This window comes from Ursus americanus, chromosome 33 (genome assembly GCF_024610735.1).
Source record: "Ursus americanus isolate L20-20 chromosome 33, mUrsAme1.1.p, whole genome shotgun sequence".
Taxonomy (NCBI): Eukaryota; Metazoa; Chordata; class Mammalia; order Carnivora; family Ursidae; genus Ursus; species Ursus americanus.
The window spans coordinates 7,180,666-7,250,948 of NC_142159.1; the positions used below are offsets into that span (position 1 = coordinate 7,180,666).

Genomic DNA, 70,283 nt, shown 5'->3' on the forward strand with positions numbered 1-70,283 from the left:
TGGGGGTGTGAAAGCGCTGTGCAGCCCCGGCCTTGTTCTCAGAAGTACCAGGTGCTCCTCGAGTGCTGGGCCTGGCCCGGTTCCTGCTCACGGACGGTTCCTGCTCAGGGACAGGGACTCTGCGAGCACTGAGCACTGGGTTCCTTCGCGTTGCTTCCCTGCTTAGGATCATTCAAGCAGCTGTGGGGCCTCCTGAGGGGCTGGAATGCGGCTCAGCTGCCTGACTCAGGCGTGGTGGGGCTGGGCCTGCTCTCTGCCCCATCCTGGTGGCCAGAATGGGCCCCTCCATCCTCTCTCCATCCGTCCTCCCCAGTCCTGTCTCTCCCACCTCAGCGCCACTTGCCTCCATGTCTGCCTCCATCTTGGCTCTGATTCACCTGGAACTCTCCTTTGCTCTTTGCGCCCTTCCTCCTCCTCCAGCCTAGATTCCCCCTCTAGAGCCAGTTTTAAAAAACGACTCTTACAAAAAGGTTTTAATTACAAACGCGCTATAAAGAGACATTAAAAGTTGGATAGAGGGGAAAGAGGAATAATCCCGTCACTCTAACTCAGCAGCTGTGGTCAATTTTGGTTATTTCCTTTCAGTCTTTTTAAAATGAGTTTCTAAACATATCATCCTATATTTTGATCTTATATTCTGCTTTTTAATTTTAATAAGAAATCCTTCCACTGGTTTCCAATCTCAGAGCAAATATTAAAGTACCTTTACGGTGGCCTACAAGGCCCTACATGACCTGCCTACCTACCCCGCCTCCCACAGATGCCCGGTGTGCTCTCCTTCCAGACACATCTCCCCTCTGCTCATCACTGTTCTCCAGCCACAATGGCAACTTCCTTTCCCTGAAGATGCTGCGGCCTCGGGGCCTTCACACTGGCTGTTCCCCTGCCTGGAATGTCTTCTCCCAAGTCTGCATGGATCACTTCTCACCTCCCACATCTGAAGGATCACTCTGTCCGCCAAGGCAATCATGTCCACCCTCCCTAAATGGCAGCCCCCCCCCCCCCCGCCAACTGCACTCCCAATCTGTTACTCAAGTTTTCACTCTAACAACATTGTTGGGAAACAACTCTCCTGCATTCGTGTTGGGCAGACACCTTGACCCATGATTTTCTCAACCATTGCCTGGAGGGACATTTGGGTTGAAGTGGAATTGCTGGGTTTAAACGTGTGCACATTTAGAATTTCTATGGCATTGGCAACTTGCCCTTTACTAAGGCTTCGCCGGTAAATACTTCCACCAGTGCACATGACTGCCTTCTCCCCCATCTGCCTTTCTAATTTTTGCCCATTTGATAAGCAAAATGCATCCCGTTGTTTTAATTTGCCTTTTGCTAATTAGAGCTCACACGGAGCATCTCCTCACACACTTATTAGAGGCCTGTATTTCTTCTGTGAATTTTATTTTTCATATCCTTTGCCCATTTTTCAATTGGATTATTCATCTGTTTTTTATTGATTTATAAGAGCTCTTTATATATGGTGGATCTATTTAGCCAGTGTAGATTTTACCATTCATGAGCTTGTTCTAGCCAAGTACAAGTTGCCAGGGGTCCTCACTTTCATAGTGCCACGTCACTATGGGTGTCAAAGATCCCACCCTTTGGTTTAGGAGGCTGATAAAAGTCCTAAGTCATTTAAAAAGGTTGATAAAAAAGTTGATAGGGATAAATGTGGATGGAGCTCCTCAGCAAAATCTTAGGACAGGGGTGAGCGTCACTCCTTTTGAGCACTCCAGACCGCTGTCAACGAAGGCCCCAGCCGGAGAGTGAAGAGCTGAATGCCCAGAGTGGCCTGGTGCGCCCACGTGAGCGGCCACAGAGAATCTGCCGGTGAAGGCCCAGCCCCCAGGATGCTCCCTGGTATGATGAGGGGGTGCTTAGCAGTCTCTGGGCACTTTCCCTCTTGTGGCCCCGGAGGTCTGGTTTCCTCACCCCAGGTTCCCTTGACCTCTTCCAAGGTCCTGTCTGATCCCACTCCCTTCTTCCCTCCCAGCCCAATGTCCCCATAGCTTTCTCTAGGTGGCACGTGGTCTCGGTCTTCTCTGTCCTCATTTCAGTCTCCAGTTAACACAGAAACTCTAGCTTCCTTCAGGATCTGCCCTTTTGAGTTTCAAGAGCATTTTCCTTCAGCAAAAGCAGCCTCTTGCAGATCAAAGGCTCTGCCTTTCGAAAGTGTGGTTTCTGATGTGGGCTTCAGCAGATGATCTGGGAAGTTAAGAAACAATGACATCCGAACGTTGGCTGTTTCTCTCTCTTTATATTCTTGATATAAAAGCACTAATTCTCCTGGAGGTAAAGTGGAGCCTCTGATTGACATGAGGAAGTGGAGAAACTCAAAGCAAAACTGTTATTTTGGGGTACGCGCTTGCTCCTGCCTGCCTGCGGCAGGTTAGTTTTCCCCAGCCTGTTACTCGTCTTTTAACTCGGCTCGTGTCGTCCCTGTCATTCTGAAGTTAAATGTAGTCAAATCTAGCCACCTTTCCGACTTTTCTTCTAAAGCTTTTATGGGGTTTTGTTTTTTACTTTCGGTTCTTTAAATCCAAGGTGCTTTATATGTGTGTCTGGTGTAAGGCAGAGTTTTCCTCATGGATTTGAAATGCTCCACTTAAGATAGATAAACAGGCGAACAGTCTCTCCTCTGCTCTCCTGCCTGCCGCTCCCTGGCGGTGTATTCAATAAACTCCCATCTCCTTAAAAAAACAAAAGATAGATAGATAGATAGATAGACAGACAGACTGTGGATGGAAGGAAAGAAGGAAAGGAAGAAAGAAAAAGAGAAAGAGAAAAATTCTCTTGTTTTATAAGTATTTTTATTTCTGGCTTGAGAGTTCCCCCTCATTTTTATTCATTAAAATTATTTTTTCTTGTGGAGAAAGAGGGAAATGGGAATTATTGCTTAATGGGGACAGAAGTTCAGTTTGGGAAGATGAAGGCCTTCTGGAGACGGATGGTGGTGATGGTCGTACAACAGCGTGAGTGTACTTAGTGCCACTGAACCGTATACTTAAAAATGGCTAAAACGGTACATTTTATGTGATGTATATTTTACTGCAATAAAAATTTTTTTGGCTATTCTATTCTTGTGTATTTTTTCTTCCTGTTAGACTTGAGAATCAGATTGTCAAATTCCATAAAAAGTACCTTGGATATTTTGATTGAAATTGCATTAAATTTATAGATTACTTTGGGGAGAACTGACATCTTTATAATACTGAGCTTTTCCATCCAGGAACACGGTGTGTCTCTCCATTTATTCAGATCCTTTTTTATATCCTTCAGTAAAGTTTTATAATTTTATTCCTATCAGCTTATTCCTAGATATATGATGGCTTTAGCTGCCACTGTGAACAGAACCATGGGTATAGCACAGGCACTGTCACTCAGGTCTGCCCTCAGTCCAGCCCCTGGGATGCATGACGGGGTCCAAAAGACACACGAGTTGGGAAGTGAAAGATGTCATTTCATTAAAAGCCTCCGCTAAAGGCAGCTGAGCCGCAGACGCTAGCGAAGTCAAGAGGAGGGACCTTCAGGATCAGAGAAAGCCAAGTTTATCACCTGTGTGGTCAGGAAGAAGATGAAACCGAGGTGACGAAGGTTGGGACTGATGATCACCTTGAACACTGATGCACCCCCAAACCCTCTTTCATTTTGCAGAGCAGATTGTGGCTTTGGAGCCAGGAGACCTGAGTTTGAACCCTGGCTCTGTAATTCACTAGCTGAGCCGCCTTGGGCCACTGACTTTGCTTCTCAGAAACCAAGTGTCCTCAGCAACAAAGTAAGAGCGATTCTTACAGCTAAATTACATAGTTAGTTGTTTAATCATTTGTCTGTCCCCCATTGGCCTGTGACTCCACGTGGGCACGTAGCACATGGGTTTAACTCATTACTGTGCAGGGCTCCTTCTAGCCCATACAGTGCTTATGGAGGAATTAAAGAAAGGTACCCTTCTGAGCAGACACGGCTTTGGGAGCCCAGTCTGGGGATTGGTCCGTGGGCTGGATCTTGGCTCCCACTTGTCTCTCAAGCAGGTGCCCTTGGGGAGTGCTGCTGTTATACCCAGTGCTTGGCACAGTTCGGCACGTGAGAGGTGCTCAAGAAATTGATTGAATAGATAGATCATTAGATGTGGGGGCTTAGAAGGTGATGAGGGAACCCCTGAGGGGTTCTCCCTTGAGCTCAAAAAGAAGTCCTCTGCTTCCAGGGGCAAAATTACATGGATTATTCCAAGTATTTTATTTCCCTTAATTCTACAGGTGCTGGGCATGGCATCCGCTAGAACCTAGGCTGTGAGCTCTGCAGGAATGGGTCAATCTGATGATCTGGCGGGATGGACACCCCAGGCCTTTGGGAGCCTCCAAGAAGCATCTTCACTCAGGGCGGAAGGAGGCTGATTTGGTAACTAAACCGTGAGCAATCCAGGGAAGTGAGATGAAGAGTAGATGGCGAGTAACTGGTGTGTGTGGGGGGTGCTTTCTGAGGAGGGGAAAGAATGTGGTCCAGGCACAAGAAGTGTGTCTCGAATGTGGTTGGATGTCCTGATTCTGGGGACGGGTTGCTTGGTCCCTTTGGGGAGTCGAATATTGGCCAAATTGGCTAGCCCTCTGTGCATCATTTCATAGACTGTTCATGAATTAGATGCCCTTTGGGATTTTCTGCACTGTCCTCCTCTTTCTTTTTTTCTTTTTTTTTTTTTAAAGATTTTATTTATTTATTTGACAGAGAGAGACAGACAGCCAGTGAGAGAGGGAACATAAGCAGGGCAGTGGGAGAGGAAGAAGCAGACTCCCAGCGGAGGAGCCTGATGCGGGGCTCGATTCCAAAACCCCCGGGATCACGCCCTGAGCCGAAGGCAGACGCTTAACGACCGAGCCACCCAGGCGCCCCTGTCCTCCTTTTTCTGAACTTGATGAAGTTCAAGTAACAGCGACACACCCTCAGTGCACAGCACCGTCTCCCCGACATGCACTTTGTCTCTTCATATAGGGCCAGCCTCGGGTTGACAGGGTCATCCCACCAAGACCAATAAGCGTCCCAGCTCAACCGTGTATTAGCTGTGGTCTTCGTCAACCCCTCACAGCCTTCTTCTCCATCCATAAAGTGGGGATGAGAAAATTGACCTTACCAAATTGTTGGGAAGATTCTGCCCTCAATAAAAAAGGCAAATAGTCCAAGAACAAAGAAGAGACAATTAAAAACTCCAGGAAAATTGTGCGTGGGTGGCTGGGTTGGTTAAGTGTCTGACTTTTGATTTCAACTCAGGTCTTGATCTCAGGGATGTGAGTTCAGGCCCCAGGTTGGGCTCCACACTGGGTATGAAGCCTACTTAATAAAAAAAAAAAAAATCAAAAACAAAAACAAAACCACCTCCAGGAAAAGCACAAAGACGCAGAAGGAAGGAAATTTACAAGCACACTTCTTAACTCAGCAACGAACACTATTTAGACGGTGACAGTAATCCTTAAGCTTTTAATTTCTTTTTCGTGTCCTTCTGTGCTGGCCGGAACTACCAGTGCAACACTGAACAAAAGCAGTGTTCGTGGGCAACCTTGCTTTGTTCCTGACTTTAAAGGGAACGGTTCGAATGCGCGTCAAGTATGAATGCTAGCTTAAGCAGCTGTGGGAATAGTGAAATCCGAATCCTCACAGAACCTCTGATCTTTTTCTTCTTGCAACCAAACCGTGGTTTTCATGCTTCAACCATTCCAAGATTCCACAGTCTCTGTGCAAAGAAGTTTGAGCCTTTGAGAAGCCGAGCATTCAAGGCCTCTTCCTCTTTCCCAGTCCTGTCTTTAGGATTTACTCACTCATCCCATTCCAGATGTCTGGACATTCCAGAACACACCCTTGATGAGATCTTAAATTCGATCCCAGAATATCTGTCCTATGCGCCGTGCCTGCCTGCTCGTCTCCTTGTCTGGAATACTCTTCCCTTCATGTACTTACTCCCACTTATCTTTGAAAAGCCAACTCACCTCTTCAAGGAAACTTTCCTTCCACCCTCTCCAGGACTTGGTAGAAGCTTCGTTTCTAGTCTGGGGGCACAGGTGCCAACACATACTGGGGTCTTAAGGTGTGTGTCTGTTGAATAAACGCATACATGAACCCCTGACTAAGCCTTTCGGTCACGAAGAGGAAAAAAGTCCTGTTCTTCCCACGAATCCAGACTGTGCTTTCGCTTCAGCCTCCAAACTCCCACACATGTTCAAAAATGTTGTCTTCTGCCTTTATATTTGACCAGCAGTTTGGCTCAAAATAAAATACTTGAGTCACACTTTCTTTCCTTGCTGGCTTTGTAGGTGGTGCTCTGTGGAGTTCTAATGCTGGATGCTGCCATGAGGAAGTCAGAGGCCAGCCTGGTGTCCCCCCCCTTGTAAGTGACTAGTTCCCTTTTGTCGAGTCGCCCAAAGGATTATTACTTTTTTTTATGACTTTGAGATCTAATACCTTCCTTAGGACAGATTTGATATGGATCATTATGAATCAGCTGTCCTGGGTCTCATTGCTTTTTCAATGTCTCCTTTTTTTCTAAAACATTTTCTGGAATTATATCTTAGAATATTTGTTTGATGCCATTTTTTGGTTTACTTTTTCTGTTACGTGTGTATGGTCTCTGTTGTTTTCTCTCATTTAAACTTAAAAAAGCCTCTTCATGCTATTTTTCTCACATTCCTCGTTGCTCTCATCTCCGTCCCTTGCGGTGTTTCAGCGGAGTCTGTGCTCTTTGGTGCTACTTTCACTCTGACTTTTAGTCCTGTGCTGTCATTTTCCTGAATCCTGACATCTTGTTGTATTTCCTTCGGTGGTTTTGCTTTTATTTCTGTGAGCTCTTATATCTCTTCTCTGTACTCTTGTTTAGTAGAAATAAGCCCTTGGCATAGTGTCTGGTGTATGGTGGGCATTCTGTGAAGTTCCTCTTCATTATCAAGGCGATGGCTTTCATTTTCTTGTATTTTCTGCCAGGCTTTCATCAAGTCAAGATGAATATTTTGCACAGTTGTGATCATGCTTTGAATCCAATTTTGCAGTCTGCTTGTAAACCTACTATATTATAAGCATTTGTTTCCACATTTTTGTAATAATTTGATGGTGGAACACCATGCCGTTGAATCAAGGTGTCCTTATTTAGGGAACCATCCTTCTGCTACTGGACATTCTGTAGTGCTAGAAACAATTTCCTATTGAGTTATATATTCTATGCTATTGTTGCTTTCATTGGTATCTCATTTTCATTTCCTACTGAAGGTTGAATATTCTTCCACGTTTGCCTACTACTTCTATTTCCTCACTTCAATTGCTTGCTTGTAACCTTTACCCAGGTATCTTTTAGCAACGTATTTTTCCTTGGTGTGTATGAAATCCTTACATAATATCGACATTAACCACTTGTCATTTTCCCCACTCCCGGGTGACATTTACATTTTAGTTGCTTTTCTAATATGCAAACTTTTGGTGTCTTTTTTTAAAGATTTTATTTATTTATTTGACATAGAGAGAGACAGCCAGTGAGAGAGAGAACACAAGCAGGGGGAGTGGGAGAGGAAGAAGCAGGCTCCCAGCGGAGGAGCCTGATGCGGGGCTCGATCCCAGAACGCTGGGATCACGCCCTGAACCGAAGGCAGGTGCTTAACGACTGAGCCACCCAGGCGCCCCAGACTTTTGGTGTTTTATCTATCAGCCTTTACATTTGTGATTTCTTTGACTTAGCGAATTGGTTATCCAACAAACGCTGTGTGAGCATCTGATCCATGTGACAGGTGCATGCAGAGGTATGGAGGGGGGAGTAAAGGGCGCTCCGGTTCCTGATTTTCAGTGAAGTTGGGAATGCAGCCATGAAAACAATCAGTGTTGTCCCAGCACGTGCTAGACCTGTGAGGATTGCAAAGGCAGCCAGCTCTCTGCACCCAGCCCCTTCTGAAGAACTTGCATACAGCATCTCATTAAAACTTCACAACAGCTCTGTGACTTAGATGAGAATAATGATCTTCAAACTCATTACGATGGGGAGAATGATCCTCAGAATGTGACCACGACTTATCCACGCTCCAACAGTTAGTGAGAGCTGAAGCCAGTATTTGAAATCAGCCAGTTAGACTGTAGAGCTTTTTAAAAAAGATTTTATTTATTTATTATTTGAGAGAGAGAGGGAGAGAGATTGAGAGAATGTGTGGGAAGAGGGGCAGAGGGAGAAGCAGACTCCCTGCGGAGCAGGGAGCCCAATGCAGGACTCGATCCCAGGACCCTGGGATCATGACCTGAGCTAAAGGCAGATGCTTAACTGACTGAGCCACCCAGGCACCCCTAGAGCTTGCCTTCTTAACCACCATACCAAACCAGCTCCCTGGGGCAAGGTGGTGAGGGTGGTGATGATGGCAGTGGTAGCGATGGAGTTACGAATCAAGGAAAGGCTCCAGGAGGAGGTGAGTCAGAGCTGAGAAATAAAGGATAAAGACAATTTCACTGTCAAGTGAGGGGCTGTGGAGGCATGGGCATCCCACCGTGGTCAGCTGAATCAGATGTATTGTTGGATTTAAGAAGGAGCAGATTTCCCCTTGAGCATGGAGCTCCAGCCCCCTGAGAGACTACAAGTTGGTCAATTGCCTCAAAGTCCAGGTGGTTCTTTCATGACCCACATTTTTTGTCTGTTTTTTTTTAAAGATTTTTAATTTATTTGACAGAGAGAGAGACAGCCAGCGAGAGAGAGAACACAAGCAGGGGGAGTGGGAGAGGAAGAAACAGGCTTCCAGCAGAGGAGCCTGATGTAGGGCTCGATCCCAGAATGCTGGGATCACGCCCTGAGCCGAAAGCAGAAGCTTAACGACTGAGCCACCCAGGTGCCCCTTTTTGTCTGTTTATTCCCCACAGGCTTCATGTTAGGTGCTGGGGACACAGAGGTAAACAAGACACTCAAGACGCCTGCCCCATGGAGTTTATATTCAAGGTGACGGAAATAGATAAGAGAGAAAATGTCCTGAATGTTTGCTCTTGCCCAATGAGCTTAAAAATGCCTTTCTACATTTTGATTATTCCTTATATCTTGAGTTCCTTCTTCCCAAAGCAGAAGCCTCCCTCCCTTGAGACTACGGTGCAGGCACGTGACCTCCTTTCCTCCAATTGCACTCACGCATCTGCGATCCGAACCAGGAGGTGAGCTCTGTGTGGGAACCGATGCATGCGGGGCACACCTTTGGCTGGCCTGGGCGGTGGCAGGCAGTGACAGCAGCAACCCTCCCAACCCCATCAATCATATTTTATAGTGTGCTTCTTGGAGATACTCCTGAAAGCTGCATCCAGAGCAGGTTTCTCCATCATCCGATAAGGCTAACATCCCTAAGTAAATTCCCTTTCTACTTCAACTGGACAGAATGGATTCTGCTGTCTGCGAGCAAGAGTACTGTGACTATGGAAACCAGTAAATACACACATTGAGGAAACTAAGTAGTCAAGAGGCTAAGAGACTGGCTCTGGGTTCTCCAGGGGTAGGGCTGGGAGCCAAACCCAGGAGAGAGAAAGAATCCAGACCCTGACGTCCCATCCTAGATGCTGCTGGAGTGCTCCCCCACCTGGTGGGATCAGTCCTATAGGGCTTGCTGGCACCTTCACAGGATCCAGTCTTCCTTCTTCCATGCTGGGCCTGGGCAGAACAGGACCGCCTCCCCCCTTGTCAGATAGAGAGATTGCAAGTGGCTGGGACGAGAGCCTTTGCACCTGGTGCCCTGGCCAAAGGCTCTTGATCTCTTGCAGGGAAGACTGTTCTGTCCTCCTCCTTGAGAACTGCAGGTGATGTGTATTGGGATGGGATTGTGTTTTTTTTTTTTTTTAATTTATTTTTTCGGTTTTTTAAAAGATTTTATTTCTAAGTAATCTCTACACCCAACGTGGGGCTTGAACTCACAACCCTGAGATCAAGAGTTGCATGCTCTACCAACTGAGCCAGCCGGGCACCCCAGACAGTATATTTTTATTAATGGTATTATCATACAATTATGTATCCACCTTATGGTCAGAAAGAAGCAAGGGGCTAGAACCTAACTGGACCTGTCCCAGGAAGCAAAGAAGGAGAGAAACAATCCAGGGTGTGTGGCCTTGGGGCTGGGGGCCACCCAGGCCCTGCGTATCTATGGGAAGGAGTCTGGCTCAATGCCCTTGGAAGCCAGATTGATGCCCTTTGATGTCACTGTTAAGACGAGCTTCAGAAGGGAAAATGGGGGCTCCTGCTCCCAATTCAGGCTCTGCTTTAATTAAATCAGATCTTGTCCAGGGAGACAAACAACCCGCCAAGAGCACTGAACTGACGGCAGGGGAGTCATTTGTCCAGAAGTGGTTTCTCCACTGGCAGGGCCAGCCTGCTAGCAGCGCAGGGCCCAAGACGTGTTTTCCTGTTGGAAGCATTTCTTTGCATTTTCCAAGGCTGACGGATCAATAGCTGCGAGCCGCTAAGCTGTATTTCTGTCTTTGCTCTCAGTGCCCTCCGACAGGGGTTAGCCACACCCTGGACAACTCAGGTCCCCGTCAGATGTTACTGCTGTCAGCGACTGCTGTCCACGACCTTTCTGGGTCCTCACAACACTCTTCGAAGGTAAGGGTCACTGTGCCTATTTCAGAGATAGGAAAACCAAGGCTCAGAGAGGGGACGTCATGACCCAGAGTCCTGGAGTGTATCCTTGGCCTCAGGCCTCGACGCATATAAGCTGTTCGTTATCACAAGTTATGTTATTACCATTGCGGATTCTCCAGGCTAGAGAGTAACCGTCAGAGAGGGAACGTTGCTTGCTCAAGGTCACAGAGCCAGTGAATGGCAGGGCTGGAGTTCGAAGCCCAGCTGGTGGGACCACAGAACCCCCGGCTAGGAGAGCTCCTCAGCCTGGGCTGGTCTGGCCCCTGCGTGTCTGCCCTGGAATTCACGGGAGAAAGGCATCAAGATGTGTGTTCCTCTGAGAGCCCATGGAGGGAGAAGCAGGCTCCTTCCCCATCCACTGCAGCAAGGGCATCACTTCCTGGCTCTGGAAGGACCGGCTCCCCAAAGCTGCAGCTCTATTTTTAGCCTTGAATCCATCAATAAGGGGAGCCTGGCAGAGCAGGCAGCTCCTGGCTGCCTGGTATTAATAAGAAGAGAGAACGGGACCGTTTATTAAGCGCTTTCTGTGTGCTGGGCATTATGCAAAGTGCCTCACATGGATTATCTACTGAAAACTTTACAACATTCCTATGAAACAGCTACTGTTATTATCGCTTTATGAATAAGGAAAATGAGGCTCAGAGACGTTAGGGCACTTGCCTGAGACCACACAGCTGACCAACTCCAGAGCCAGGATCCAAATGCAGGTCACACCCAGGTTTGTGGGACCCCGAGTCCATGCGCTTTCCTCTTTAACGGCTCCCTCGGTCCAATGAAACCGGCCCCTGAACGTGGAGCAGCCTGGTGGGGGGGGGCAGGGCAGAGCGGCAGCGGTAACCAGGGTGCGAGGAGGTGCTGTGAGGCCAGAAGGAGCCACAAGCTCCGGCTGGCTGGTTGGTTTCTGTCTCTGAGAACAGAAACCCAGGCCCAGGCGTCCCCAGGTAGAGAAAGGCTGGAAGAGCATTGTGGGCAGGGGGAAGGGCAAAGGCGAAGAAGTGAGGCCTGTTCAGGGCACCAGGAAGAGCCTGGCAGGATTTGGGCAGAGAAGGAAGAGGAGGCCAGGGGCAGGGAGCAGGACAAGATTCCGAAAGCTCTTCAATCCCAGGCAGGGAGTTTCGGGCTTTTGGATCCTGGAAGGACTGGGGGTGGAAGAGTGGCGGTGTCATGTCTGAGCTTCAGAGCAGGGGGAGGGGGGGTTTGAGAACGAGGCCGGGGAGGGGGAGACGAAAGGCTACTCCCACTATTAACAGTGGTAACACCTTCCGTTGGGTGAACACCTTTTGTGTGTGGCCGGCCTCATATCAGGAGCTTTTCATAAGTGACCCCTACTGTGTGTGGCAGGAGCTCCAACATGGCGGCTCCGTGAAGGCTTTTCATTGTCCCCCTTCTACAGACAAGGAAACAGGCTTTGTGAGGTCAAGTGACCACCCAGGGCCCCTAGGACGGGAGTCACCAGAGACCTTGGAGCCCCGCTGGCCAGATAGGAGGGTGAGTAATAATAAACAGTCTCCGGACATTTATCTGAAGTCTCAGGAATGGAGACGATAAGGTAAGTTTCCAAAGATAACAGAGACGAAGATTTTTTGTTTTGTTTTGTCCTTTAAATAAGTTTATTCTCACACTGAGGACAGCAGTTATGTTACTAAGGTTACACAGCACTTTGGGGGCCTCAACAGGCAGAAAGACTCAACCAGGGGAGAGGCCATTGTTTCTTCAGGGCAGCGGCTAGGGGAGGGAGGAAAGGGGAGGGTCTCGAGTTCAGTGGGTCCAGCAGCTCTGAGGTCTCCCCCGATCAGAGGTGCAGCTAGGGCTCGGGGTTCGGAGGCCCAGTAGCAAGTGGCAGGGGTGAGCGAAGGAGGGGTCCGGCTGGGTCCCAGCTGCATCTGATATCTGATATGTTTAGGGTCAAAAGTCTCCAAGGAGGTAGGAAATATACCAGCCTCCCCCGCCCCCCAAAACTGGGGATATGTTAAAATGTAAAGAGACACAAGAGCCGACTAGAAGAGCTCCCAGGGGCCAAAGCCGGAATAGTTTGAGCAACAAAATAAACAAGGCAGCGTTGGGCTACAATCCAAAATATGAAATAAATATCCATGAGTCCGTACTGATATAAATAAATGATTGAATAAATGATATAAATAAATGATTGAAAAGAGACAAATCAAAAAAAAAAAGAAAAGAAAAGAGACAAATCTCCCATGTGAAATTCCAAATAATTTATGTAGAGGTTGCACCGTCAAGGAGATGGTGCACAGCTCCCCACTGCTTAAGTGTGGGCTGCACGCAGTGACTTCCTTCCTAAGAATACAGTTGGGGGGCAGAGTAACCTTTTCAGAGGAGAAACCTGGCAAACAGGACCCAGCCAGGTGATCAAGGTCAACATCAACTGTGATAAGTCCTAGCGATATGACGTGCGCCCATCAGCAGCCTTGGTCAGGGTGCCAGCAGCCTCTGGCAGCCTTGGGAAAAGGTTTTCCTTTCCATGAACACAAGCATACGCACCTGCAGGAGGCACAGCTCAGGTCCATCCCTGGCTGGCTGTCCACCACCCTGCAGGATGGGGACGAGGGGCCCCGGAGGACCTGACCATTGCCTAAGCTTCTGGGAGCTCAGGGGCACAGGAAATCTAGTCACTTCAGCTGTAACTTAGAGGGACAGCCACATCCAGGGGTGTCCCGGGAGGACTCCGACAGAGGCCTCGCACACTTGACGGGAGGAAATTAAAGTATATGCGTTATACGTTTAAACATAACTACTGAAGATCAGAAATAGGAAAATCTGGGGACGCCTGGGTGGCTCAGTCGGTGAGGCGTCTGCCTTCGGCTCAGGTCATGATCCCAGAGTCCTGGGATCGAGTCCCGCTTTGGGCTCCTTGCTCAGCGGGGAGCCTGCTTCTCCATCTGCCTGCTGCTCCCCCTGCTCGTGCTCTCTCCCTGACAAATAAATGAATAAAATTTTAAAAAAAGAAATAAGAAAATCTAATTTCCAATCTTTTGAGGAAAATAAAGGGGGGGGTGTGATTTGATAAATCTGGAAGAGGGCAAAAAGGAACACAAAGGAAGCAGAGAATTTGTAGCAAGAAAGCATATAGAGCAATGGTGGAAAAAGACCGAGTATATCAGTAGTCCGAAGCCTATGACTAGGTTAAACACATCGATGAAAGACAAAGATGCTCTGATCGGAATTCTAAAGTCTAGCTCTATGTCGTGTATGAGAGGTGTGGTGAAAGCAGAACTGCACGTAAAGGTTGAAAATAAAAGGATGGAAAAACTATACTAGATCAACACTGACCACAAGCAAGCAGGGTACTAATAAATTCAAGCAAATAATAAATGAATAACTAATGACTAATAAATAATAATAATGAATGAACTAATGAATTAAAGCAAAAGAACATCAATAGGCAGGAAGAATATTTGGCACGGACGGAAGTTATAATCTACCCAAATGAGGTAAGAATAGTGAATTTGTATGCACGTAAAAGGGGTTTGAGAGATATAAAGCAGGAACCCCGCAAAGTAAAGGAAAAGTCCACAAGTCCACAATAATAGCGTGAGATTTAAAAACACACCTCTTGGGGCACCTGGGGGGCTCAGTCAGTTAAGAATCTACCTTCGACTCAGGTCACGATCCCAGGGTCCTGGGATCGAGCCCCACATCCGGCTCCCTGCTTAGGGGGGGACTCTGCTTCTCCCTCTCCCTCTGCTGCTCCCCTTGCTTGTGCTCTCTCCCCCTCTCTCTCTCAAGTAAATAAATAAAAATAAAATCTTAAAAAAAATACACACCTCTTAGAAATGGCTAGATCAACTAGATAAAAAATAATTTAAAATATCATAGAAGATAACGCAGACTGATTCACTCCACATCTGTTCCCACATGCCGGCATGCCTTCTTATCTTGCAGCGGATGGAAAGCCGGAAACAACACAGCTTGTGTTCCAAATGTGGGTTCGTTTCTGGCCCTGGGTGCCACTGTGTGAGATCTGGAAGGCAGATGAGAGGTGGAGGCCACTGTCCTTATCCTTGGGCCGTTTCTGCTTACAGGCTCTGTGGGAGAGCCGCTGGGGTTCTCTGTGTCCGTGTCTGGCCTCCCGTTTTGTGACTGTTGGGACACAGTGGCAGCAATGGCCCTGCCGTGTCCGGATCTTGGCTGGCTACCACCATGCTGTATGTGTAGACGGCTGTAGTGGCGGTGTCCCCAAGCCCAGCCTAGAGTGCGCTCATGTGCCCTTTCCAGCGACCTGGTAAACACCCACCACCTCACTATGCTGGGGTGGTTACTGTTTTCTGCCCTGAACACTGATTTCTACAGTTTCAAGTTACTATAGATTACTGTGGGTTTGAAAAACATGATTGAAAAGCCGAGAGACTTGGTGTAAGGATTAATATAGGTAAATTAAAATAGATAAACACAGGTAAAACGCGTAGATCGGTCTCTGGCTCCAAGCAGCCTTACGTGTATTAGCCATCGCTGTCTTTTTAGCCTCAGTACGCGTGGTGCTAATAACACAGCCACTCCCCCTTTTTTTGCCAATGGTGGGAGACTTCCATTAGCGAAATGGACCAGAATAACAGTTCCACGGGTCTCAGGAGACCTGATCAAGTCTCTGCCATCACGACTGGAACATTCCATCGTGGGAGGTCTTTTCACTTAAAAAAATCATTTCTTAAGAGCGGTATTGGGTGTCATTAGTGGCATCCAGTCTCAACTCCTACCTCGTTTGTGACCCTGACAGCCAGATTGAGACGGACAGCTTTTGATATGAATCACACAACACCTTTTTTTTTGTAGCAAACTTTATTTTTTATGAGTTTTAGATTTACAGGAAAAAAAAGGGAAAATTAGTACAGAGAGTTCCCATATACCTGGCCCTCAGGTTCCCATACTATTAACATTATCTTGATTTTCAAAGATTTATTTATTTATTTGAGAGAGAGAGAGCGTGGGCACATGCAAGCAGGGGGAGGGGCAGAGGGAGAGAGAGAGAATCTCCAGCAGGCTCCGTGTTGAGCACCGAGAGGAAGGCAGGGCTGGAGGCCGGGCTCGAACTCCCCACCCTGAGATCAGGACCTGAGCGGAAAGCAAGATGCCACAGAAGCTTCACCGGCCGTGCCACGCAGGCGCCCGGACATTATCTTAATTTCTAAATTCAACATAATGTCTCTGGGATACAGCCGTGTTTGGCCTATAGATCTAGCACGTTTCGCTCTGCTGGCAGAGGACGATTCCACCAACCCGGCCATTCCCCTGCTCCTGGCCTCACACGGTGCAGGTTTACTGCCCGCGAATTCCATTTCCCTCTCGGTGATGTCTATCAGATTCCTAGTTCCGCAGTGAAAATATTTACATAGCTGTAATGTCATCAATGTCATCTGGTTTCAATGTTAAGAATCAATCTACAGGCAAAGTATGGCAAACTGAATTATCTTCACCGGGTAGGATGTGCGTGCCGCAAACAAGCCTTGACAAAGCGGAAAGGTGAGCCGCTGGAGGAAGGGCAGCCGCGGGGAGGGGAAACGGCTCCTCTCGCACAGAGAGTCAAAAGAGGCCATCTAAGGAAGAAATGGACATTTGAAGACTATTATTCCAAGGGGTGATAGTAATCGATAGAAACGAGCAATATAAATAAGAAAGAGAAAAACTGGGAAGAGAAAGGTGGACCGGTGTTTAATGCAATCACCAGAGCGGGCAGTCAATAGAAGCTGTTCCCACGAATAAGTCAAGAAATAGAATAGGAGACTATTATTAATATTATTAATTAGTAATAGAGCATGAGATCATTTACAGTTATGAAAGCAGCATGAGTAAAAAAGGAAAATGACAACGAACGTGGTGAAAGAAAGAAAGGTTGCTCCCAAGAGTCTGGAAATGAGAGGACGTTTAAGCTTTGTATTTTTTTTTTAAAGATTTTATTTATTTATTCGACAGATATAGAGACAGCCAGCGAGAGAGGGAACACAAGCAGGAGGAGCGGGAGAGGAAGAAGCAGGCTCATAGCAGAGGAGCCTGACGTGGGGCTCGATCCCACAATGCTGGGATCACGCCCTGAGCCGAAGGCAGACGCTTAACCGCTGTGCCACCCAGGCGCCCCAAGCTTTGTATTTCTAACCTTTAGTTGGGCTTGGGTATGCACTTTCCTCCATATGAATTATATTCTTATATTTGAGACAATGAATATAATAAATAATTAGGCAAAACAATGAGGCAATAATTAGGCAAAAAATTAGGCAAAAAAAAAATAACTAGGCAAAAAGTTCAGAGGAACCCCTGATTCCCCTCGGGGTTCAGGCACTTTCAGTGTCTCCCCATGGCCCTAGGCCCAAGTTTAAATTGTCAGACAGATTCAAGACCCCTCAACGCTTCTGCGCTCTGGTTCAGGCGCCCATCTACTCCTGCCCAGAAGCCCAAGGGATTGGCACCTCCGCCGGGAAGCCCTCGGGAGGGAGAGCGCGCCCTCTGCGGGTGCCAGGACGCCAGCACACCTGGGGTGCCGTCCTCAGCGCCTCTTCAGAGGCCCCGCCCCCGTCCCTCACCCCGGGCTCTCCCACCCCTCACGTGACCCCAGCTCCCGCCCAGCTCGGGGGTGGAAGCCTGGGCGGGGGAGCTCGGGGAGCCCAGGTGAGAGCTTCTGGACGCTTGGGCCGTAGGGGACTGTCCCGGTCAGGCCTGGGAACCTGGTGGGAGTGTCCGTCGGAGCGGGATCCGTGTGAGGGGAATTACCCCGCTAGCTGCCTGCTCCCTGGCCAGTGGTTTGGAGCTGGGCTTTCAGTGGGGGAGAGACTCCCCATTCTTCATTTCCATGTGTGTGTCCTATGGTGAGTCGCTAACCGTCCCTGTATCTCCATTTCCTCACCGGTGGCTGGCATGAAATGAAATAATGCACATAGTAGGTACTTAAGAAATGGCAACTGTTATTATTAGGTCCCGTTTAAACAAGAGTGGGAACCCTCAGAGATGAGAAAACCTTAAGGGTGGCTCGCAGTAGCTCAACCCTGTTTGGTGGCAGGCCTCCCCTGCCTTACCCAGGGCTCCAGGCCCTGCTGGGGCGCTTACGCGACTGGGTGCTGTCTCCCTGTGGCCTCCAGGCCTCAGGAATGTGCAGGGCCTCGGCCTGCTCCCTGGCAGGTGCCCCAGGCCTGGTGGGCTGAATGGGCTGGCAGCCAGACCCTGCATGATGCCGTCTCCTCACCAGGGCTGCCTTCTGCTTTTGGCCCCTGTAGGCGGACAGACATGTCTCAGGAGGGGGCTGCAGAGGGCTCCAGCGCAGACCCTGCCCTCAGGCCCCGTGGCAGCTGTGGGCTTTCCCAGGAGGATGTGGAAGAAGGCAGCTCCACGTCTGGCTTGACACCACAGCTGCCAGGGGCAAGCTCTGGGGCCCGAGTTTGGGCTGGCAGCAGGAAGAGGGTCCTGAGGGAAAAGACCCATCGAGGTACCAGCTCCCAGGCTGGGGGTACTCCTGGAGCCAGCCTGGAGGCTGAGGCCCACTCGACGGCCCTGGAGCTGCAAGCCGTGGGACAAAGCCAGGATGTGGTGCCTGGTCCCCAGCTCCACTTCCGGCTGCCCATAGTGCCTGCTCAGGGGAAGGCTCGGGCCTTCAAGAGGCTCCAGGTTTCTCTGCACGACATCTTAGCTGAAAGGTGGCCCAGGAACCCTTGTAGTGTGTCTGTGGGTCTCTTAGAGAGAGCTTTGGTTGACAGGAAGCGGCTGGCAGGGGTGGGGACGACGAGCTGCCTCGGGCCAGGAGAGGCCAGAGGAGGTAGGAGTGATGAAAGAGGCCCCACCCTCAGCAAAGAGGAGCCCCCCAAAAGGAGCCTACCGCCCTTACCGGGCCCAGCCCCTGTGGGGGTGAGAAAGAACAACAGGCAGCATGAGGCCTGCTCAGATGGTGGGGAGGGAGCAGGGGGCCTCTCGTGGTTTGGTCACAGCCCTGGTGGGGACAACCCCCCGTGTGAGGGAGGCCCCCCACCAGGTGCTGGGACAGACCTTGGGGGTCCTCTCTCTCCCAAAGACACTGGGGCTGGGTCGGGAGAGCCAGGTGGAACCTGTGTGGAATGTGTCTCAGGGACTGAGAAGTTTGACTATTTGCCTGCCGCGGGGAACGGGGCCCAGCCAGCCAGCCCCCCTGACCCTGTCGGGGTCCCACTGCTGGGTGGCGGAGAGTCCCTCCGGCCAGCTGCCTGGGACCCTCCGCAGAGCTCTGCACTGTGCCTGGGAGCGTCTGGAGAGGCCCCCACAGAGCAGCAAGAAGCTGAGCAGCTCCTCGGGGCTGGCAGCGGGGATGGCCGCACTCTCTCACACAGTCGGGAGGGGCTAGAGGTCAAGGCTCAGCCAGAATCCAGGGGGAGCCTGGGACAAGGACCCCTGGCTCCCACTGACAGCCCCTCCAGCTCCCTGGAGCCTGCAAGCAGCAGGGCTCGCTCAGGCCCATCCGTGAGCCAGAGAAGATCCAAGTATGCTAAGAGGTCGAGGAGAAGCCCCAAGCCCCGAGCCCAGCACCAGGGCGCAGACAGGAGTGCACACGACTCCAGCCAGGACCAGCCAGAGGAATCCCGCCCAGGAAGCTTCCCCAAATGGGTAAGTTGAGTCTGAGAAATTGAGATAGAAATTTGGCCAATCTTAATAACACCAAGCTTGGCAGTGGAGTTTAACGGAGGTAAGCTGGAGAGGCTCTTAGTGGGCATTGTCCTTCACACGCATTTTATACGTCAGTAAACTGAGACCCATCATGTCAGGAAAGAGAAAATGAACGTCATTTGCTGACATCTTATGAGGGCTCATTATCTTTTGGAGTTGGTGAGTCCTGAGTTCAAATCTTTCCTCTGTCCTCTTCTAGCTGAGTGACCTTGGAATATTTTTTAAGCTAAGTTCCTCACCCATAAAAAGGGGATACTAATTCCAGTTTAACGGGGGTTGTTTTAGGGAGTGAGATGACGGTGTAAAATAATGTACCTAGCACCGCATAAGGCACAAAGTAAATTACCTAATTTATGTTAAATTTGTGTTTCCTTTAGTGGTAACAATAGTCCTGTAAGATGGGCGCTAGCTCCATGTTTCCAGATGGGGAAACTGAGGCTCAGGGAAGTTAACAAACTCCTCTAAGCTCATACAGCGGGAAAGTCAATGCCCCGCCGTGTTCCCTGTAGTCACTACTTTTCTCTCCATTGTTCTTTAAGTAAATTGTGATTTTATTAATAATGGTTAACAGGTTGTTTTAAAAGATCTTATTTTATGTATTTATTTTAGGGAGACAGAGAGCGTGAGCACTAGTGGGGGGGCAGGGCAGAGGGAGAGAGAGAATCCCAAGTAGCCTCCGCACTGAGCATGGAGCCTGATGCAGGGCTCAATCCCACGACCCTGAGATCAGGACCTGAGTGGGAGCCGAGTCGAATGCTTACCTGACTGTGCCACCCAGGCGCCCCACTAGTTAACCTGTTTATACATAAGGCAGAGGTGGTGCTTTCTCACATGGTGGAATTTTTATCACATTCATCTAATATGTGTTGTGTGCGAGGCACTTCTCATTGAATCTTCACATGAAGCTCAGAGAGGTAAGGTGACTGGCCCAAGGCCATGCATCTGGTAAATGACGGAGCCAGAGTATAAACGCTGGCGGTCTGTCCTGAGAGCTCCCTGCGCTGCCCGCTTGGGCCGCTTCCCTGGTGGCATCACGGTAGTGATAGCATCTAGCCTGCTTACCATGTGCTGGGCACTGCACTGAGCACGTTATCTTCCCAACAGCCCTGTGAGGCAGACGCTACTGATATCTACCCATTTTACTGATGTGGACACGGAGGCTCAGAGAGGTGAAATGACTAGTTCAAGGCCAAACTGCAATGTCCTAGAACGGGGATGGGAACAAATGAGCTGCTCTGTGATGTACCACGATTTGGTATTAGAACTGCCCGAGAATGCTATTACATTGCTTTTGTAAACATCACTCAAAAACAATTTTTAATAAAAAAATTAGTGTTTATCATAGAAAATAAGAAATTAAAAAAAACCCGAGATGCCAGCCTTTTGGTATGTCCTTCCTCTCATCTCTTTCCTGTCCCTCTCGTCTCTTTTCTTCACCTAGAAATAAGACCACGTGTATCAAATGTATAACTTGACTTTTTTGGTATTTAAAAAAATTTTCACAACTGTCTGGCTTGGTTGGTATAGAAAGAAAGAGAGAGCACGTGAGTGTCGGGGTGAGAGGGGCAGAGGGAGGAGGAGGGAGAGAATCCTAAGCAGTCTCCCTAGCTCCATACCCAGCATGGAGCCTGACATGGGTTTTGATCTCATGACCCTGAGATCATGACCTGAGCCAAAATCAAGAGACACTTAACCGACTGAGCCACCCAGGCACCCAGGGCATGTGACTCTTGATCTCAGGGTCATGAGTTCAAGCCCCACACTGGGTGTAGAGTTTACTTTAAAAAATCTTTTTTTCACAATTAATTTGTTAACACAGAAAGAGGAAGTCCCTCTGAATGCTTCCAGGCCCCATTGCCCTTGTCTGAAGATAATCGGTGTTCACAGTGGGAGTCCCTCCAGCCCCCTTTTCATGAACACCGACATCTTTGTATCGTCCGTATATAAATAAGCTCATACTAATCTTCATTGTTCTGGGATTCCTACTTTGTTTATTTTTCAAGCATTATAGTATTTGGAGATCTTTCCAAGTTGGTACAGATTGTTCTGCCGAACCTGTGCTTTTCCTGAACCCTGCATCACAGCAGGCTGCAGGCATATTTGTCACGGCCACGGGCGCTGCCAGGACCAGAGGATGGGCTGGGACTTCCTTTTCTCATTTCCGAGCGCTGTCGTGTAGTTAGGAGTACGAAGCCTGGGGGCTGACAGATCGGCATTCGGTCCCGGCTTTGCCTCTGTCTGAATGACCGAGGCAAGTGGCTTCACCTCGCCGAGCATCATATCCTCACCTGCAAACCGAGGGCTGTGAGGAGTACTTACCTGATAGGGGGTGGTGAGGAGCAGGTGAGAGGACGTGTGTCTGGCATGTCGCACAGTGCCTCGGACAAGACAAACACTCAAAAACGCTACCTGGTACTGGCGTATCCAGTTGTGTGCTGTTGTAAGTGAGGCTGGAGTGAACACGCTTGTGCATCTGGTTTCTCCCCATTTCCGATGATTTATTCGGGCCAGATGCCCAGAATTGGGATTCTGGGCCCTGCGGCGGTTTGAGGGGCTTGTTGGAGCTCGGCGGTGGCGCCAGGTGCCCACCTGCCTTGACCGAAGGAGCCCACAGCTGCTCCTTCCTCCAGGCCCCATCCTTGACTCGGGGGCGCGGCTTCCCAAACACCCCGTCGCTATGGCAACTGGTGCCAACTGCAGGAGAAGAATTGAGCCGGGGCTGTGACAGGGACGGACAGGTGGTCGAGGCCAGGGCAGCGGAGTGGGGCGGGGGCAAGCGTGGCCGTAGTGTCCAGCCGGTCTGGGCCCCTTTCAGGGCCCTAGCACCTTCTCCTGGAAGCAGCCTGGCTCGTGCCAAGCGCAGACAGCTGGGTTCCGGATTAGTCTGTGCTTCTTACTGCAGGCGACTCGAGATGAGAGGGGTCTCTTCTCTGAATCGTAGTTGCCTCCTCTGTGACACGGGAATCAGGTATGAGAGGTTGGGTGTGTTCTGTTCTTCTGGTTGGAGATACAGACCTTTGGAGGACACGGCAGGGTGGGTTGAAATGTCATTTTCTTCTCTGTCCTGAGCCCTGCCGTGGCTAGAGAGGTCTGGAGCCGCTCTGCCGGTGGAACAGCAGGGAATGTGGGGAGGGCAGCTCTGCCACAGCCCCCTGCTCTGCCCATCACAACGGGGGAGGCACAGACCTCCTCGGGCCCTACCCAGGTGCCCAGGGTGCTGTCTGCAGCTGCGAAGTGTCAGGAGCTATGTGAGAGAGGAGCGTGTCTTTCTAGCAGATGGGTAGCCTACGAATAGCTCTTTTTATTGAGGGCTTACTGTATACCAGGAGCTTCACATAATGTCATCATATCATATTTAATCCCCACAATAGCATTAAAAGTTAGTGTTAATACTTTATACTCTCATTTGGGATTCAGAGAAGTTAAGTGACTCAATCAAGGTCACACAGCAAGTAAGTGGTGGAGCTGGTATTTTGTTGTTGTTGTTAAAGATTTTATTTATTTATTTATTTATTTATTTATTTATTTATTTATTTATTTATTTAGAGAGTGTGAGAGTGGTGGTGGGAGGGGCAGAGGGTGAGGGAGAGAGAATTTCAAGTGAACTCCATGCTGAGCACAGAACCTGACACGGGGCTCAGTTTCACAACTGTGAGATCATGACCTGAGTTGAAATCAAGAGTTGGACACCTAACTAACTGAGCCACCCAGGCACCCCTGGAGCCAGTATATGAATCCAGGCCTGGAGGCTTCCACAGTCTGTTGTCTGAGCCAGGCTGCCAAAGGCTGGCTAAGGAGTTTGGATTTTTATGGGACTTGATTATAATTTGTTCAGCAAGCAGGGGGGCTCCTCCAGGGGACTCATGGTCCAGTGGGTGGAGGTCAACAAGTCACCAGAGGTATGGACTGAGGCCAGCAGACCTTAGATACCCAGAGGGCAATTGAAACTATCCTGGGGAGGGGTGGGTGCGAGGGCTTAGGGTAGGGTTGGGGAGAGGAGGGGGCTGTCTGAATTGGGTCTGGGCAAAGGAAGTAGGTGTTCGGCAGGCAGAGAAGGTAGGAAGGACATATCAGGAAGAGATCCGAGCATGGGCAAAGGTACAGAGAGAGGAGGCAGCTTGCAGTTGTTACAGGAGTGAAGCAGTAGGTGGGATGGGGTCTGGAGGAGGAGGAGTGAGGTGGGATAGATCAACAAGGACAACACTGCTTGAATGCAAGTGGAGAGACTTAAGTGTGGTCAGGTATTACGAGGGGATCTCTCAGGGCACGAGCCAAGGAAGCTTAACATCAGTGTTTACAGAGAGAATGTGCTGGGTTCCAGGCACTGTTCTAAGAACCTTGAATAACGATGGTCCTTGCAACAACACTATGAGGTAGATACTGGTATTATCCCCATTTTACTGATGGAAAAACTAAGGCACAGAGAGATTAAGTAATTTTCCCAAGATTATACAGATCCTAAGTGTTGGCAGCAAGTGTTCCATCGCATGAATATGCCACAATTTATTTATTTATTGACTCCATATGGACATTTGGGTTGTTTGCTTTTGTTGTTTTTGCTATTACATCCGGTGCTGCTATGACGAACAGTTTCGTGTATGTTTCTGGGTACATATGAGCGAGTGTGTCTCCATTGCTAGGTTATAGGGTACACACATCTTCAGCTTTACTTAAACAATGCCAGATGTTTTTTTAATTTTAATTTTAATTTATTTTTTATTTTTTTAAAGATTTTATTTATGTATTTGACAGAGAGAGAGAGACAGCCAGCGAGAGAGGGAACGCAAGCAGGGGGAGTGGGAGAGGAAGAAGCAGCCTGATACGGGGCTCGATCCCAGGACCCTGGGATCACGCCCTGAGCCGAAGGCAGACGCTTAATGACTGAGCCACCCAGGTGCTCCTAATTTTTATTTTCTTTAAAGATTTTTTTTTATTTATTTGAGAGGGAGAGAGAGAGTGCACGTGTTCAAAAGCAGAAGGAGGGAGAGGCAGACTCCCCACTGAGCAGTGAGCTGGATGTGGGGCTTGATCCCAGGATGCTGGGATCATGACCTGAGATGAAGGCAGCTGCTTAACTGACTGAGCCACCCAGGCGCCCCACCAGACTTTTTTTTTAAAGCGGTTGAAACAGTAGATGCTCCCACCAGCAGTGTATAGATTCCAGGAGATCTGCATCCGCCCCAACACTTGCAGCTTATGCCAAAGTAGGAATATGATATGATGTCTCAGTGTTGTTTTAATTTTTTTTTCTTTTTTTTTTTTTTAAAGATCTTATTTATTTGAGAGAGAGAGAGAGAGAGAGACCACATGTGTGCACACACACACAAGAGCTGGCAGCTGGGGTGGGGGGCAGAGGCAGAGGGAGAAGCAGGCACCCCGATGAGCAGGGAGCCTGATATGGGGCTCAATCCCAGGACCCTGGGACCGTGACCTGAGCTGAAGGCAACGCTTAACTGACTGAGCCACCCAGGCGCCCCTGTAGGAGTTCTTTATATATTGTAGATACTATTCCTTTGTCAGTTATATGTTTTGCAAATGTATTCTCCCAAAGTGTTGCTCATATTTTGTTTGCCTTATAGTGTCTGTAGATGAGGAGAAATTGTTAATTATTTAAAAAATTGTTTCATTGTAGTAAAATATACATAACATAAAATTTACCATTTCCACCTTAATACAGGTCAGTGGCATTAAGTATATTCACACTGTTAAGCAGCCAACACCTCCAACCAGAATTTTTTCATCTTCCCAAACTGAAATGCTGTATCCATTAAACAGGAAGTCCCCATTCCCCTTCTTCCCCCAGCCCCTGATAACCACTATTCTTCTTTCTGTAGAGACAGAAATTTGACTCTGTCAAATTTGAATTTGACTATTCTTGGTACCTCATATAACTGGAATTGTACAGTATGCATCCATTTGTGACTGGCTTATTTCACTTAGCATAATGTCTTCAGGGTTCATGTTGTAGCATGTATCAGAATTCCATTCTATTTTAACGCCAAATGTCAGTGGACATTTGAGTTGTTTCTACCTTACAGCCATTGTGAATAATGCTTCTAGGAACATTGACATACAAATATCTGTTCAAGTCCTTGCTTTCGATTCTTTTGCGTCTACTGTGCCTAGAAGTGGCAGCTGAATCAAAGTGGAATTGAAAAGAGGTAGAATTGACGCACCTGGGTGGCTCAGTTGGTTAAGCAACTGCCTTTGACTCCAGTCATGATCCCAGGGTCCTGGGATCGAACCCTGCATCAGGCTTCCTACTCAGTGGGGAGTCTGCTTCTCCCTCTGCCTGCTGCTCTGTCTACTTGTGCTCTCTGCTCTCTCTTTCTCTGTGAAATAAATAAATAAAATCTTTTAAGAAAAGAAAAGAGGTAGAATTGCTGGAGAAATTCCTAATGTGTCCTAATTGATCTGTTATTTCACTTATGTTATGTATTTTTAAAAATCTTTAAGGCACCTAGCTGGCTCAGTCGGTGGAGCATGTGACTTTTGATCTCAGGGTTGTGAGTTTGAGCCTCATGTTGGGTATAGAGATGGTTTAAAAATAAAATCTTTAAAAAAAATAAAAATCTTTTAAATTAATTCCTTTCCTATCTCAAGGTCATGAAGATGTTCTTATACATTGTGTTGTTTTGCCTTTCACACTAAGGTCTAGAATGTACCTAGAATTAATCTTTGTGAATGATATGGGCTATATATTTTTTTATGGATACCCAATTGTTCCAATACCATTTACTGAAAATTCTGTCCTTCCCTGCTTATATGCAGTGCCAGATCTGTCACAAATCAAGTCTCAATGTATGTGGGATTGGTTTTTGGTCTCCCTGTACTCATCTTTTTCAAAAATCTTTCTCTTTGCTAATATTATAGAACATTAATTATAGTAGCTTGTTGTTAATAATTCTTGATGTCTGGCAAGACAAGTCTCCCATCTTTGTTGTTTTCAGGAGGATCTTTACTCTTACATTCCTTTGCTCTTTCATGTAAATATTACAATCAGCTTGTCAATTTCCACACACACACAAACCTGTTGGGTTTTTCACTGGAAAGATATTGAATTTATAAATCATTTTGAGGAGCACTAACGTCTTTACAACATCTTTACAGTATTGTAAAGATGTGCAGTATTGTATAACATGCTCAATCCATGAACATGGTATATTCCTCCCTTTATTTTGATCATCTTTATTGTTTTTCAATGAAGTTTTATATATTTTCCATAAAAAGTCTTGTATATCTTCTTCAGATTTATTCCTAAATACTGTATTTCTATATAACTTGTTATGGAAAACTTCAAATATCTGTGAAAATAGACTGAATTTTAAGAAGGGGTTGGAAAATTATGGCCCATGAGTTGGCCACCTCACCTGATTTTGTAAATAAACTGGAACACAGGCACAACTATTTGTTTACATATTATCTATGGCTAATTTCATGCCCCAAAGGCAGAGTCGAGGGGTTGCAATCGAGACCATATAACCAGCACCCCTAAAATATTTTCTCTCTAGTTCTTTACAGAAGAAAGTTGCTGGCCCTTGGCATGAAATTTCTTGTACTCATCACCCAACTCTACCAACCATCTGTTATTTTGTCTGAAAGTTGACCATAGTTCCAATAATATCACCCAATATTCATTCAATATCCAGATTTCCAAATAGTCTCATAAAGATTATTATTTTTATACTTTGTCTCTTTTAAAGTCAAGATCTAAAGAAAACACACACATTGCAATTGGTTGACATGTCTTTAAGTCTCTTTTAGCCTTCAGGCTCTCTCTCTGTATCTTGTTTTTCCTGTAATCTATTTTTAAAAAGGTTTTATTTATTTATTTATTTATTTATTTATTTATTTATTTATTTGAGAGAGAGCATGAGTGGGGAGGGAGGGGCAGAGGGAGAGGGAGAAGCAGACTCCTCGCTGAGCAGGAAGCCTAACTGGGGCTCGATCCTAGAACCTGGAGGTCATGACCAGAGCCAAGGGCAGCTGCTTAACTGACTGAGCCACCCAGGCACCCCTCCTGCAATCTATTTTTGAAGAAACTAGGTTGTTTGTCCTGTAGCTTACTGCCTCCCCGTCATTTAGTGACACCTCTGTTTTCTGTGTTTCCTGTGAACTGGTGGTTGAATTTGAAACTTTGATTAAGTTTGGATTCACAGTTTTTGGCCTGTTTTATAGGTGGTGGTGTGGTCTTTCAATCTAAAACCACAGCATGTCTAATTGTACTACTTTATATCTTTTGATGCTATCATAAAATGGTAACTTTAAAAATTGCTGTTTCTAACTGTTGCTGGTGTATAAAAATGCAATTAATTCTGCAGAGATCTTGCTGGATTTTTATTAATTCATATAATTTACCTATGAAAATTTTGTTTTCTCTGTAGACAATCATGTCATCTGCAAATAATGACAGTTTTCTTCTTTCCTTTCCAATTTTTGCATATTCTCTGCCCTCTTTCCTTACTGTGCTAGGTAAGACCTTTAGTATAATGTCTAATAGAAGTGATGATAACGGAGACCATGTGTTATTCTGGACTTTACAGGGAACGTGGTCATCATTTCACCAGAGTATGTGTGCTATGTTTTGTTTTGTTTTAAGATTTTTATTTATTTATTTGACAGAGAGAGTAGACCTGTGCATGAGTGGGGGAAGGGGCAAAGGGAGAGGGAGAAGCAGACTCCCCACTGAATAAGAAGCCCAATGTGGGGCTCGATCCCAGGACCCCAAGATCATGACCTGAGCCGAAGTTAGACGCTTAACCAACTGAGCCACCCAGGCTCCCCTATTTGCTGTATTTTTATATACGTGCCTTTTATCAGGTTAAGGAAGCTCCCTTCTATTGCTGGTTTGTGAATTATTCTGAATGGACAGTACATTTGACCAAATATGACTTCTGTGTTTTTTGAGATAATATGATTTTTCTTCTCTAATTCACTATTGTAAGTAAATTTAATGAGTTGGGTTTTTTCAGGTTAACTCACTCTTGCATTTCTGGAATAAACCCAACTTTTTTTTTTTTTTAAGATTTTATTTATTTGACAGAGATAGAGACAGCCAGCGAGAGAGGGAACACAAGCAGGGGGAGTGGGAGAGGAAGAAGCAGGCTCACAGTGGAGGAGCCTGATGTGGGGCTCGATCCCACAATGCCGGGATCACGCCCCGAGCCGAAGGCAGACGCCCAACCGCTGTGCCACCCAGGCGCCCCTTTGGAATAAACCCAACTTGATCATGTTATCTCTTTTTTATATTTTCTGAATTCATTTCCATTTGGTTTGGAATTTTTATAATCCTATTGATGACTTAATTGGCCTGAAATGATTTATTTTCCTCTGCCTTATAGGTTTTGGTGTCTAGGTTTTGCCTCATAGAATGAATTGCAGAGTGTTTTCTCCTTTTCTGCTCGCTGTGAGACTTCGTATAAAATTGGAATTATTTGTTCTTTGAACATTTTGGTAGAGTCACTGGTAACGAAGAGGCTGGACTGGTGTTTTCTTTAGGGAAGATGTCCCCTTCCCTACTGATTTAATTCATTCTATAGTTATAGGTTTATTCAGTTTTTTTCTTTGAGTCAATTTTAGTGAGTTATATTTTTCTAGAAATGTATCCATTTAATCTGAGTTTTCAAATTTATTGGCAAGTTGGCGTAAAGTATCTCAGGATAGCATCTTATCTTTTTAATATTGGTGCATTCAGGATTACTCATTCCAGATATGGTCTAGTTGTGTCATCCTTCTTTTCCTTAATCTTGCCGGAGAATTGTCTGTGTTTTGAGTCTGTTCAAAGAACTGTTTTTTGGTTTTGTTGATCCTTTCCATCCTATGCTTGTTTTCAGTGTCATCTTTCTTTCAATTTATTTTCTTATTTTAAAAAATCTTAAGAATTATGTTGAGCTAATTAATTTTCTGTCTTTTTTTTCCCCTTTCTAATAAAGTCGTTTGAAGCTATAAAGGAACCGGTAATTATCACCTTAGCTGCATGCAGAGACTCTAATGCATAGTCTTTCTTATTATCGTTCAATTACTAATATTTCATAATATGTATTACAGTCTGTCTTTGACTTATGTGTTATTCAGAAGTTTTTTTCTTAATTCCCATTCCTCTGGGCCTCTTTCTTTTTTCTCTCTTTCTGTTATTGCTTTCTTTTTTTTTTTTTAAGATTTTATTTATTTATTCAACAGAGATAGAGACAGCCAGCGAGAGAGGGAACACAAGCAGGGGGAGTGGGAGAGGAAGAAGCAGGCTCATAGTGGAGGAACCTGATGTGGGGCTCGATCCCGTAACACTGGGATCATGTCCTGAGCCGAAGGCAGACACTTAACCGCTGTGCCACCCAGGCACCCCTCTGTTATTGCTTTCTAACTTAATCAGAGTGTGGTGTGAGAATGCAGTTTTGATCTGAGTGATGGCAGCCACCAGCGCCTTGTGTCTATTGAGCATTTGAAATCTGGCTGGTCAAAACTGAGTAAGTGGAAAGTACATATTGAATTCAAAGACTTAGTACCAAAAAAATGTAAAAATCTAATAAATTTTTATTTTGATTACATATTGAAATTGTAATATTTTGCATATGTTGAATTAAGTACAATATAAAATCAATGTTTTTGAAGGGGGAGGGGCAGAAGAAGAGGGAGAGAGAGAATCTTAAGCAGGCTCCACACCCAGGGGGGAACCGGACGAAGGGCTTGACCTCACGACCCTGAGATCATGACCCCAGCTGAAATCAAGAGTTGGACTGAGCCACCCAGGCGTCCTTAAAATTAATTTAACTTGTTTCTTTTTACTTTTTTTTCGTGTGCCTACCAGAAAACTTGAAAGTACTCACTTGGCTCATGTTTTTACTTCTATTGGGCAGTGCTGGTGTCAAAAGTACTAATCTTTTGAAATTTGTTGAGATTTGCTTTATGGTCCAGGCTGTGCTTAATTTGTACCTGTCACATGTATTCTTAAAAAAAATATGTATTTTCTATTTGTTAGGAAAAGTGTTCTATGTATGTACACAGATGAAGTTTTTTTTTTTTTTAAAGATGTTATTTATTCATTCGACAGAGATAGAGACAGCCAGCGAGAGAGGGAACACAAGCAGGGAGAGTGGGAGAGGAAGAAGCAGGCTCATACCAGAGGAGCCTGATGTGGGGCTCGATCCCATAACCCCGGGATCACGCCCTGAGCCGAAGGCAGATGCTTAACCGCTGTGCCACCCAGGCGCCCCACAGATGAAGTTTTTAAATTGTTTTTATCAGGGGCCCCTGTGTGGCTCGGTCAGCTAAACATCTGCCTTCGGCTCAGGTCATGATCCCAGGGTCCTGGGATTGAGCCCCGTGTTGGGCTCCCCACTCAGTGGGGAGTCTGCTTCTCCCTCTCCCTTTGCCTCTCCCCCTGCTTGTGCTGTCTCTCTCTCTCTCTGTCAAATAAATAAATAAAATCTTTAAAAATTAAGAAAAATGAATAGTTTTTATCAAATCTTTTTTTAATCTTTACTATCTTGTCAGCCAGATTGATCAATAGTTAGGGAGATACGTTAACATTTCTTGCTATAATGGTGGATTTGTCTTTTTTCTTGCTGTTTTGTCACTTTTTGCTTTATATTTCTTGAGATTATGTTATTAGATGCTTATATATTTAGAGTTGTGATAGCTTCCTGGTGAAACTCCTTGTCTTTATGTAGTGAGCTCTTTGCCCCTAGTTATTTTTTTCCTTGAGGTCTGTTTTGTCAGATATTAATATAGCTACAAAGCTTTATTGTGCTTGGAATTTGCCTGTTCACATATGATTCTATTTTTTTCTCACGCTTTTTCACATTTTTGTATTTTAGAAGTGGGTCTTATAAATATCCTTCAATTAGATCTTCTTTTTTTAAAGGTCTTATTTTTTTGTATTTATCTCAAGGATTAGTTCATTTTCATTTGTTGTAGCTACTCAGTTATTTGAATCTATTCCTACTGTCTCATTTTGTGCTTTGCATATATATATCTTGCCTTTTCCATACCCCCCCCTTTATTGCCTCCCTTTAGATTGATTCTTTTTTCTTTTTTTAAAGATATTTATTTATTTATTTATTTGAGAGAGAGAGAGAGAGAGAGAGAGATTGAGAGAATGAATGGGAGGAAGGGAAGAGGGAGAAGCAGACTCCCTGCCGAGCAGGGAGTCTGATGCAGAACTCCATCCCAGGACCCTGGGATCATAACCTGAGCTTAAGGCAGATGCTTAATTGACTGAGCCACCCAGGTGCCCTGATTATTTTTTCTTATTCCTTTTTATCCCTCTCGTAATTTGGAATTTTCTATGCCCTGTTTATGTTCTTTTGGTGACGATTTTGGGAATTTTATTTTATTTTATTTTTTAAGATTTTATATACTTATTTGACAGAGAGAGACAGCCGGCGAGAGAGGGAACACAAGCAGGGGGAGTGGGAGAGGAAGAAGCAGGCTCCCAGCCCCCCATTTTGGGAAATTGTAAAACGAATACCTAACTCGTCAAAGTTCAGAGGCTGTTACCACTGTTATCTGCCCCTGAAATGATATAAGGACCCTGGAATGCTTTAATTAAATGCAGTTAATTACATTTAATTGCTTTAAATGCACCTTCACAATATATGTGCTATTATCCAGTAGATTGGTCCTTTTTTCTTTAATCCCCGGTTACACACTGGTACGGTTTCATATGCTCAATGTTCATTTAGATTTAACAACGTATTTGTTATTGTCTTCGCTCAAAATTCCTCTTTGCATCTCAGCTTTTCTCTCAGGTATTATTTCCTTTCTTCTGCCTCAAGCTCATCCTTTAACATTTTGTTTCTTGTGGGCGCCTGGGTGGCTCCGTCAGTTAAGTGTCTGTCTTGGGCTCAGGTCGCGATCCCAGGGTCGCCTGGATTGAGCCCCGCGTCAGGCTCCGTGCTCCGCGGGGAGTCTGCTTGTCCTTCTCCCTCTGCCCCTTCCCCCCTCCGTGCTCTCTCTCACTCGAATAAATGAATTAAAAAAACATTTCACTACTTGAGAAAACAAAATTATCAAGGATAACAATTTTCTTAGTTTTCTCTAGGATACCATTGTTGGATCCTCATTCTCAAAAAATATTTTGTATGGGTCCCCAGTTGATAGTTATTTGCTTGCAGCACTTTGAAAATATCATTCTAGTCTGTGTTGCCTTCCGTTGTGACTATTGAGAAGTTTGCGGTTGGTCTAATTGCCATTCCTTTGTAGCTGAAAAGGTCTTGGTGGGAGGCATTTATAGCACAGGGTTTAAGGTGTGGCCTCTAGATCAGACTGCCTGGCTTTAAACCCCAGCTCTTTGGTCTGGCAGCTGGGAGACGCTGGGCAAGCTAGTAACCTCTGTGTGCCTCTGTGTGCCTCAGTTTCCTCTTCTGTAAAACGGGGACAATACTAGTAGCGGTATCTAGCTTCTAGGGTTTTGGTGAGGATTCAGTGAGCTAATGGGAAACGTTCACAGGAGTGGTGGCACATTTTCAGTGCTATTAAAGTGTTAGCTGTCATTTGTTCTCTTTATGCTCTTAGGATCTCCTCCTCACTGGTGTTGGGCGGTTTCACTGTGTCGTGCCAAGGTGTGGATTTACTTATCCGGTTTCAGATTCACTGAGCTTTTTGAATCTGTGTTGTCTTTTATCAATTCAGGAAAAGTCTTTTTTTTTTTTTTTAAAGATTTATTTATTTATTTATTTGACAGAGAGACAGCCAGCGAGAGGGAACACAAGCAGGGGGAGCGGGAGAGGAAGAAGCTGGCTTCCAGCAGAGGAGCCTGATGTGGGGCTCGATCCCAGAACGCCGGGATCACGCCCTGAGCCGAAGGCAGACGCTTAACGACTGTGCCACCCAGGCGCCCCAATTCAGGAAAAGTCTTAGCCACATATCTTCAAATACTGCCTCTGTCCGGCTCTGTCTCCTCTCTTTTTCTGGAACTTTAGTCAGATTAGTTAGTCCTTTTCACCCAGTCCTTCTGTCTGGTTCACGGTGTTTCACAGCCTGTGTTGTGAATACTCCGGATCATTTAAAATGTCTTCTAGTTCTCCAGCTCCCTCAGCTGTGTCTACGAGGCTATCAAACCTAGATATGGAGTCTGACATTTTCATGATTATCGTATTTTTATTTCCAGAAGTTGTGTTTGGTTCCCAACCGGATCTGCTTGGTGATTGTTTAATATTGCTTTGCCCTTCACTCATATGTTCGACTCCTTCCTTTGGTTTGTTGCACATAGTACACATATTTTGTGTTCTGGTCTGATAAATCCAGCATCTGAAGGCTTGCTGGTCAGATGTGGCTGCCCGTTGTTTTGTCTGTACATAACACTGACGTACACGCCCCCGACACAGGCCTGTCAGAAAGTTCGAAGCCACGGAGGGCCATTCTTACTATCTTTCCTGCTTTCCTTCCCAGCTGTCCCGTTTTCTCTCCCCACCCCTTTTCCTCAATTTACTTTTTTGAAAGGCTGATTCATCCCCATGGTTTAAAAAAAAAAGTGAAAAGCAAATAAAGTGAAAAGCCTCTTTTCCAGCTCCCTGTCCCTTTCCTCCTGGCAGCCTCTGTTTTTAGGTTTGTGGCTACTTCCAGAGATATTTTATGCAGATTCAGGCAAACATAAATTTAAAAATTCTTTCTCTTTTAACGCAAATGGTAGCGCCCTACACACATTGTTCTCAACTTGTTTTTTAATTTAAAAAATATGTTTCTGATTATAAAAGAAATACATGCTCATTTTGAGTAACATAAATACCCAAGTGTCTACAAGCAGAAACGGAAAGTCCCTCTGGAATTTCATTCCCCGGAGATAACCTTCATTATGCGTCTATAAATATGTATTTACATAAATGGGCTTATGCAACAGATACTGCTCTGTAACCTATTTTTTTTCCCTCCAAATAATATGCCTTGACATCTTGCTGTGAATCTTACCACATCTGTCACTGGTGTTCAGATAGCCTGCAGTTTAGTGCCTGGGCTGGAGTCAGATAGCAGTAGGCTCTAATCCTGGCTCTGCGGCTTCGTAGCTGTGGGACTTTTCAGATCCTCTCTGACCCTCAGTCTTCCTCATCTGTAAAATGGGGGTAGAAATAGTACGTAGCTCATGGTGCTGATCTGAGACCAAAATAAGGTCACGTGTGGTGTGTTTCCTGCAGGGCAGCTGTTTTGTAAGCCTCCGATGAGTGATCGTTTTTATCATGACTCACTCTAGTGGTCTGTTAGAATCCACAGTATATGTCACGGTTTATTAACCATTCCCCCTCTGATGGACATTGGAGGGTACGCATTTGTTTTTTGTGGATTTTTTTGCCAACCCTGTGAACACTGAACACCTTTCACTTTTGTGTGAGTGTCAAGAATTCTTGGGAACTCTCTACAATGGGGTCACTGGTCCTCTGAATCCTAATTTCTGCATCCTTTCTCTCCCAGGACGAAATGAAAATGCCCCATGGGGTGAAGCACGTATGTTACGTAGGTTTTCATTTTTTCTTACTGCTCTTCTTCCTCCCTCTCCTCAGGTCTGGCGGGATGGGAGGTGTTCTTCCCAGCAGAAGCAGTCCCAGCCCCCCTGGCCTGCTCTTGTCCTGAGCCCCGTAGTGTTCCCCACTCCCTGTGATGCTGGACCTCAGACTTCCAGTTTTCCCCGAACTTTGGAACCTGACCATTCGTGAGAATTCATCCAAAGATTAGATTTCAGACTCATCTCCTTTCACAGTAGTTTCCCGTGGTTTGCAATAGATTAAAAGTATCAAAACATACTTGAAATGGGATAAAAGCCTAAAGTAAGAGAAAAGGAGAAAGAGAAAGGGAAATCTCGGTATGACAACCTCTCACCTTCTGCCCATCCTGGAAAGGTACAACTGTTGGACTCCAAGTTAATGCCAAGCTTCCCGGCAGCCAGAGCAAAAAGGGGAGCAGGATCGATTCTATAGCTCATAGACCAAGAGACCACTCTGCACCTTGAAATGCTTTTAAAGGGCTGGGGGTGAGAGGGAAAGATGAGAGGATGCGAATGAAGACCGGCTCCTCTCCTGGCACAGAGGCCATGCAGTCCGCAAACATTTCTCGAATGCTACTTTGTGTCAGGCCTGTTCTAGGCATTGGGACTATAGTGGGACCAAGACACCCATGCTCTGTCCTCATGTTGCTTACGGCGCAGTAGGGGAGAGAGACATTAAATGAGTGCAGATGAAGCGAGCGCTCCGAGGGGCCTTCGTGGCTCGGCTCTGAAGTGCTTTCCTTCCCCTGCAGCTTGGTTCCGGGGCAGTGCTCCACCTCCTGGGGGCCGTCCGCGGCGGCCGGGCAGGGGAGCCGCAGCCTCCGAACTTGGAGGTTCTAGAGGACATGATGGAGGTCAGCTTAGCATCGCCAGTCCAGAGGCCCAGAAGGAAGGAAAGGCCCACGGCCCAAGGCCCCGCGGGGTGCCAGGTACAGAACACGTTCTTTACATAGGCGGTGTTACGTCATCCCTGCAGGGAGACGCTTTCACACCTGCTGCACAGAGACGTCACTGCCACCACACAGCTGTGACTTGCTCATGGTCCCACAGAACGTAATAGCCAGAGACGGGGTTAGACCCCCCACTTGTCTGCCTAGTGGGGTCTGTGTGCTCTTTGTCCAGCTCTCCTGAATTCGGGAGCTTGACTGAAGCGAGGGAGGGGCTGAGCCTCCCGTGCCTTTGGAGAGGGAGCAGTCGCCGACCTTTGTTCCTGACTGACCAGCATGTCCTGCCATCCTAAGGTCCTCAGGAGGGACAGCATGGGCCCCTGGTGGCCTCTGACTTCTTCTGCCGTCTGAGGAGTCCTTCCTGTCCCCTCAGCGACCCCCCCCCCATATCCTCTTTCTCTTGCAGGAGGGGGCTCCTGTTCGTGAGGCCTGTGCTGCGTGTCCCGGGGTGAGTGCCTCTCCCGCAGCGCCGTGGGCTGGAGCATGGGTCAGGGAGAAGGTGGGGAGGTGGTGGGGGGAGTGGTGCTCCCTGGGACCAGGAGGCTCCTCCCAGGGTCGCGACCTCAGTTCCTCTCCCCTTCCCCACAGGGCGGCCCATTGGAGGCTGAAGAGGAGGAGCCTGGTGAACAAGACGGGGGAGGGGTCAGGGAGGGGAGGGCCCCCCCGCAGCTGCTTGTCTTCCAGGGACTGCTGGGGACTAGTGGGGGCCTCATGCCCAACTTCTGGCCCCAGCCCCTCTGGGACTCTTCTCTCTCACCTCTGATACATCACTCCCACCAGCCTCAGTCCTTCCCCAGAGGGATGGGGGCTGCTGGCTGCCTGGGACTGGATCCTAGATGTCTCGGATCCCTGAGGTTGGGATACCCCCCCCTTGCCTGCCTAAACCCCCCAGCATTAAGTCACCCCCGCCCCTTGCTCGTCAGCATCCCGTGGGAGTTTGTGACTTTCTCTCTCTCTCTCCCTACAGCTCAGCTTCAGCACCAGCAGAAGCTATCCCTGGATATCGGAGTACGGGGTACTGTGGTCCATGCCATGCAGGAGGTACTGTGGAGTCGGTAAGACCTCGCTCCCTACTTCCTTGACATCTGTGACATCCTGAGAGCTGTCCTCACCTCCCAGGCCCATGTTGCCATGTCCTCAGGGCTTCTGAATGTATGACTAACCCCATTTTGTAGCCGTGAGGTCATCTGCCTGCACAGCGAGCTGGTGGAGAGCTGACATTTGCACCTGGGTCTCTCTGGCTTCAAGGTCATGCTCTCCCATTAAGCCACTGCTGCTGCTCATGTCCTCGTGGTTGTCACCCACAGCAAATGCTTTCAGACACAGTGAGACTCTGCTGGGAGCATCTGTGAGCTCTGAGCCCAGAGCTCTCATTTACATTGGTGAGACCGAGGCTCAGAGAGGGTAGGACTTGGCAAAGGCCACACAGCAAGTCAATGGCAGAGTCGGTGTTACATTCAGGGCCAGGGCTCTGTCCCCTGCCCGCCTGATGCCTTCCCTGTCCCCCCAGGCTTCCTCCATCCCAGTCCCACTGGCCAAGGATAAAGCATGGGCTCAGCAGTCAGATTTGCCACTAATCACTTGGCCTTGGGCAAGCCCCTTGTGTTCTCTGAGCCTCGCTCACCCCATCTGTAAAAGGAGAGTGAGACTGCTGCTTCCTCACAGAGCTGGGGTGAGAATGAGTGTACACATTGGGAGATGCCCAGCACAGAAACCACAGTCGGTCCAGCCCCTGCTCTGTGCTTGCGCTGTCTGGCCAAGGGCCTAGATGGCCTCACGGGCTCAGCGCAGTGGTGCCACCATTGCCCCCGCAGCCTCCAGGAGCATCCAGACCTGGTGCTGAGTGAGCAGGCAGTGGAGGGGATCGCTGCTGGCATTGAGACAGCCCTCTTCGACCTGACACAAGCCACCAGCTGTCGCTACAAGACCAAATACCGCAGCCTGCTGTTCAACCTGCGTGACCCCCGGAATCCAGTGAGCGGGGCTTCTGGTTGGCCCAGATCCCCCCCTCGGAGGCTCAAAGCCCCAGCAGGATGTTGGGGTGGGGGCTTCTGGAGCAGTGTGGTGCAGCCCCTATGCCTGCCCCTGCAGGACCTGTTTCTCAAAGTGATTCAGGGAGACGTCACCCCCCACGACCTAGTGCGGATGAGCTCCACCCAGCTGGCCCCCCAAGAGCTGGCCCGCTGGCGGGACCAGGAGGAAAAAAGGGTGAGCTGTTGGGTCAAGTCAGGATAGGTGACGTGGGAGGGACACGTGGAGAGGAGGGCCCGAGGGTGCAGCAGGAGAGACAGAGCAGAGTCGGGGGGGTCAGTGAGATACAGGGAGCACAAGACAGAGATAGAAAGGAGGAAATGGAAAGAAAGAGCAGGAAGACAGGGAGGGAGAGAGAGAGAGAGAGAGAGAGAGAGACTCTCCACAAAAAATGGAAAAGAGGCAAAAAAGAAAGAGACTTGGGATGGAGAGCTTGGTAGAAAGGTGACCCCCGAGAGGTATCATCTTCCACTTGCTTTTCTGCAGAGCTGCGCTGGGGGTGGGGGTACCAGGCATGATGGTCTGGGCTCTGGAGTCCAGGATTGTCATCCACTAATAGGGCTAGGTCCCCTCGGGTGCCCCCGTTTTCATGTCAGCCTCAGAAGCCCCAGAAGTGTCTTCCTGGTGCCCCAGGCTGGGGAGGGACCCCAGAGCCCTTGAGCTTCACCATCACGTCCCCATGTACCCTATGTCCATGGGTCTCTCCCTTCTTGGGGACGGCTCAGGGACAGGGAAGGTGCGGGCCCTGAGCCAGCTTTTGGGAATGCCCGGTGGCCCCCAAGGGAGAGGGGACCAATCTCGGAGTAGGCCAGTGGGATGGGGTGGGGTCCTGCAGCCCCTGTTCTGGAAGATACTGGAAGATTCGATTCACCTAGAATCCACAAGGTGACTCTGTCCACTGTAGGCTGAGCTTCTGCCCAGGTACCTGTGGGGGACCAGGAGCAAGACCAGCCACATAGCTTGTGGGGGGCAGTGCCAAACAAAAATGTGTGGCCTTTTGCTCAACAACTATTAAGAATTTCAAGATGGCGACAGCATGAAGCATGGGGCCCTGCGAAGGGCAGTGCGCCATGTAACAGCAGGAGCCCACACCCCCGAGTCCAGCCCTGCCAGCGAGGATGGGACCTCCTCCAGGCTCCCAGGAAACATTTCAGATAGGATGACGTTGACCAACAATAAGAATGACAGGTAGCATTTACTGTGAGCCAGACTCCAGCCAAGCATTCTACATTTGCTGTTTAATTTAATGCCCTTAATTTAATTCCTAGAAAACAGACACATGGAGGCTCAGAGCAGCGAAGTGCTTATCCAAGGCCACACTACCTTGGGGGTCTCTAGTCACGACCCAGCTGACTGCCGAGCCTGCCCTCTTTCGACTACACTGTATTCTTCCCAGGACAGAGGCTGGGGTACAGTCAGAGGCAGAACTGACTTGTGGGAGAAGGTGAAGTTCAAGAAGGCTTGCTGGAGGGGCGCCTGGGTGGCTCAGTCGTTAAGCGTCTGCCTTCGGCTCAGGGCGTGATCCCCGAGTTCTGGGATCGAGCCCCACATCAGGCTCCTCTGCTGGGAGCCTGCTTCTTCCTCTCCCACTCCCCTGCTTGTGTTCCCTCTCTCACTGGCTGTCTCTCTCTCTGTCAAATAAATAAATAAAATCTTAAAAGAAGGAAGGCTTGCTGGAGGAGGCAGGGCTTGCATTTGGAGGGCGAATGAGTGGCCTGTGGAGCAGTCGGCTTGAGGGGGGAGGGCGTGTTAGGTGCAGGAATGGTGGAAGCAGAAGTGTGAAGGAAGAGGAAGGGTTGGCACAGAAGGGGAACCACAGGAGAGGGGCCTCCAGGGAGGAAAGCGAACACTTGGGCTCGTGGTGGCCTGGGACCCCCTGACCCGGCTGAGTTTGGGCTGCTTGGCCCCGCCAGGGCCTGGAGATCATTGAGCAGCAACAGAAGGAACCGTGTAGCCTCCCGGCCTTCAAACTGACCCACAAGGGTGAGGTCGAGATCCTGCGGGACGTGGACCAGACGCTGACCCTGGAGGATCTGGTGGTAAGCGACAGACTGACCTGGCACTGGGGGCAGGGCGGAGGGGCTCGTGTCCAGGGTCCCATTCCTCACCTTGGCAGCTGGGTGGCCTTGAGCAAGTCGCTGAACACTGTGGGTCCCAAGGTCTTCACTGTGGACAAGGGGATGGTCGCTGCCGCAGGGGTCCAGGCGAACGTGGGGCGGGACTGAGCCGCAGGCGCTGGCCTGTCCTCACCTTCTCGGTGCAGGTCCCCTCCTTCTGGCCTAATGCCAAGGCACCGGATGGGAGTGGGAATAAATCTTATCACCGAGGTTTTCCCCAGCCCCAGACATTCCCGCCGGATCTCTGGCTGGGAAGCAGGAGGGCCACACTGTTTGAGTCAGCGACTGATTTTGGGTGTGAGGAACAGAGACCTACTCTCTTTGGTGGCAGGACTTAGGGGCGCTAGGGGCACAGAACCGCCCGCAGCCCAGGGCAGTTGCTACACTCCCCTCTCATCGCTGGGGATCTCCGTCCTCACGTCCGCCCTGCTCCTTCCTCCCCGCCGCCCCTCCACCTTGCTCGTGGCCTGCTGTGGTGGCTCAGCCTCCCGCAGACCATCAGAACTCCCCCTTGGCTTACTTCAGCCTCTCCCGGGAGGCTCCTCTGGCTTGGCTGCGGTGTTCCATGGGTCAGATGTTCACCCCCCTCTGATCAGCTCTGTCCGGGACGGACAGCGCGGGTGGACCCCTTGAGCTGCGTGCGCTGGATTAATGACAGTGAACATGAGACAAAAATCCTTGCGGCTCCGAACCCATGTCCAGGCCACACCCCAGAACCACTGCCTGTGCGGAAAGGAGTCCCCAACCAAAACCGATCTGTATTCCCTGAATAAACCGCGCGTAAGTGTAGAGGGAGGAACTAGAAGACCCAGGGAGAAGTCCCCACTGGGAAGACAGCGGCACAGTAGCAGAGGGCAGAATAACCATAATAACATCTTTACTCCTAATCGAGCGCCTGCTGTGTGACCTTGGACACACAGTGCCTCGTTCAGATCTCACAGGGACCGAGGAGGTAGGTGATCCCGGTGTCCTGGAAGAGGAACCGGAAGCCCTGTGCCCAGGGTCACTTAGTTGGTCCCGGGGGAGCTGTGATTTGAAGCATGTGCCTTGGTGCTACTGTGGACGTGGTTTATGAGGCCAGAGTTGAGTTTCCGAATCTTTTAAAATCTTCCTGAAGCCATGTTTGTTTTGTGGTTAGAGCTATTTCTATTGTGAGGGGAAAGCTGACTTGGCAGTGAGCATCAAGGCTTAAAAAGGCTCATTCTCCCTGATTCTGTCATCTGTGCCTGCGAACTTGTCCTAAGGACAGAGTTAAAAGTTTAGGAGAAGACTTCCTGCATAAGGATGTCCTCAGTACTGTTTGTAATGGTGGAAACCTGGGAATGACCCCACCACCCAGCAGGAGAGGTGAGGCTTACACGACGGTCACCCCTCCCCTCAGTACAGGCGCTGTGTCACATGGCAGACGCTTCTGCTGTAATTCATGGACGCAGTGAGAATACAGGTGGCTGGGAGGCCTGGATGGCTCAGTCGATAGGCGTCAGTCTGTGGCTCAGGTCATGATCCCAGCACCCTGGGATCAAGCCCCGCATCAGACTCCCTGCTCCGTGAACCTGCTTCTCCCTCTCTCTGCCTGCTCCCCCTGCTTGTGCTCTCTCTCTGTCAAATAAATAAAATCTTAAAAAAAAAAGAGAGAGAGAGAGAAAACAGGTGGAATACCTGATCCCAGCTATTTTAGTCATAGGACCCCCACACCCTGTGTGTAGGAAAACTGCTTCAAGGATCCCCAGAGGGCCAACAAGTGTCTCTGAGTGCTGGGGCCAGGGGTGATTTTTGGTAAATTTCACTTTTTTTTGTATTTTCCATATTTTCTCTAACACGTTTGCAGCACCTCTGTAATAAAATAATGTATTATTTGGAAAAATAAAACCATATCCCCGAGGCTCCCTACCGATGGAGAGCTGCTGACTTGCCTGGCACCTTGCCAGCCCACCCCTGTCCTCTTGTGCCTCCTAGGGTCCCATGGTGTCCATAGACTGCAGCCCACTGGCCCTGTCTGCCACGTTGAAGGCCACTACCGAGCAGGACGAGGACACCACAAGGCAGCACGAGCACCACTTCCTGGACCCCAGCTGCCGCATCTGCATGGGTTGGGGGGAGACTCAGGCTGGGTGCAGGGGTGGTGGGCAGGCTGGGGCTGAGCGGGGGGCTCAGCAGCAACAGATTCATGGCCTGGGGAGAAGGTGGCAGGGTGGGCATACCTGTGTCTCGGGTCACCTGGAAAAGAACCCGGTTCAGAGCCTGGCTCTAAAGCCCTAGGCTGGCTTCCTCTAACTGCCTGCCCGCCAGCCTTTGCTTCTGCTCTTCGTAGACTGGAAGGCCCCGTGTGAGCTGCCAGGCTCCTTTAAAGCTACTAGGAGGATAGAGGATGGTGTCTTCCAGAGAGTTCCAAGCCCAACCCTCACCTCCTCTCCAGAGATGCCCCAAACTGGGGAGAAGCCTCCCCCACAGCTCCAGGACAGGTGTGGGGCTGGGGCTGGGTGAGGGTCCATGGGGGCAGCCACGTGGGGGACAGCAGATGTGGTATGGGCTCTTCTTTCTTTGTGGCCTTGGGCAAATCCTGCCTCTTCTGTGGGTCTCAGTTTCCTCATGTGTGCAATGGAACCAATCGTCACTGTCTCCTGGTTCCCCCCTCATAAGGCCACGCTCAGGCTAGTGTTCCAGCACGCACGTTGGGAACACAGGACTTTCTCTGAAAAGTAGGGAGATGCTGAGGGATGTCCTGATAACCCGTTCTGTCTGGCTCTGTCTCTCTGTTCCTCTCTCTAGGCTCCACATGCCTGCTGGGCCCACAAAGGCCCTGCCCAGCCAGCCGCCCTGGGAGGGAGCTCTGGACATGTTCTCCATCAAGCGGTTCAGGGCCAAGGCCCAGCTGGTGTCTGGAAACAGCTGTCGGCTCCTCATGGTACTCTGGCCCTGCTCGCCAGGGTTGTCTCCCTCACACGCTGGCTGTTGGCTACTCGCACCGCTTTCTTTCTTTCTTTCTTTCTTTCTTTCTTTCTTTCTTTCTTTCTTTCTTTCTTTCTTTCATTCATTCATTCATTCATTCATTCATTCATTCATTCATTCTTTTACTCCCTCATACTCAAACAAGGCATTGGCACCCTCTCTGTGGCTGGCCCTGTGCTGGGCACGGGCAAATGAGACAGCCCCACTCCTATGGAGACGTACAGGGGTCAAGGACTTCCTGTAACCCAAGGCCTAATGCAAGAGGGCCCCGGGAGAGGAGTCTGGTGCCTCCTTGGCCCAGGGGGAGGGTGTTAGGAGTGATTGTTGAGTGATGGACTGATCAGCTGAACTGTTGGATGGGGATGGAAGGTTCAAGGAGGGAGGAAGAGGCTTCTGAATTGCTGCAGGAGACTAGCCCAGAGAGGCTGTGGGCCTCCAGGGGGCAGTCAGGACTCCCTGGGCAGCCACGGACCTTCCTGGGGGTTCTGGTATACTGCCTGTCCATCCTCATCACTGAAGGCCGTGGCTTCGCGGTGGCCGGTGTTGAGTGTGCCCTAAGTGGGTGGGAAGCTAGAGGGCTGACTGGTCATCCTACCTGCCCCCAGGCCCTGCCTGAGGTGATCCGTTCAGCCGGCTGCATCCCCTCCAGTACTGTCTGGGAACTTCTGGCCAGCACCTGCCCGGCTGAGGCCAAGGTAACTGCCATCCTTGGGCACCCCCTCTCCTCCTAGCAGGGGACCCCAGCCCTGTGCTCCCTCCCTCTCCCCTTCTGGAGCAGAGGCCTGATTTAGGGTGTCTGGGTCTAGTTCCCACCGTGACCGTAGACACTCTGTGACCCTGAGCAAATTCCTCTCTTTCCTCCACTGGGAAGTGGGGACACACGTCCTCACAGGGTCGTCAGAGGCTTAGCTGAGGGCAGGGGTGTTCCCAGGAGGAAAGGATGGCTGCTCCAAAAGCCACCCTCCTTCCTGCACCTGCAGGACATCTGCGTGGTCAGACTGTGCCCACACGGGGCTCGGGACACCCAGAACTGCCGCCTGCTCTATTCCTACCTCAACAATAAGCAACGCCATGGCCTGGCGGCCGTGGAGCACGTGCGCGTGGTGCTGCTGCCCCTGCCTGCCTTCCAGCCTCTGCCCCCCAGGCTGCGCCCTCTTGGAGGCCCTGGTGAGTGCCCCAATGCCCCACCAGACCCCGCCTCCCCTCCCCTGTGACCAGCGGGGGCGCTGTGGACAGTCACCCCGGTGTCCACGGAGGCAGGCACAGCTCAGCAGGGTATTCCTGCGACGGGCACATGGGGTGACAGTAATAGCTCTGTGTTGCTTACTGGGTGCCAGGCAGTGTCCTAAAAGCTTCACTTCTATTCACTCATTGAGTCCCCAGAATAACCCCATTTCACAGATGAGGAAACTGAGGTAGGGAGCAAGCCGGTGACTTGTCTGGAGTCACACGGCCAGTCAGGAGCAGAGCCGGGCCTCACAGCACGGCTGCAGAGACTGGGCTCCTGACCACCACACAGACTGCCTCTTCAACCAGGCATCCCGATTAGAATCTCATGGGACGGCCACATTGGAGGCAGACACAGCGGGACAGGGTCAGGACCCACAGACAATCGAAAGCATCACCTAAGACAGGAAGGAGGGATGTTTTCACCACGGCGGTCCTAGGCTGAGGTTGGCCTTGGTGCACAGAATGTGGCTGGCACCTGGGGTGGGGGTAGGGGGTCAAGGGTTGGACTGCACCCACTTCCAAGCAGAACACTTGGCCTTTCCGGGCTGCCTGTCCTGGGGACAGTGTGGTAGACTCTGCAGCCATACAGTCTTGAGGTCAGACCGTCCATTGCCCTACCCTCCGTCAGGTGAGTCTGTTCCCGTGCCCAAGACAGGCTCACCCTCCTCCTTCCTGTTCCCAGCATCTCATGGGCCCCCATCTCACCGCTGGAAAGCTCTCCCTGGGGCCTCGTCTGTAGCCCTCTGCAGACACAACGCAGCTTCTAGGGACTGTGCGTTCTCTCCTACCCAGCCTTTGGTCTCTCCACTCCCTCTTTCCCCAGGTCTGGAAGCTGCTCACTCAAGCCTGGTTCTAGCTGTGCTGCTTCCCAAGGCAGGGCTTCCAGACACAACGGAGTCTGGCCCTTTGTGGGGGAAGGTTCGAAAGATGGTCTCCTTCAACAGAAAAGTGGAGAGGCGGTGCTATCAGCCAGAAGACAGGAGTCCCAGCTTGGCCCCGAAGTGCTCCCCTCCCCCAGGGGGCACTCTGCAGCAGAGCCAGGGCGATAGCAGCCTGGCTCCAAGGGGAATCTGTGCTTGGCAGAGGCCCCCCAGAGACAGGGGGAGACTGTGGGGAGAGCCGGAGACCTGGCAGAGTCCTGGGCGAGGGCAGTGGCCCCCCAAACCAGGCCGGTGCCAGTCTGGCCATCCCTATTCAGCAGCACCATCCGGCCCCAGCCAGCACCTCCACAGGGCCTCCTGCCCCCACCAGGCCCTGCTCCAGCATCTGGAATCCCTGGTGTCCATGAGCCACCAGCTCCAAGCCTCGTTGAGATTCCCAGGCCAGGGGCTCTTTCCCCCAACCCCTGCCCAGCCCCCTGCAGCCCCTGGAATTTTTGACCTACTTTGCCAGCCCCCTGCAGCTTCAGAGCCCCCTGGCCAGGTTCCTGACTCTTTGGGTCCTACCGATGGAGCTGGCTCTGAGTGCACCTTCCCCAGAGAGACCTGACACTCATTACCCACCAGAAGAGAGGCATTGATTCCCTCCCCAGGACTGAATCCTGAGCTGTTCCAAAGAGAGGGGCGGGGGGGGGTCAGCTGTTTGAGTTTCTTTTTCTGCGGTCTGCTTGGTGTTGATCTTTGGTTCAATAAAGAGTTTGGCAAAGGTGAGATTGCATCTGCTGGCTGATCAGGAGAGACCCTGGGCCGGGCCAGGTGTGGGTCAGGATAGGTGTGTCTGTCAGTTTCTATGCGCAGATGTAGCAGAGCTGAAGTGTGGGGGATGGAGGGGCAGCCTTGCCAGTTGCTTGTCTTGAGATCCTGAACCATCACTGCATCCCAGGACACAGCTGTTGCCATGGTGGGTTCTGGAAGCATTCTGCAAGTATTCTGAACTAGGAGGAAGAAGCAATGGGAGAGAGGGCAGGACTAGAGTGGGGGAGACAGAAATGAGGCTTTTGCAGGGGCACAGATACCCAGAGATTGTTAGGGAGAAAAAGGAGAGCAAGTTGCAATGGTTTTTAAATTTTTCAGTTACCAAAAAAAATTTTTTTCGGTTACCAAGATTTTTTTCGTTTGGCTAGTCGGGTACCACCATATTCCCTAAGTGTCTGCGTCTGTGTGCATCTGTGAGTGTCCGTGTGTGCTTGTGCCTGTGAGCATGTGTGTGCATCTGTGTGTATGGATGTCTGACTGCATGTCCATGTGTGGGTCTCCGTTGAGTAAGTTGGGAGATCCATACAGGACGACTCTTCTCTGCACCTCTTACGAACTCCCAGAGACTGGTACAGGAGAAAGCCAAGGGTCTTGGTCTGGGAGGGAGTGGGCATTCAGGGTAGGGTTGGAAGCTGGTGTTAGGGCTGGATGGTGCTGCTTTGCTTGGGACCTGGCGTGAGCTCCTAAAAGCAGCTACAATCGTAAAGCATTTCAGTGTGGGGTGGGCCTCAGGAGAACTGAGTCTGTGGACCCACCTGGAAACTAGCTGCCCCCTGGCTGGCTAACCCAGTGGGAAGAGACAGGGCCTGTCTTAGAGGAAAGAACTTGTGGCAGCACCCCTCCCTCGTCCTCACCCCCGTCCCCGGTCCTAAAGGGGTGTACTCCGTCCATCCCTCTGGAAGTTTGCACATGTACCAGCCTCACTCTGGACCGTGCTGTACTGGGAAGGATGGGGCGTTTGTTGTTTGGGGGAACCCCTCCTCTCTGCCCCATGAACTCCGCTGCTGCCCTACCCGCGGCCGACAGCAGAGGGGGCCCTCGGCCTAGGGATGGAGGTCGGGGCGAGCAGGACCGGAGGACGCGCTGGGGGTGGGGAGAGGTGTGGAATTTTAGCCGGAGGAACAGGAAGAGGGGCCGGGAGGTGTGTTGCGGGGATAGGAGGGGGACACAGAGAGGGGTCTGGACAAGTGAAGCGGGGGAGGGGGCGGGGCTCCTTCGGTAACTTTACCGACTCCGAGGGGCTGGTGAGCGTCACAGCCTCCGTTCGGTATGTAAATAACACAAATTACTATGCAACCTGCAGCTTGATCTGAGTCGGCAACTTGGGTCGTTTCCCTAACGCAGTTGGGGCAGGTCAAGGGGAAGACGGCTGCGCACCCCTTCTCCCCAGGCCCAGGACTTCCTCCCTGGGAGACAGGAGAGCGTTTGCTGGCTTCCCAGAGCACTCAGGGAAGAACAGGCTCTGTGCTCTCGGCCGGGACTTCCTTTCGGAGCTTCAGTTCCCCCCCACCTAGCAAATGGGGGAGATGACTCGCCTTCTAGCACCTCGCCCCGCGAAGAGGGCTAGAGGTGGACCGCGAAATCCTGCAGCGTGCTTTGAGGCTGGGGCCTGGACAGTACGACCTCCACCCAGGTTTTGGCCCTAGTCCACAAGCCTCTTTCCTCGCCTTTCTTGCGGCAGAGGAGGCCAGGAGCAAGGATTAGGGGAGCTGTTGCTAGGGGGCGTGACCGGCGGTTGCTGGGCTCGAGGGACGTTGCTAAGCAACGCTGGGCGGGGCTCAAGTTGCTAGGCCTGAGTAGGAGTCCCCAGGGACCGGAAAGGCCACCTAGCTCCCTTCGGCTTCAGTGGAAGGCGCACCACGAAGCTGCTCTCCCGCGACTTTCCCCGGGACCGCAGCTTCCCCCGGGCTGGATGCAGTTTCCAAGGGTCCTTCCGGTTCACACCCTCCGAGACTCCGTGATCCTCTGGGCTCTGGAGCGAGGAACCCTGGGTCTTTGTGCACGTGTCTCTGCGCTTGCTTGAGCGGTAGAGGGGGAGGGGGGTCGCATTTGGGTTTCCATAGCAACTGCTCCAGTGTCATCCCGTTTCTCCCAAAGGTTTGAGCGGTAGCGTGGAGAAATTTGCATATATCTGCATGTCATTAACATAGAGGCGGGGCCGGAACTTGTTTGGGCAACTATCCCTGGTCAGTTCCCTTTGCTTCTCTCTCATCCCGCCTGAGGGGCACGTGGGCCGCGCATGCGTGAGTGTTGTGCTTGTTAATGTTCCCAGAATTGGGGTGGGTGGGTGAACTCTAATAGTGACCTCCCATTCTGGACCCCGGTCACCTTATTGAGTCATTAACCTGAATTCGTCCCAGTACCCTTGACCAAAGACCTTGACCAGCACCGCCACGCAATGCCGGGCCTGACTGGAATCCCAATTCTGACCTTTCCTGTCTGTGTGGCCTTGGGCAAGCTTAGTTCCCCTCTTTATGGCTCAGTTTCCTTCTTTGTAAATAGGGATACTAATCCCTAATTCATCAGGTGATGTGAGGGTTCGATGAGATGTCACTTTTCTATACACTTATGCTGCTTCTGGCACACAGCAGGCCCTTAGTCACCGCTTCTGCCCTCCCTTCGTAGAATCCAGCTCCTCTCAGGACCCAACCAAAACAAATTAACTTCCTTTGCAGCTCAAGAGTTGACAGCTAAACACCAGGAAGGACTTCCAGATGTCAGGATTCAAGGCACAGGATGAGGACTATTGGTTTGCCTGTTTGTCCTTGGCGGCTGGAGGCCAGGTTGGTGAAGCATGGACCCCCACCCCCCACCCACCACCGCCACCACACACTCATGCACGTCCTTACACCCCATTCCCTCTGAGGGACCGACAGTTTCCAGAAACCCTGCATTTCTGTCTCAAAGGCACTAGAGCCAAGACCTCTGCAGCAGGGGCAGCTGAGCTTAAGAGTCTTAAAAACCAGAGCTAGGGAGGTGGTGACCAAGAAAGTCCCCCCAGGACTGCGATATCGGGTGGAGCAGGGTCTGGCCAGAGGCTGAGGGCAGAAACTTTGCTTAGAGAGCCAAACATCTGGTAAACCAGATAGGATGGGGGAGGGGAGCAGGGGAAGGGGCCCTAGGGCCACTCACTTGCCTCTTCTGGGCCTCAGTATCCCCCCTGTGGACCATTGGGACTCCTCTGCTGAGACAGGGGGCAAAAAAAGGCAGAGGTCAACTCAGTGTGAAGAACTGTGTCACCGCTGAAGCTGTGTAGCGTGCCATGGAGGTAGTGAGTTCCCTGTTGTTGGGGCTATGGAAGCAGAGGCTGAGCAGGACTGGGAGCACCGTTGGGAGGGAGCAGCAGATTTCCTCCTGGAATTTCTTGCTCTTGTTTGGACTCCAGTTTTTCTGTATAGCCTCTTCAAAGGCTGGAAAGTCCTTCCTGGGGCTGACTTCAGCCCTTCCAGCTCTGGCCTTCTTACCTTCCTTTTTCCCAGAGTCTCTGTAACCTTAGCCTTGACTGCTAGGGTCAGAGGGGAGGCAGAGGGGGTGTTAAAGGAGGAGAATCTGTTCCACTCTGTGTTGGTCCCTTCATTTGCAATTAGGTTCAGATAATTAAGATAAATGAGGTTGGTTCCTCTCCTGGGTAGACGAAGTTTGTTGGTGATGGAAAGGGAGTGTAGGAGCTGGATTCTGATGGGTTGGTTGGCTTCCTGAAGAAGGTAGGAGTACATGGGGGCTATACCCTACAGTTGTCACTCTGACCGCTGGATGCAAGACCGGTGTCTGCCTGCGGATGGCAGTGGGCCAACTCCTTCCCTTGTAGCCACCTGTGCTCCACAGGTAAGGGTTCCAGGGACAGGCTGAGAGCCTGGCAGTGCCCGGCTGGCCTGCTCGTGTCCCACTCTGGGGGCCAATTAAGTCTCCATCCCTAGCCGCGCCAATTAACAGTTAATAAGGCAGCAAACACCTGCAGCTACGGAGGCGAATTAAGAGCAACAGTCGGCATAATACACAACCCGATAAGTGAGCAATTAACAACCAGAGAAAGATTAATAGAAGCAATTACGTCCTACTCGGAGCTCTGTAAATACGACTGTCAGTGGCTGAGGGATTCAGTCCAGTCTCTCCCAGCCCCACCCCAGGCCAAGCCTCTGTAGGGAGGGGAGCCTGCCCAGCCAGCCTGTGGACTCCAGACCCCAGAGCCATATATACATGAGAAATACACACATAACGTGCAATCACACACATGGACATATACAGACATACATTCGTGGAGAGACGGTCCACAAGACGCAGTCACACAATATACAAATCCCCCACTGTCATCCACACTCACAAAAATGTGTACATAGAGATACACATATGTCCTGCCAGAAACACATATCGATCCGGAAAAATATTCACATTGTCCCATAGAGACGCTTCCCGGTTTAACACAGAGCTAGAACCACACGGACTATGAGACATACAGTGGCACGTGTACAAATTTGGACACGTACACAGACACAGCTGTCTCCTCAGGGCACTTGCCCGCCTTTGATGCCCATCTTGCAAAGGGTCATCCTCAGAGAGCTGCACACATGTAACTCGAAGCACGCGTGTCCTCGCAACTCCTGGGCACGTGCTTGTGTGGAAACAGGCACGCGCCTTCCCCCTGTGTGCCCATATGTATGCATGGGAGCGCGTCCACGTGCTTGTGTTCACCGGAGCTGGGACTACCGTGTGGGTTTCTGGCTCACATGTGCTCCCCGTGCCAGCGCTCATGGCTGGATAATTGTGTGACTACTTCAGAGTGGCTTTACGTGTGTCCTGTCTGTGTTGTGGCAGGTGAGGGGAGTCCCTGCAGGAGCTCCCCAGGGAGCCTGGGGTACCAGGTCCCACCTCTAGGGCTCCTGGGGCCATGTGGTTTCCTTCACAGGGACTTGCAACCCCTCTAGGGGGACTTGGCACCCCGGGGCCTCACCCAGGCAGAGAGAGAGAAATGAGAAGAATCTCTAAAGTGGACCCGGAGGTTCCTTTCTCCCGACTGAAAGCTGAGAATGGGCTCTTTTCCCTCTCCCACCTGTGCCTGGGAGCTATGGACTACAAACGGTCTACTCACAGTCACACCCAGACCCAGCCGCCCGCGCGCCGTCTTGCCACACACGAAATCACACACACGCACGGGCACACGTGCAGCAACGCTCACACACCTGCACTCCCACATGCCCCTGCGCCTGTCACCGTCTGAGATGAGCCCAGCGCCCAGCCTGAGGGCCCAGAGGGGCGTCCTGCGACAGGTCCCCCCAGCTCCCCCAACACCAGCCTGGCCAGATGGTGGAGGCTGCCAGGCCCCAGGAGAGCTCTCTATCACCGCTAACCCACCAGCTGACAGTTGGGCGCAGAGGCCTGGCTCTGCCCGAGTGGGGGCGGGGGGGAAATAAGGAGGTAATGAAGCTCACTGACACCCTCCACACCCCACACCCTGATGAGGCCTGCCCCATGGCCTTCCTTTCGTTGTTAAGCAGAGAGGAGCTTCTGAGCCGGGACGCGCAGAGTCGGAGAGACGGAGATGCGCGGATTCATACAGAGCCAGCCCCACACGCTCGGGGCTTTCACAGGACACAAAAGGACCCAGACGCAGGCAGACACCCCCTCCCCCTCTAGCCCCTGCAGGTACAGCTACCCCCTCCCCAGCCATGAGCCACTCACCAAAGCCAGGGCTGATTTTGCAGAAAGCCTGGCCAGGCCCCTAACCCCCCTTTGCCTCCTACCATTGAATGACAGCAAACAGGAAACAGGTCTGTGGGCCCCCAAAGCCGAAGGCCTGTCCTCTGTCAGTGAAGCCGGCCTTCTTTTTGACTTTGAGTCATTCGATTTTTTTTTTCAGTCATTCATTTGTTCACTCACTCATTCAACCAGTAAGGACGTTAAACAAACCATTCTATCCGGTCCAGTGACCTGGCTGTCCCGGCATCTGGCAGCCTGGCAGCCTGGCCTGGGCATGTGGAGCTGGGGAGGGAAACACGGCGGGGAGGCTGGGCTCGGACAGATGATGGGGAGGAGCAGAAGCGACGTCCCCATCCCCTACTTCTTCCTCGGTCTCTCAAAGTGAAAGAAAAGGTGCTTCTTCTGCAGCTGGAGGGAAAAAAGCCAAATCCCAGGATAATATAGACAATAATAGCGAACGCTTACAAGCCCTTACTCTGTGCCAGGCGCCGCTCTAAGTGCTTTACGTGAATTAAGTCAGTTCTTCCCCCTAACAACTGGATACGGCAGGTACTGTTACTAACCCCACCTGGGGCATAGGAAGGTTAAGTAACTTGCCCAAGATCAAACAGCTTATCAGAGCCACCCCAAATGTTTAAAAAGCCTAGGGAAAGAATTCAACAGGAGACCCCTAGACGTCCACCCACCCCTCTCCTCTTCATCCGGGGGCTCCAAGCAGCAGTGTGAGGGGCTTCAGATGCAAAATGGCACATGTCCCAACCCTAGAGTCCCTGCTGGCTCCACACTCCTGGAAAACAGCCCCCCTTCGGCCACCCCCCGAGCTTGAGGAGAAGGGATGTGGGAAAGAGGCCACCCAGGCCTTGGCTGCCGGCTTAGGGCTGCTGGGGCAGGGAATTCTGGGGTCCTGGGTGGGGGTGTGGTCTAGAAGGCGCCTGGAGCTCCAGGTGGGCACAACCCTGTGGGCCTTGAAATTTTTCATTCCATGGAGAAAAGGGCCGTCTGAAGAAGGGGGCCCGGGGCACGGGCGTCCGTTGCCCAGGTCTGGGAGTATTGGAGCTGGTAAGTGGCAGATCCAGGAGACCGTCCCAGGAACTCTGGCTAGATCAGCCCTTAACTAGATGGTGGGGGCTGAGGATGCCAGGGGGTGATTGGGGGGTGGGGTGCAGAACAAGCCGAGTTTTACTTCCCCACCCCCACTCCCAGTTCTGCTCTTATCGAATTCAGGCCATTTCCACCAAGGGGCCTGCTCTGTGCTCAGCTGCATGTGGGAGCCCAGGGCTCTCAATCTTGTTGCCCCTCCAACTGGACTCCCACTGACACCCCACCCTCCTGCACTGGCATTAGGGAAGAAATGGAAGCTTCTGGGATGCAATGGGGACCGGCAACATCAGCGCATCCAGCTCCCTGCCTCTGTTTCCCTGGCCCCCAAATTACCACTCTATCTCCCCAGGCTTTTTCACACAATTACTCAGGCTAGGAATTTCGATCTCTGGTGCCAGCCAGACCCTTGTTATGCAAATATAGGCAAATGAGATGCAAACAGAGCAGTCCCAGATTAACAGAGAAATCCCCAGCAGCTGGAGGAGTCACCATAAAGTCAGCTCACTGGAGCACGCTTCCCCCACCCCCTCCTTTTCCAGTCTCTGTCCACCTGGATGTGTCTGGCCCCTCCCTGCCCTTGCCACCACTCTTTGGCCCCACTCAGGAGCTATCTGCTCCGACATAGGGAGGTTCCGGACAAGGGGGACAGCAAGTCCCAGGCTCTCTACCACCCTTCCAGTTTGAGATCTCTGCCCTCTCCCCCGCATTTCTAAGAGATCTGGGCAGGGGTGGAGATTAGGAGTAAGGGGGGTGAGTGGGGCTGGGGGAGAGGGAGAACTCTGTTTTCCCCCTGTGGAAGGGAGAATTCTCACACACACACACACACACACACACACATGCACACACGCACGCAGAGCTGATGTGAGAGTCACCCCTAAGATACGCACACTTACACACCCATTCAGACACAAGCCTCACACGTCTGTACCACCTCACAAATCTGGCCAGGTCCACCCTCCCCTTCTTCCCCCAACACACTGTAAAGAGGGTATAGCAGGTAGGACCCCGGGTCTGTGTGAAGACAGAAGGGAGTAGAAGATCCTATGCAGGGCATGACCTGGGGAAGGAGGTTGGGGGCGTGTGGAAGAAGCCCAGCCTGGGTAGTGCCTACCAGAACCCCCCGGGGGGCCTGAGGCTGGCGTCTATGTCTTCAGGCACCGCCCAAGGGAGCCGGGCCCGCTGGCCGGCCCAATCAGCCCAGACCCAACTTCTAAAAATAAGAGTCAAGAATCTAAGCTCCTGGTTGGTTCTGCAGGAGCCTGTTGCCTTGGCAACCCCTTCTCAGAGGCCTCCCTCCCGGCTGCCCCGTTTGGCTGCTGGTCCCTGGGCCAGTCCCCTCTGCTGTCCCCTCTGCCAGCCCTCTGTCCTCCCTCCTGGGGAGGGAGGAGCAGCCGGAGGACCTGGGGGCTCCAGTGGCCACAATGGCCTGAGTGTGAGACCTGTCTGGGGCTCTGTCGGAGTCTGTCTGGTGGTGGGTGTGTGACTGTGCGTGCGACAGGCTTGTGTCAAACAGCCTGCGTCAGGCTGTCTCTGTGTACATCTCCGCCTGTGACTTGACTTTCAGAGTCCCCGTGGGTGACCGTGCTCTCTCTTTGTGTATCCAGGTCCATGTGCGTGACAGTGTGGGTTAGGTCCCAAGGCAAAATCTAGCGGTGGCCTTTAATGTCTGCTCCTGCCCATCCCCCCCCCACTCCCCGTGGGCTTTCCCTTAACCCTGGCCACCCCCACTCTCTGGGCATGCAGGCTGGGAGCACAGAGGCTCAGGGGTGCCCAGGTGTGGTGACCCAGCCAAGGTCAGCCTCTTCCAGGGTCGGCCGCTAAATATCGAATAAGGTCCACATCTGCGCCTTTGTGGGGAAATGGGGGGAAAGTCACTCCTGAAACTGTGTGGTCTAAATTTCTGAGTGTGTGCATGTGTGTGTGTGAGCTCTAGTCAGAGGCAGAGCCTCCCCTCCCCCAGCCGGCTTCCCCTCTCCAATTAATCACCGAGTCCTGTCAGATCTCATCATCACTGCTCCAGCGTGCTCCTCCTCTCTTGGTCTCTGCCACCTCTCGCAGCCCAGGCCAACCCCCTCCCTCACCCAGGCACTGCAACGGCCTCCCCTCAGCGCTCCCCGCCTTGCCAGTTCCAGGTTGAACCTCGTCCTCCCACCCGTGCCCCCATCCCCGCCTCCGTTCCGCAGCCACAATGATGATCCTTCTAAAACATAACTTGGATCCTGTGACACCCCCTGCTTGGGACCATCGACCGACCTGGTTCTCAGGGCAAAGCATCGGCTCCTCAGCCTGGTCTTCTAGGCCTTCCCCAGTCTGGTCTCTGCTCCCTGCCTGGGTTTCCCTGTGCCCCCTTCACCCAGCCACACAAGAGACTAAGAGTTTCCAGAAGAGATCAGGATCTCTCTTGCCTCTGTGCCTTTGCACATGGTTTCCTAGGCTGGAACCAGTCCTCCTTCCTTTGGATAAGGCATTCTGAGAGTCAGCGCAGACCTCACCTCTACCCGGAAGCCTTCCCTGACTGGGGTTAGGAGCCTCTATGTTCCTATGACATCCTCCCCCCTCCTCCCCCTCCCCACATTGCATGTGTGTGTGGTATTTTTTAAGATTTTATTTATTTATTTGACAGAGAGAGCCAGCGAGAGAGGGAACACAAGCAGGGGGAGTGGGAGAGGAAGAAGCAGGCTTCCCGCTGAGCAGGGAGCCCCATGCGGGGCTTGATCCCAGGACCCTGGGATCATGACCTGAGCCGAAGGCAGAGGCTTAACTGACTGAGCCACCCAGACGCCCCCACACATTGCATGTATTTTTGACTTCTCCCCACAAATTTGCAGGAGATTTAGAAGAAACAGAAAGTCCTGATTGAAACAAAAAACTTACCCACAATCCTCTCAGATTAACTCCCAGCTTATTTCCTTTCAGACTTTCTTTAAATGAATTAATTAAAAAATTTAAAATAAAATTCAGAGTATCCTACAGGTGTAGCTTGGTTTAACTTGTCATTATATAGTGAGCACTTTCCCAGGTCATTATAAATTCTTCACGAACATGACTTTTAATGGTTGTGTAATATTCTTAAATGTGGATGTATCATAATTTATTTCACCAACCCTCTACTGCTAGACATTTATGTTGGTTGTGATTTTTCACAGTTATAAATAATGGCAATAAGTATCCCTTTTGCACGGTTCGTTTCAATATTTGGTTATTTCTTGGATCGAGTTCCTAATAGTAGATTAACAGGACCAAGAGGTCTGTTTTTTTTTTTTTAAGATTTTATTTATTTATTTGACAGAGAGAGACAGCCAGCGAGAGAGGGAACACGAGCAGAGGGGGTGGGAGAGGAAGAAGCGGGCTCCCAGCGGAGGAGCCTGATGTGGGGCTCGATCCCAGAACTCCGGGATCACGCCCTGAGCCGAAGGCAGACGCTTAACGACTGAGCCACCCAGGCGCCCCCCAAGAGGTCTGTTTTTAAAACCCTTGACAGCATGGCCTGATGGCCTTCCAGAAAAGTTGTTCTGGGGGGGGCTGGCTGGCTCAGTTGGTAGAGCACGCGACTCTTGATCTCAGGGTTGTGAGTTGGAGCCCCACGTTGGACATGGAGCCTACTTAAAAAAATGTAAGAAAAGTTGTTCTAACTTACCCCTCCATCAGCGGAGTCTGAGAGTGCCTCAGATTTCAGTTCCCATCGACACTGGTGCTGTCTTACACACACACACACGCACACACACACACACGCACAACTGTATTAATTTCAGTAGGTAAAACCGCATCGTATTGTTGTTTTAATTTGCATGTCTTTGATTACTGGTGCGGATAAACCTTTTGTATTTTCTCTTTTGTGTCATGCACAGAACACACTGAGCTATAATTATATTTTTACATCCTGCCTCTCCCTCACCAACCTCAGCTCTTGAGGGCAGAGCCTGTTTGGGTCCAAGTCTCTGTACCGGGAGCAGGGACAGAGGACGCGTTCCCAGAGCGCGAGGTGGATTGAACTGAAGACTGCCTTCAGCCTGGGCTTTGACGTCGGGCAGACCTGGGCTCCAGCTTAGCTCTGAGACGTGAACTCAGGCGAATCACTCTGCTTGTGGGGGTCTCAGTTTCCTCACATGTTGAGCGGGTCTGAGTGAGGATTAAGCACAATGAAGAGTGTAAAGAGATGTGTAAAGGGTTGTGAACAGTGGCTGTTGTTTGACGGCTGCTCGTGTGTAGGACGGTGGCTTTGCTGAGGGAGGAAGGAATGTTCAGGAAGAGTCAACTCCCACTCCCAGACACGAGATGGTACCCAGACACCCGGTGGTCCAGAGGTGGGCGGGGAGCTCAGAGCAAAAGGTCTGGGCAAGACCGGGATGGGCCATGGTAACAGACAGGCCTAAGTTCAAGTTCGACTGAGACAAAGGGGTTGTGCCCTTGTATCATTCTGAGAAGGGAACTGCTGGCTCTGTTTACCTTTGACAGAGGCCCACTAAACAGAGAGGGAGAGTACCTTTGTCCTGGTGGCACAGCATCTCTTCCTGCGATTGGCCCTCTGCCACAGGGAGCGCCTTGGAGACAAATCCTAGCTGGGGGTGCCCTCACCCACTCTGGCTTAGGACATGTTCCAAGACAGACACGCACAATTTCTCTGCACATTAGAAGCCTAATGATACTGTCATTCGGAGTCTGGAAATGAGAAGAAATCGGCTTTTTCTTGGTAATTAACGTGAGTGATGGGCCTTGAGACGGAGTAGCAGCCCCCCAGGTTGGGAACCAAGCTGTCTGGAAAGTCAGCTAGGTCATCCCCCTGCCTCCAGGAAGGTCTGTGTTCCATCCTGGGCCTCTGCATGGTCTCCTTTAGATAGGTCAACCCCCCGCCCCCACCCCACCCCTTCCCTGTTGCTCATTCCTTCAGAGATCACTTTAGGGGCCGATGGTCAGTAGGTTCCTCCATGAGTCTGTCCCTAGGCCTTCATGTTGTAGTTCAATTTGCTGTGCCATTGCCCCCATGAGAGCTGCCTTTATCTTGAGGGGTATCCTTAGCTTAGGAGGGGTTTCCTTTACCTCATTTGTTGAAAGCAGAGGTGAAAACAGCTGGATAGGAATGGGTTGAAGGGAGGTACTCCAAGCTTTGGAAGGGTGTTCAGGAAGAAAACCTGGACGGATGAAATCAGGGCTTGGCTCCAGTGAATGGGGTGCGGGGGGGGGGGTGTGTGCCAAAAGCTGACTCAGCTTTCCTTTCTAAGTGAAGCATCCACCAGGTTCATGAATATTTCTCTGCGTCTCTGCCTCAGTTTCCCCACCATCCTCAGGGGAAAATTTTTTTATCTCATCCCTTCGTCTTCTCTGTTCATTTGCTTTCTATGCTGGATGGAGGAGACACAGAATAGATCAGCTCCAGGCCCTACCTGTGAGCAGCTCCGAGTCTGGTGGGACAGGCAGATGCTGAGACCAACAGCTTCGATGCAGAGTGAACAGTGTCACAGAAGAAGGTGACAAATTGAGGCCGGAGGACAGAAGAATTGGTTCTTCCTGGAGGAATCTGGGGGGCAGAGGAGAGGGGCCTGGAAGGATGCATTTGGTAACAAAGAAGAGGTGCTGGAACAGCAACCCAGGCAGAGGGAACAGCAGAGTCAAAGGCTGGGAGGTGGGAATGAGCCTGGCACAATCAGAAACAGGGTCTAGTTCCCAGGACACCGGGTGGCTGTGGGGGCTGAAAGGGAGAGAGGCTGGGAGGTACGCAGGGGTCCAGGGGTCGGATGGTAAAAGGCAGTGAATAGTGAGGTGGGGTGCTTGAACTTTTCCTGAGAGCACTGGGGAGCCATTGAGGGTTTAAGCAAATGAGGACTCTGATTTGCTTTGTTCCTTAGGGGGTAAATATGGACTGGGGATGAGGGGCAGGACTGGTAGCTACAGCTACAGTCTCTGTGGTCCTGGACAAGGGCAGTGGGTTCCAGTGATGTTAAGAGGGGAGACTCGAGGGGACCGCATGGCGGCTGTAGGTGGGATGGGTGGTTGCTGGTGGCCCAAAGTCAGGACCCAGCATGAGTCTCAGCATAGTCTCCTTCTTCTCCCCTGAGCCCCCAGTGGCTCCCAGGCCTCCAGCTGCCTGCTTCAATCCGCTGTAATGGCATTCCCAGGCTGGCCTTACCCACCTCTACCGCCTCAGCCCTCCCACCCTCCGGCATGAGCCTGTGCTCTGGCCTAACTGGTTTTTCCATTGGTCCTAAGCTCATATGACCCACTCAAGCATCCAAGCCTTTGGCCAGCGAATTCCCGTCTCCCATTCCTCCCCACCTCCTCAATGAAGGTGGCCTTGTCTGCCTCAGCTCCCCTCTCCTTACTGTCCACCCTTCCTCCCTCTCCTCTCTGCCTTTCTCTTAGCAAAGGCCTGGGCAGACCGTGTCATCAACAGAAACAGCACTTAAAGATCCTTAAAGGAGAACTGCAGACTTTGGCCCAGGTCTGATGGAGAGAGCTGGCAGCTCCCAACCTCCAGGGGCTCCAGGAGGCCCAGGCCCAGTGAACAGTCTTGTCTGCAGCAATCTTGCCTCGGCCACTGGAGCTGTTGTTATTGCTCCAAATTAGGTACCAATTTGCCCGTGTAATTGTTTGCTAATTGGCATGAAATCCTAATGTAATTAGTTGGGCCCCTTATCGGGGAGCCTGGGGAGCCAGAGGCGGTGGGGGGCCGCTGGAGCTGGGAGGGTCTAGGAGGCTGGGGAAATGTTCTGAGAGAGGAGGCCCTAAGTTGCCATCAGGGCTGAGATAAGGAATGATAGAAATGGCCGAATCTCACAGAGACCAGCGGTTGCTGCCTCTCTCTCAGATGGGGAAACTGAGGACAGGTCAGGAGGGGAAACCCTTGAGAGCTGGCGGCAGAGCTGGGCCAGATGTCCACGTTGCCTGTCTATAATGCCCACAGCCGTGGCCTAGCTGTGGGTCAGGGTGGTACAACCCATGGCTGGCTGGCCTCTGTTTCCAAAAAAAAAAAAAAAAAAAAGGGCCCCTCTGAGAGGGAGGCTGGAAAGTGGGTGAGGCTGTGGTTACCAGTCCACATTTTGTAGGAAATGCAATGGAGAGAGGCCTAGGAAGAATGTCACATGGTTAAAGTCAGAGGAGCAATGGGGGCAGACAAGGGGCTCCGGCCTCTCCTGGGGAATGACTTGGGTGTCCAGAAGGAAGATGGGTGTGGCTAGAAATCCCAATTTCCACCCCCACTGGCACATACCCCCAAGCCCAGCCCGGACTTTTTGCCTCCCTTCTATCTCTCTGGAAGGAGTCTGGTAAAGGTGCTGGAACCAGCTCATACCAGTTTACGAGAGCCTGTTGTTCAGTGTTTTGGAATTTGCCAGCCGGTTGACTTCTCGTTGGTTGTTTCAATTGACCATCACGGGAGGACTTACACCATGGAAAGTGGCCAATGCTCCCGAGCAAGGCTGTGCCTCCCCAGTCCCTCCCCAGAGCCAGTTGTTCAACGGTTAACAACACACCAATGAAACCATCTGAAATGTGATGAAAAAGCCTCAGAAATTCTGGTCCTGGTAGGGCCGGAAGGTCCTGCTAAGGGGTTGTCCCTCCAAATCCCAACAGAGGTGGAAATGGAGGCTCAGGGGCCACCTAGGAAGTCTGTGGCCCTCCGGACGCTCAGTCCAGGCTCCCCTGCTCCCTGGGACTGATCTCTGCTGCGGGAGCTGCAGAGTCCTTGAGGAAAGAAGCACTAAATGTGGACAGGTTGGCTCTGATGGCCAGGACAGTGGCAGAGGGAGCCCAGGGGACTTCCTTGTGGAAAGGGGCTCTTGTCAACACCCTTGCCTGTTTCCCTGGCTCTCTCCCAGGCAGCAGGGTCAACTGGCAGGTGAGGAGAGACTGTGGCCCCAGGGGGATGGGCAGGAGGGGAACTAGTACCAGGACCATTCTGGAGGGGGGGATGCCATTTTGGTCACATGGTCCCTCTCCCTGCTCCCCATTCCCAGCAGCTGTTTTCCCTGAAACTGACTCTTACACCGTGGGCTGTTCCCCGTTCTCCTCCCTGCCTGCCATCTAGCCTTAATCTCTCCTGCAGCCGTGCCTGTGCTTCCATTCTCCCTCATCTCTATCTTTACCCAAATCTCTCCTGTTTCCTGGGCCCTGTCGCTGGATGTCCTGAAGGCACCTCAATGCAGCATGTCCAAAATAGAAATCATCGACTTCCATAAGTCTTTCCCCATGTGAGTAAATGGCGCACTCCCCCTCAGGACCTTTGCACTTACGATTTTCCCTCTACAGATGGGTCTTCCTCTACATAGCCCTCACCTCCTTCAGGTCTCTGCTCAGAGGGTACCTTCTCGGAGACTCCTTTCCTGAGCACCTCACCTAGAATCACCCCGCCCCCCCTTCTCCTCTAACACCCCTGCTTCCTTCCCCGACACTCTTTTCCTTCTTTGTACTCATCAACACTACCATTTTATGTATTTATTCTTTGGTGTCTGCCTCCCCTCCCCCACTTGAAGGTGAACTCCCCCTAAGCTCAGCAGTGAAGGAGTCAGGTTCCAGAAATTCCTTGAGGTCCTAGATTGTATCCATTTCACCCCTTCTGTGCTGGATAGTTTTATTTATTTATTTTTGAAGGAGGCTATACGCCCAACGTGGGGCTCGAACTCACCGCCCAGAGATCAAGACTCACATGCTCCACCAACGGAGCCAGCCGGGCGCTCCAGTGCTAGACGCTTTTAGTAATCTCTCGGTAAATATTTGTTGAATGAATGAATGAAAGAATGAATGAGCCTCTCACCATTCCTCCTCCCAACTCCTAGATTCCTCAAATCCACCTTCCAGTTGCCTACCCAGCTGTTTCTCCTTAAACACACTTGACTATGGTTCTTTCCTGTCCAAAACCCTCCATAGAACTCTGTTACTTTCAGAATAAAACCTACTTCTGGTTCAGCTTACAAGGCCCACAGTGGTGTGTTTCCAGCCTCACCTCCAGCTTCCTGTGTCCTCCCCCAAACACACACACACACACACACACACACACACACACACACACACACGCGCACACAGCCATGCAAAGAGTCTGGATATACGATTTCTGCCTCTGTGTGGTGCTCCTTCAGCCCTTAGGTGGTCCTCTACATTCTCTGACTCATTTCTTTTTTTCTTTCTTTTTTTAAATTTAGTTAATAGTGTTTTGGGAGTAGCCCCTTGGTGCCAGACCCCTTGCTGAGTCTTACTGGGAGGAGTCAGCCCCTACCCCTTCTCAAAATGGTCCCAATCTTGCAGAGGAGGAGGACCTGAAACCATCATCCCTTCCCTAGTTCCTAATTTGTTGTCCTCTGGGCATTCTGACAGCACCTGCTTGTTCCAGCCAGGACCCTGGGGGACCTCCCATGAGAAGGCAGCCACCGGCTTTTGCCTGCCTCTGGCTGTGCGATGGCACTTTATGGGAATGACCTGGGATAACTGGATTTGGGGTCTTTGTGCCTGCACCGCCCCCTCCCCGAGCTGCTGGGAGATATGATGCAGGGTGAGCTATCCCTGTCAGGGCCCAACCCAGGGCCTGACAGAGTAAAGGGAACACGAAGTGATTCAGGTTGCCCCTTTTCCTTAGGACTTCTGAGCTTCCGCCCTCTTCACCCCACAGGGTCCAAAACCCAGGGAGGGGTGAGTTTGTTCCAGTAAGTGTGAGATGTGCCCACGAATTTGCCTGTGTCTCTGGATGTGTGTGTGTGTGTGTGTGTGTGTGTGTGCGCGCACACGCGTGCTCGCTCACAGGCGTGCCTTCCTGGGTGTGCACCAGTGGGCCTGACCCGGGAGCCCGGTGACGGCCGCCTGGCCCACACTCCTGTGTGTAAGTGTGCCCCTGTGTGTCTGAGTTAGGGTCCGTGTGTGCCAGTGCCAGTGCCTGTTAGAACATGGCGCGGCCTCTGGGCCCCGGCGCTCCTTCCCGGTCTCTAGCTTCAGTCTCCAGTGCAGGCAGAGGGCGGCGGCGATCGCTCAGCGGCGCAGGCCGGGTGCCCGCGACGGAGGAGCTGCCCCCACGCCCTCGGAAGAGCCAGGGCATGAAACCGGCGCCGCTCCGCCCCTCGGGCTAACGGCCCATCCCTCTCCGGCCATTGCCTCCCGAGAGCCCATTGAGCGCCCGCGGGTCGGCGAGCGGGGCCGCTGCAGGCGCGGGCGCGCGAGCGAGCCTGGGGGATCCCTGGCTCCCCCACCCCGCTCCCCGTTCCCCCCTCCCCAGCTCCCCCCTCCCCTGCCCCGCGCCGGGGCCGCCGCACACTCGCGCACACGCCCGCTCTCGGCGGCGCCAGCGCTGGGAGACACACGGTGACACAGACCCCCGGCGCACGGACGCACCGACACACTAGCAGCCTCGCGCAGGGGCTGGGACTCGGGCACGCTCAGACGGACACGCGTTCCTACAGACAGACGCCCACACGGACTTACAGGAGCAAACGCGCATCCACACGTGGGCACAGACACGCGGACACACCCTCACAGCCCTGCGGTCATGCACTCGGCGACACAGACACGAGCGCCGAAACGCGCGGTCCCTCTCGCAGCCACCCGCAGGGCCTGGAGCACGGACGCGCGCACACACACACACACACACACACAGACGGTGGTGCAGGCTCGTCCTAAAAATACACACTCGCACGCAGATCGGCGCGCACAGACACGCCGCTGTGGACGCTCACACGGTGACAGAGACCCCCGGCCGCTCAGGCTCACCGACACTCGCACTCGCAGCCCACGCGGGGGCTCGCGCGCCTTTCAGAGGCACACTCACAAAACACGCTCGCCCAGACACACGCCGCACACGCAGGCGCGCCTGGGCCGACACACCAGCGCCGCACACACAATCGCACAACGCAGACGCGCTTGGGCCGCAGCTGCCTTTGAAATTCAAATCCGCGCTGGGCTCCTGAGCTCGGCGACCCCGCCGCCCCGCACCTCGCCGCCGCCCCCCTGGCTCCAGCCTCATTATGGCCGCCCGCCCAGAGCGGAAATTAAAATTCATTTCAGGGGAGACCTGGGCAGGGAGAGGGGCGCGCGGGCGGCCTCGCCGGTAGGGCCCTTTGTGAGCGAGGAGGGGTGCGGGGTGCCCCAGGAGAAGGAGCCCCTGCGCTTCCAGCCATGCGACCTTGACCCGTGGCCGGCAGCTTCTGGGTTCCCTTACCCCCCCGCCCCCCTCCCCGGCAACGCAAGTGCAGAGCTGGCCAAGATGGCTGGGAGCGGAGAGCATCCCGGGGGGTCTCAGCCTTGGGGGAGGAAGAGGCTTCCTGGGAGGCATTAGCTTAAAAAGTGCCCGAAGACAAGAATAACCATGTCATCTGTACCGATCTACGGACACACACTACACACCAATCCACACCCCTCATCTAGGCACATATAGAGGACACCCAGGGCCACAACCACCCATAGTCACACACCAAATAGTATGACACACAATGTCACCCCCCTCCCAGTCCCCACCTGAAGGCCCGCAGACATCCCCCAAGTACACACAGGGAAACACAGCACAGGCTGGCACAGACACCTTCCAAACACTGACACACAGAGATAGTCACACACAGACCTGCAAATGCCATATGCCCTGACTCATACTCCAGCAAAAGGCACAGACACAGGCCTGAAAACACTCCCCCACACGTGCACACACACAGGCTCACGCATGGAATACAAAGAAACACCACATACTGGTTGCACACACACTCCAACAACACGAAACCCAGCCCTGTCAACACACCCCACGTTCGCCTAGACACTGAGCGGATCCACGAACCCCAGCATCACGTGCCTGTAAGCATTATATGCCATACGTATACACAAACAGAGAAATGATGCATGGAACGCCACACACCCTGCGTACAAAGACACACACACACACACACACACACACACACGGAGCAGAGATCCCGGAGCCAGGCCCAGGCTTCTGACGTACAAGGCCTCGGCAGACACACACAAAACCTGCGCACAGGCACACCACACACACACACACAGACTCTCTCCCCACGCATTGACGCACACAACCACCCACACGTGTACCCGAGCTCAGCCCCACTCCCTCCCACTCTGACATGCAGAACACCGGCTGGCAACGCACCCCAGGGCCTCTCCCCTCCAACCACAACAGTCGGAGCTTTCTCCCCCAGCCCCCTACCCCATCCACAGGCCTGCCCCCCTCCCCGGCCGGGGACCCCCAGAGACCAGAGTTGTGCCAGGTTTGGCGGTGAGATAGCAGGAGTACCCTCTCACCCAGCAGTGACTCCTTTACTGCCAGCATGAGGTGATGCGTGTCTAGCAAAAGGGACGTCCTCCTGGGGTGTGTCAGCAAGGAGTGTGGCTATGCCCGCTGGGGAGGTGTGTACCTGTCAGTCAGTGGTCCTGTGAGATGTCCTTCCCAGAACCCTCAGCAACTCCGGTTGCCTCCCCCAAACCCGGGTGTCCTGCTTCAGCCTTTCCGTACAGGGGTTAGGCCCTGGGAGTCAGACCCCTCCAGCTTTCTCATCCCAAGGGAGCTGGTTCTCTCCAGAAGATCAGCTCTAATCCTGAAATAAATTGTTTTCCACAGTCGGCGCTTGGTCTGTCCTCCGTGGGGGTGACAGGGGGGACAAGGGAGAGGCAAAACTAAGGCAGGGCCTTGCCGAATGGCGGGGGCTGGGGTTCTCTCTCTGTCTCCCTCTAAGCCATGCTCCTCATCTGGGAAATGGGGGTGAACACACCGGTGTAAGGGTTTGTTGTGACAATAAGTTAAAAGCAGCTGGCTCAGTGTCAGGCCCCCAGAGGGGCTCAACGGGATGAGCTGGTCCCTCTAGACCTCTAGGTCGCCCCTGCCCTTGCCTGCTAAGCTTGCTTGGCACAAGCCCAGTCCAGCTGGGTCCAGGTGGCACAGAGCCCGGGGGAGAGAACATGGGGCATCCCAGATGGTGGGAACACACTGGCCCCCCACTGCCGGTGTGCCCCATGCCTGCCAAGTGTCCCAGACCCTCTTTGAGGGATTCCCCTTTCCTTTCCACCTGGGCAGGAAGCTGGGAGCGGCTCCTCTCTGACTCCTCCACCCTCTGCCTGTCCATCAGTCTGGGGGTGTGGGTACAGGGGATCGTGCTGTCATTTCTGGGTGTCCAGAGTGGTTGCCAGGGTCCTTGTCCTTAAGGCCCTCAACAGGGGAGTGTGGAATTAGGCCTCAAGGAGAATTTACCAAGGGGAAAAGCCCAGGCTGCCTCCAGGCAACCGGGAGGGGTGGTATCTAACCTCAGCCCAGAACCGGAGGTGACAGGACTGACTGATGAGACAGACAGGTCCCCAGTGGGCCAGAAAAATGGAGGGGGGGTGTGTCCTGGGGTTGTGGGTGTGTGGTTATTTATACACCTGTATTCCCCCAGGCACATGTACGTCTGTGGGCCAGTGACTGTGTAAGTGTGTGGATATGGGTTTGTCGGTACGTGTGTCCATGTGCGTGTGCGTGTGCGTGTCTGTTCACACAGGCAGGGAAGGCAGGAAAGGAAGAGGGGCTTCCAAAGAAGGAGAGGAGGAGCTGCAGAGAAGAGGATTCAGACTCAGTTTCTCTGCAGGGTTCGCACACTCACACTGTCCTGGTCACTCCGGTGGCTTCCTTCACAGCAGTGATCTCAGCAGATAAGAACTCCTCTCTCCCTGGGTCGGAGGGAGGGGGCACTGGGAAGGTCTCAAGGTCAGAGCCCCGTTCTGAGTCATCTCCATGTCCTCAGAACCTGGGACAGCTGCAGGCCTCAGAAAGCCTCAAAAGAGGGCCCCATTCCTGCAGATGACACCTCCCTGGGTCTGGCGCTGTGTGAGGCCTTCATCTTTTATCACTTCTTGTGACTCACATCAGCTCTGCTAGGTTGGGATCATTATTTCCATTTCGCAGAAGAGAAAACCGAGGCGTGGAGAGCATACGTGACCTGTCCAAGGTCACACAACCAGTGAGAGACAGGGGCAGAAGTCCTTTCTAGTTCATCACACTGAAAACTACAAAACACTGTTTTATTGGACAAACATGGATCAAGGATCACAGACCAGAAGCTCTGTGAGGGCAGGGTCTTTATTTGCCCTTTGACCGTTCATTCCATTGACAAATACCTACCACATACCTGGCATAATGCTGTGTGCCAGGGCATGCGACTGCGAACGGATAGACAAGGTCTCGGCCTCTAGAGAACTCACAGTCCAGCAGGGGAAACAGAGGACATGTGTGGAAACAGAAACATATTTTCAAATAATGATGCTGTGACGGAAATGCAAGGCCATGTTTGGAGCAATTGGGGGTGGGTGGGTAGGACTGCTTTAGAAGTGTAATCCCGGAGGCCTCCTAGAGGAGGCGATGTTGGAATTGAGACCTTCCTGGTGAACTGGAGCAAGTGCAGGGGGAAGAAGGATTTGGACTTTTTCAAGAAGACCCGTGTTACTCCAATATTGTGTGAGGTTGGGGTGAAGGTGGGGTAGTGGAGATGGCTCTGGAGAGGCTGGTAAGGATCATGCGGGGCTTGGAAGGTCAGGTGCTCAGTGCAGCAGGAAGACATGGAGGGTTCCCACAGAGGTGCTCTGATTTCCATGTTAAAAAGAAAGCTCAGGAGAACAGACTGGGACTGGGGCTGGGAGGTAGAAATGCGGGAGTGGAGATTAAAGAAGGGAGGTCCAGGCACCAGATGTTGGTGGCTTGGATTCCCGTGTTGGCAGTGGGGATGCGAAGAGTGAATAGATCTGGTATATTCTGGGAGGTAGAAGCATCGGAACTTGCTGATGGCCTGGATCCCAGTGCCTAGAACGTAGTAAACACTCAATAAATACTTGTTGAATGGTGAGCAAAGGCACCTTCTCGGTGGCAGGCTCTTACGCGCGCCCTCTGGTGTAAGGTATGTATGAGGATCACCGAGGACCCTAAAGGTCTTCTCTGCTCCCCACGCTGGGGGCCAGAGAATGCAGGCACTGCCCAGAGGGCTGCATACAAGCCAGACGCTAAACTTCTGGGAGGATCTGGCTGGAAAGCAACTAATCCTCCCTCCTCCCCTTGATCTACGGCACCAAGAAAATGATAAACGCCCAGCCTGGGCTGCCCCAGGCTCCGAAGCCATTCGGCATCTGCAGCAGGAAAGATGGAAGTTAGACATGCAGGACTTCCCACAGGCAGAGAGGGCCAGTCCATCTTTTCCAGGATACCCCTCCAGGATCCATGACATCTAGAGCAGTGAGGTATTTGTCACATGAGCTCTGGGACAGACCCTGATAGAAGACTGTCACATGCGTTTGAGTGTTTTTTTGGGAACACGTTATGAGCTTCTGATAGGTATCTGGGGTGGGGCTGGGGGATTAGAAGGGGACCTTGGTACTCAGAGCTCTGGGCTGCCATGGGTGTCTGGCTGAGTGTCAGTGGAGGGTAGGGGCTGAAGGAGGGACCCTCCCGGGTCCCACCGGCTGGAAGGAGACCTGACAAGGCTCTGGGCCAAATAAATCATTGGGAAGAGAAGAAGAACATTTTCTCATCTGTTTAAAGGGCAACGAAGCATAGCAATGGCTGGCCCAGTGGGAGGCAGGGCTGAGGCCAGGCAGGTGAGGCCGGGCTGGTGAGGCCAGGCTGGTGAGGCCGGGGTTGTACCCCTCAGACCCACTATCCTCTCCTGAACTGCCCCACTGAGGGCTGTGCTGCCTCTGGAATGGACCACTGGTGGTTGTCATTGTTATCCAAAATACCAATTAACTGGTAATAAAACAATGATTTAAAAAGGCCCCTTTCAGGAGCGTAGCTCTTGCTAGTCCATGTCCGATGTCTCACTGGAGCCCGGGTGAAATCATTTATACCATTTCACAGGTGAGGAAACAGAGGCTCAGAAAGCCGGAGGGATTTTCTCAAGGTCACCTAGGGAGGCAGCCTGAGAGCATGGCAGAGAGCCTGACTTCTAGTTGCCCTTGCAGGATGGGTCTGCTACCTCCCATCAGAGGTTCCAGAAGGAGTCCCAAATGGGGCTAAAGGGCTGGGGGTCATTGTCCTTTGCCCAGTCTTTGTGTTTCAGGCGGAGGGCTGGGTGGGAGGGATCCCTTTCTTCTGCCTAAACCCTCGGTGCTCAAGCTCTGCGTGGGGCCCCTTCCCTTGCCCAGTCCTCGCCCTAGGCTCCCGAGAGGCCCCTCCTGGGGCTTAGACTTGTTCTCCCCACCCCCGTCTGGGCTGTCAGAGAAGTAATTTCTCTTCAACCAGCTGGATTTGAATATGGAAACGATTTGTAATTACTCCAAGTCCTCCTGGGCGGCATTATCACCAGAGTGAGTCTGGAAGGGCAGGGGCTCCTGGGAAAGGAGGTGGGGAAGCCCTGATGCAGGGAGGCACCTCCAGGAGAGCCTTCCAGAGGTTGGCCCTCATCTAGCCTGCTGCTGTACAACCCCTGGGAGGTCTGTTCTCTCCACCCAGCTCCCTCAGCCCTTGGTGCCTTACTGACCTCGCCACCCCTCCCCGTGAGCCCCCAGGTATGGGGTACCATCTCTGTCAGTCCCTCACTCTGTCTGACCACCTGCCTTTCCCAGGGCATACTTTTTTGTGGCTGAAAGAATGGGGTTGAGAAGTCAGAGGGCTACCAAGAACACAGAAACAGACAAAATGCTGCTGTCTCTCCAGAGCCAGCCCCTCCTATTACCCCTGCACCCAGCTGGATCCTGGGGGGAAAGGGAGGGCCTCAGGGATCCAGCTGCATTACATCTGCGAGAGAGACCTGCCTGGGTTTCTCTGGGCTCTGGGTCTCTAGTATGCTAATTCAATGCATATTCATAAAGAGGGAGGCAGGCTCCCTGCGGGAGTGGAAGGGGCCAGAGCTCTGGAGTACAGGGTCCTGGAAGCTTCTGAGGACCTGTCCTTCATCCTTATGCCTACCTCATGTCCTGACCACTCTCCCCACCTTTGCCCACCTCCTTAAGTCCTGAACTCCAGCACCCCACACTGCCCTTCGCAATGCCCAAGTAAGGCCTGGGATTTCCCACTGCCCTTGGGGTGGCTTTTGACACACTCTGTAGATGGCAAGGCCTGCCTTGGCCTTCAGAGTAGTGGCTGAGCCTCCAAACCCAGAGACCTGGGGTGTGTTCGAGGGTGCCCAGCAAGAACCCAGGAGCTCTGCCTGCCAGTGCCAGGCTTAAGGCACAGGCCTCCTTGGGCTCCTGCTGGGAAAGGAAAAGTGCCAGCCCTCCTCCCTGCCTCATACAGCCTCATAAATTCCCTTAAGGTGACGTGTGAGATTCCTTCATCGCCCCTTATTACCTCCTTCCATTAAAGTCGATAATCTCTCACAATCACTCACAACAAATGTCACCGAGACTGCTGGAGGGGGGCAGAGAGAGACAGAGGGAGTGAACAGGGGGCTTTTCTCTCTGCCTCTACCTGGTACTGCCCCCGGGTGGGGGACGTGGAGTCTTCTCATCCTGCCCTAGTCTCCAGGGTGACACAACTCAAGGGGCTCCAGTGGAGAGGTGGGGTCGGGATTGGGTGGAACTGGGGACTTCCTTGCTTCCCAGGCTTATCCCCCTCCTGGCCAGAGAACCTTCAAAAAGTAGGGTTCCTGAAACCATCCCAACCCTCACTGCAAAGCTGCCCCCTGCTGGCTCCTCCTCTGACCAGAGCCATCCGATTAACCTACTTGTCTTTGGCCAAAGTGGTGTGTCCCTGGTCCGCCCACCTTCCTGGTGGCAACATGCCCAGGCCACAAAACCACCGGACCAGGGCCCTGAGCCATAGGCATCTCCCTGGGAACCACTTTCACCATGTGGGCTCTGGCCCCACCCAACTGCACAGTGCCAGGCTGGGGAGGGGACAGGCCTGTACATTCCGGCTGCTTCTACGCAAAC

At 51.5% G+C, this 70,283-nt stretch overlaps 1 protein-coding gene across 2 annotated transcripts; it reads left to right on the forward strand.

The window, feature by feature from the left end:
- Positions 1 to 8,867: 8,867 nt before the first annotated feature.
- On the forward strand, positions 8,868 to 45,644 carry SPOCD1 (SPOC domain containing 1). 2 transcript variants are annotated; one of them, XM_087858431.1, is made up of 20 exons: positions 8,868 to 8,938; positions 9,056 to 9,144; positions 10,476 to 10,554; positions 12,242 to 12,262; positions 12,333 to 12,396; positions 18,923 to 19,189; positions 34,652 to 34,693; positions 35,474 to 35,650; positions 36,075 to 36,116; positions 36,257 to 36,310; positions 36,605 to 36,723; positions 37,483 to 37,642; positions 37,760 to 37,876; positions 39,613 to 39,738; positions 41,773 to 41,905; positions 42,128 to 42,278; positions 42,586 to 42,721; positions 43,371 to 43,460; positions 43,746 to 43,932; positions 44,819 to 45,644. In XM_087858431.1, exons 1-20 carry the CDS (start codon positions 8,868 to 8,870, stop codon positions 45,481 to 45,483), a joined length of 2,790 nt encoding a protein of 929 aa, XP_087714557.1. In that variant the 3' UTR covers positions 45,484 to 45,644. The 2 variants fall into 2 exon arrangements, with proteins under 2 accessions (XP_087714557.1, XP_087714556.1); XM_087858430.1 differs by lacking the exons at positions 8,868 to 8,938; positions 9,056 to 9,144; positions 10,476 to 10,554; ... (1 more) ...; positions 12,333 to 12,396; positions 36,075 to 36,116 and having other exon boundaries at positions 17,846 to 19,189; positions 36,257 to 36,305; positions 36,624 to 36,723.
- The last annotated feature ends 24,639 nt before the right edge of the window (positions 45,645 to 70,283 follow it).

Bases quoted from the DNA above. Each gene is read 5' to 3' on its own strand.
- SPOCD1 (XM_087858430.1), top strand. From the start codon at position 17,846: ATGTCTCAGGAGGGGGCTGCAGAGGGCTCCAGCGCAGACCCTGCCCTC. The intron at 19,190-34,651 runs GTAAGTTGAGTC...TTTCTCTCCCAG, and splicing joins CAGGAAGCTTCCCCAAATGG to GACGAAATGAAAATGCCCCA. The intron at 43,933-44,818 runs GTGAGTGCCCCA...CTCTTTCCCCAG, and splicing joins GCGCCCTCTTGGAGGCCCTG to GTCTGGAAGCTGCTCACTCA.